This window comes from Cornus florida, unplaced genomic scaffold, assembly GCF_030987335.1.
Source record: "Cornus florida cultivar Cherokee Brave unplaced genomic scaffold, ASM3098733v1 CherokeeBrave_3.0.0_Hap2_Chr08, whole genome shotgun sequence".
Lineage (NCBI taxonomy): Eukaryota > Viridiplantae > Streptophyta > Magnoliopsida > Cornales > Cornaceae > Cornus > Cornus florida.
In genome coordinates this window covers 76,114,330-76,186,418 of record NW_026775578.1, presented here as the reverse complement: position 1 = coordinate 76,186,418, position 72,089 = coordinate 76,114,330, and the positions used below count along the sequence as shown (strand labels likewise).

Sequence of the window (72,089 nt, the reverse complement as noted above, 5' to 3'; positions counted from 1 at the left end):
ACGGTAAAGTAAGATAGATAAAGGTACTAGAATGCCTAAGCTTAAGGGGTTTAAATACGCACTTTTCAGTGCTCATCAGTCTTTTAGGTGAAAATGTGTATATTTGATTTCATTTATGTAATGTGTACATAAGTACACTCTATGCAATGTATTTGACTTGTATGTAATGAGGCTAAGGGTTAAAGACACTTTATGTGATATGTATTCAAATTTTTTACTTCATTGTTGCTTATGGAAGTTAGGAGATTTCATGCGTTGAAGGGTCATATTTTACATACAATATGCCATGAGGCCATAGGCCATTGTAGTATGTCTACTTTATCATATTACATATACTTGCATGTTCACTTTGGCACACAATACCCTTCTTGATGAAACAAAAACTTAAGGTTGCATTTTTTTGAGTTTTTACCCTATTTTGTTCTAGGGGAATTTTGGGTATTTCGTAATGTGTTTCGTTTCATTTTCGCTCACGGAATCAGGTAGAAAACTCGATTTCGGAGGGAGTTTCTTCTTTATGTTTTTCCAAAAAACGTCATCTTGGCCCTCAAAAACCCATTTTTTTCTGAAAAATCCTTGCTGCCAGGTTTTTGCTGAATTTTAATACAAGTGTACTTGGTACTATTCATTGACTTTTTCTTGAAAAGCGTGACGACTGATCCGAGACTTTCGGGGGTCTTGTGGGTGTATTTTAAGATTGCATTTTCAATTTAGGCAATTAAAAACCTCTCGAAGCCCCATTGCCTTTTATTGGGCAGAATCTAGGATTGATTTTTACCCTCTTGACCTGATTTTCTTGGGGGCATTCTGAGCGTTTTACAATGTATATTTTTTTTTTTGTTTCCGTTTACTCTTCCGGGTAGAAAATTTGATTTTAGGGGGGGTTTCTTCTTTGAGTTTTTCCAAAAAAGTCCTTTTAGATGCCTGTTTTTACTCTCAGTTGCAGCAGTAGTGGGTCGGCAGCACTGTAGCAGTCGTGACCCTCGTCGGGCCGCCGCGACATTGTTTTTGTTTTTGACCTTTCTCCCACGTCCGGATTCCAAATCGAGTACAACTTGACTAATTTTTTGTCGTCTATTCAACGGTGTGCTTGGTTATGCCTGGATATTTCTGAATAATTACTAGTTTACCTTTTTTGCTTTATATGTCCATTTTTCTTTGTTTTGCAGTTTCTCCTTCGTCCGGACTTTGAATCATGCGATTCTTGAGTCCATCATGATTAGTTTTTCATTGTCTTTCCAGCGGTGTGCTCAGTAGCACCCGAATCCATATTTTTGTGAAATGACTATTTTGCCCCTGGGGGGTTATTTGTCATATTTCTGATCTTTTGCTTCCGTGTCAGTTCTCATTGAGTTTCACGACCTCATGGAAGTCATCAAAGTGTCTTAGAGGTGTGTTGTGCCTTGGGAGACCGTTGTTTTATTTTTTGCTTCCGCATCTGGATCCGTTATCGGGTCAATCTTCAGTTCATCATAGGATGCACTGGCTTGAAAAATCAGGGCCGTCACAGTTCGGTTGACCGATGGTGAAGTTCGGTTGGCTGAAACAATGCCCTTCGGAATCCAACTCTCTTGAATGCTAAGAAAGTGCACTGTCAGCCAGCTGATACTCCATATCAGCCGGCCGATAGGCTTGGAATGCTGCTATCTGCAGCTGATAACACCAGAAGGGATAGGCTCATTATGAGCCAACCTACATTGAACCTGATAAATAACACATCCCGAATTCACGACAAACATTGCATAACAATAATACTTGGTCATAAACGTAAATGAGTTTCTCAAAAGTTTCTACATCATAGTACCATTTATTTCAAGTATCAACATGGTTTCAAGTTACATCAAAATACTGTCAAGAGGATACAATTTCACTACATAACCATGCTTTACAAAAGAAATACATTTTTTTAGATGAGGCTTTACAAAATATCAGAATTAAGATACAAAAGGTAACAAAATGAACTTCTAGCCCTCTTTAAGCTTGTGGTGGAACGTCATCCGCCACCTCTTTCCCGAGCCCTGAAAAATGTTAATAATAAAGGGGTGAGCATAATGGTTCAGTAGAAGGTGCCTAAAACACACCTCTTGTGACCCTGTGAATCCAAATAATGGATAGAAATAAGGAGAACGGGATCATGCTTAATCGAAAGGGAAAAACATAATTAAAAAATAAAAAAAAAATCGTCTAAACAAACGGATTCAGATTTGGCGGGCCATTATTTAGAACCATAAATTCATCTAGAGAGTGAAAGTGAGATTGTAAAATTTGGAATGAGTGAAGGAAACAATATATATATAATTTTATTAGAGAAATGATAGGTCTTCCGACCTTAATTGTCGACTATTCCTCCGAGTACAACGTGGTTGGATCCCGTTGGAACTCTTAAAAAAATTTCCGTAAACATTTCTTTTTCTTCAACTCATTCCCAACCATGTTATATTCAAAGGAATAGTCGGCAATTAAAGTCGAAAGATCTATCACTTCTCATAATTTTTTTATTTGTTAGAGCCCAGTTTGTAATGGACTCATGGGAATCGGATTTGAAGGCGCATGTCTGTGATCGTGGGAATGTAGGGAGGTGGTTGTGTTTTCCTATGCTATATATATATATATATACACATGCAATTCATAGACACATATACATATATATACCATATATATGTAGAGAGAGAAAGTCATGAGAGCCAAGAGGTGGTTGTGTTTTCCTATGCTATATATACATATACATATATACATATATATGGTATATATAGAGAGAGGGATGTATGATGATAGCATTGGGGTTGCAAAAGGTTAATAATCATGTTAACATTTAATAAAAAAAAATTTAAAAATTTAAAAATTTAAAAAAAAAATAAAATAAAAAATAATTAATAATAATAATTAATGAATTCACGGGTCATAACGGGTTAACCCTGTCCATATTCAACACGCCCATATTGAACCCGTTCTGAACGGGTTAGATATGGGTCTTGACCCATATTGACTCGCCCATTTTCAACCCAACCCAAACCCGACCCAACTCGCTCATTTGCCACCCCTATGTGTATAACACTATAACTTATGTCAACTAATGAAAAAAACACCACATAACTAAATAATAGCACAAATGTCCCAAATGTGAAGCAACTCTTTGAAATAAATCAAGTAAAAACTATATAACAGAATAATTATAGAAAGCGAGCACTTGAAATGAAATTCAAGGAATATAATTTTAAATATCAAGTAATTAAGGATTTAAATGACAAAAATATAATGTTTAACCAGGTTGAGCCCAAATAATTTAAAGCGTAAGCAATTAAAGTTACTAGCATATGAAAAGGACCTAATTTAAAATTTAAGGGTGTTACAGAATTTTCGTTGCAAAAAAAAAAAAAAATTTTATTTTTTTAATTAAAAGCAATATAAAAATTGTAATGATTACATAATCCAAACCTATGATTTTTAGCTTTAAGCTTTTTGATATACCCCAAACACTACAACAACATTCATAAAGGTACAATCTATTGCATTTGAACTATGTACAACTCAATGTCAGTCTAAAAAAAAAAGAAAAAGAAGAACAGATGTTAGGGTCCCAGTAAACCAACTATACCAAAATTTAAAGGCTGTCTACACACACACACAAAATAAATATATATATAAATAAATAAAAATAAAACCTAGTATAAGCTTCTCAAGGCTGTCAATACACCCTTCCTGTTAGAGAAACCAAGTAAAGGCTGTTCTTCCTTGATCCCTTCTCCATTATTCTTCGTTAAAATCCTTTATTCTTTGTAATGCCTCTGAAGGTATATTTTCACCATTTCGAGCCTACTCTTGGGCATCATTAGAGATATGATTATATGTGTGCGCGCGCTTCATACCATACCCCTACTCAAGTTCATATCCATCCTTCTTGCCAAGCATGCCAGCCGAAAATAGCAATTCCATTAACTGAGCCATCACCCTTGGAAGCAGCTATTTGAGACGGTGCAATCCTCTCTTCCTACAAACATGGGTTACAAAGTCAAGTTGTTGAAAGAAGCAGAAGGAAACTAGGAATTAGCAAGTCTATTTTGTTATTACGATTAGACCATTATCATAACACATATACAGGTCCCAAGAAGTTTTAAAAGGGAAGAAAAAGGAGGAGAAAAGGAAGGTCGTCAAATCCATCTCATCCATTTCAGCCTACATATTCTCAGATTAAAATGGAATACAAATTATATTAACAATCCCCAGTCAGAATATGCAGCATGCCTCAGCTGTCCGGGCAAGCAATCAAACACGCAACTGATCAATCCAGTGGAGTTCTACCAACACTTTGTTGGAAGCATTTGAACTAATACATTTTCAATTCCATAGTATTTGAAGGGACTTTTAGTTGCAGAAAAATTCCTTTGTGAGTTATGTAAGTTTGATGTGATTCAGTAATCACAAATAAGAATGATTACACATCATTCTTTTTATTTTTTTTATTTTTTATTTTTTCAATTGGCAATAAACTCACACACCCATTTGTCCTTACAGGTACTCGAACTCTCACCTTTCACTTTCGGAGGTAGAGATGATACCACTAAGCTACCCGACACCTCCCGGATGAGCGATGTCACCTTAGACCATTCCCAAATGGTTGATGCCAAACTCACAATGCCCTCATTGCAGTCAGACCACCCTGGTTCTAATACCAAGTAGAAATATAAAAAGAAGAAAAAATGAAAGAATTATGTAAAGGCTTGAAATAAGATAAGCACTCATTCACAACTCTAGATTTATAGATAAAAAGAGCACATGCTCATATTACAACGAAGGAAATTAATTCAAATCTAAATCAAATCACAATATATTCTATTGCATATTCTATAGCATATTCTAAAGCATAATTAAATCTTTACTAATACGGTAGGTCATTCCATAAATTGTGGCAATCATATATGCTAACAAGAAGTTTGACAATGTGAGAAACCTCAAGAATAGTTTGATCAATCATTCATAACTCAAATTTCAGTGCTTCCATGAACATAAACAAAAAATTAAAAAAAAAAATCTAAGTTGAGACCAAATCTATACCTACATAATGAATAAATGGTGATGCCTGTTTTTTTCTGTTTGATAATCCAACCGACTACCCAATCTCCGCATCAAGCAAAATTTCAATCCAAAGTGAATTCCAAAACAAGTTCCAAAATTCATGCAGTATGTGCTATACGAAACAGAGTTCTGAATCCAGTTGAAATTGGTTTAAAGAGTCCTTTTTTTTTCAAAAACAAAAATGCTATAATCAGTAGCAATTGCATTGCATTTGCAGTTGGAAGAAACAGACAGTTTGCAAAATACAATTTCTTTTGGTGTGTTTGCTGTTCTGGGTGTTACCCCTTTGAACTTGTACTTTGTCTTTTACCTTGGTTTTGATAGAAAGATAGCAAGAATTCTTAGAAAAATAAAATTATAAAAAAAAGGGGCATGAAATATGTGGATAGAGTTGTTGATGCAGCAACACCATCTGCCAGCACCCACAGCTGGGGGAGGATGCTCCATAGGGACAGCTTTGTTTGACTTTCTAGTGCGGTTATCACCGGATGCCATAACAAAGGGCTTGGAACAAGATCCTGCCCTTAAAACAAGCAGCATCCAGCAACAATACAAATAAAAGCAACAAATCCTTAAGAACCAAAAGGCAAATAATTCAGCACACTCCACTTTGAATAATGATGGAGTGCAATTTCAAGGTTAAACAACTAAAAAAGTAAGCCATCAGAGGACAGTGCCTCGGATTCAGTCTCTTTAGCTTTATCTGTTAAGCCATAAGAGGACAGTCCCTCTGGATTAGTTTTGTTTTTTCACCATGAAGAAAAGCTAAACACCCTTACCGAGAAATAGGGCTCAAAACAGCTTTGACTATTAGATGTATTTATATGATACACAGAACCTGCAAAATTTGCAATCATTTTCACTTCCTAATTTTTTATTTTTATTTTATTTTTCCCAAATGATTTTCACTTCCTAATTGCAGAATCTCTTTCTAACAAGATAATGAAATGCTAATATTAAGTTATTTCATATATAGATGGGCAGATAAAACGAATTTTTACACAATATTTTTCATTTTTATTCCCCTAGGAAAAATAATTTTCCAAAGAAAACATAGTAGAGAATGATTCATAGTATATATAATTTTTATATTTTAACGACAAAAGATGCTCAAATATTAATATTTCTCATATTCAAAAGTTTATAAAATTCAATAATTATTTTTAAAATTATCATACTTGGACAAGCTTGATTTTTCCATTGAGTCCTTCTTTCAGCATCAACGAGGTACAAAAGTTTCTAGGATGATTAGTTATATATGCGTAATATATATGGAGAGAGAGAGGGAAAGATTACCTCAAAGATCCGCTTGAAGAAATGGATAAAGAGAGTGAATAACCAATAGAAATATGAAAGCTCGTGAAAAGTACGAAGGGAACAATAGAAGAAAGAGGTGGATGAAGAGAGCTGATGGATTGAAAGGGACCGTTTCTGAGACATCTTGGTAAACAAAGGCAGAGCGAATGATCACTCCTAGGGCAAGTTTCAGAGCATTGTAACTTGTGTCTTTTTGTGAAATAAAGATATAAAATTCCAACCAATAAGAATCCCAATGAACCTAAAAAGGATAAAGGCCAGGCAGAAATTACTTGTTTTTCGAAACCCCGCTTACCCATATACGTTCTGATCGCCAACAAATACTTGATCATTGAAAGTAACTCCCATATACTTCAGCCACAACTTTGCTTTGATCAGAGAAACAATCCTTTGCTTGTTTTCACCAAGCCACCTCCTTTCTATCCCATCTTGTCAAGCAGTTTCATCAAATTCCCTCCAGCATTCCCTAATACCTCCCAACTCAAGTTCTCTCGTTTTTTTTTTTTTCACCCAAAATATGAAGATGACACCCACGCTACAAGGCCAACAAAACATGACACTTTCACCGTGCATTTAAACCACCATAGAGATCACATAAACTTACTGAGCATCTCCAAAACTGACTGATCCAATCCACTATTTTTTAATAACTCCAACAACATGGTCACAATAGATGGATCAGTTGAATATCCCTTCTCAACCATTTCTCGAAGAAGTTGCATTGCCATTAACGTCTCACTGTTTCGAAGAAATCACTGGACAATTATGTTTTAACTGCAACCATTTGATGAGCAACCACTCTTCCATTTTCTTGAGCAGCATGTTTGCTTCAGTTAACAACCCTTTCTTAAAAAGTCCATTGATCATAGTACTATGTGTGCGAACATTAGGTTGCAACCTTTTGGAAGGAAGACTATAACAGAATTCCCTTGCATCTTTAATGCTTCCAGCTCTGCGCAATATCACGATGTAATCCACTTTCTTCCATGTCTTATTACCATGTATACTATGCCCCTTTTGGAAAGGGTGTACAGTGGAGAGCCGAGTCAAAGATGCTCGGAGAACTACTCCCCTTTGTATTTGGTGGGGTTTGTGGCGCGATAGGAATAGGAGATCCTTCAAGGGAGAGGAGTCTCCTATATGAGCTTTTAAATACAATATTCTTACTTCTTTATTCTTTTGGGTCAATGGGCGGGATTGTAATTCTATGGATTGTCTCTTGGATTTGTTGATAACTTAAAGTTATAGTGTCGCCCTGGACGGTTTTTGTGTCCTTTGGGAGCGCTCCCCTTTTGAGCACCTTAACTGAAATCTTACGTATCAAAAAAGAAAAAAAAAAAAAAAAAAAAAAGAAACAAAAAGTACATTATGCCCTCGAAATGAAATCCTAGCTCTGTCCCTGCGGCCGAGGACAGGGTTGATTTGTTTTTCGTCCTCCTCGACGCGGCTGATTTCGGTGGAGATTTGGGGTTTGGCCTTGAGGGAGAACACGCAGAGGGAGTCGAGGTCGTAGAAGCGGAGCCGGAGGACCGCTAGGTTGGAGGAGAGATCGGAGGCGGCGCCGTCGAAGAAGAGGTTTTCTTGGAATACGGTTTTGGAGTGGAGTTGCGGCAAAGAATAGCACTAGCTAACATCCCTAACGACGAGCCGTCTCAAGGAATTTCTGATTCGCTCCCCGATCTGAAGCGTCAATGCATCGAGGACGTCTTGATCGCCACCACCATTGAAGAGAAGAAGTTGTTACCCTTGGATGAGACACCGTTCGACTGATTGACTCAACCAGCCGCCAGAATTGATGGCATCGAGCGACGGTGGTGCTGTTTAGTGATGTTAAGGTGTTGTGGAAGCGGCGGATTCAGTGATCTTGGCCTGGGAGGAGTTGGTGACTTCGAAAGTTGCTTCGCCGCGAAGTATTTGGGTGAGTCTGACCTTGAGCGAGAATGGGTTTGTCTTGGTGGTGTGTGTGTGCGTGTGGGTGTGGCGGTGTGTGTGGGTGGTTGTGGCGGCAGAGGTTTGTGGCACTGGTTATAGTGCCAATGATGGCGCTGCTGCTATATAGCGAGAATGGATTCGTCTTGGTGGTGTGTGGGGGTGTGGGTGTGGTGGTGGCTGTGGCTGTGTGTGTGTGTGGGTAGGTGTGACGGTGGTTGTGGCGGTGGCGGTGTGCGGGTGTGGCGTGGGCATGCGGTGGCGATGTATAGGTGTGGAGTGGTGGGTGAGAGGGGATTAAGAATATTGATTAGGGTTATTTTTGTCAATTAATAGGTTCAAGGGAGAAACATCAGGGGGTGTCAATGTAAACTAGTGTGTTGACCGGCCGCTGAGTGACTTTGACCCAAAGCTTAGGGGTGTGAGTGCAATTTACCTAAAAATAAACTAGCTAAAAGCAATCAATTCATAACCACAAAAATGTCGCAAAGATATCCAAATCCATCCGCACTTACAACAATATATGTTGTCCAAAACAAAAGTAGCATTCCTAAATTTATGATGAATGCTCCGAATAGAGCAAACCAGCTAATCAAGAAAGGTCTTCATCATTCATATTGACATTATCATGAGAACTTTCATTTGTTAACTCCAAGATATAATCATACAATCTTCATCACAATCAGTATGGTCAACAAGATCATTAAGATTGTGACAAATTTTGCCATCGCCATCCTTTTATCCTTGCATACACAAGATTGTCTAACATTTTGGGCGTCAACCTATTTCTTTTCTTGTTTGTGCTGCTTTCTAAGCGCCTCAATTTCATTTACATAGAGAAGAACTACAAGGCTGGCTCAATATACAAATAACATGCGTTTATAACACTAGAAGATAATGTCCACAATAGTGCCACCATATACTCCCTAGGAAAAAAAATTATCAAATTTTTTAAAAGAAATTCAATCACATAACTTTCCAGGATGAGAAGTTTTTAACATTGTCATTGTTGTAGGCGTGAACAAAGTTGATGCTTTCAATGCGTAAAGTTTAACCTACAACCACCACCAAAGCCTTTTTCCAACCATCTTGGGTCAGCTACATGACTCCTATGTTTCCATCCACTCTATCCAAGGCCATGACCTCAGTCAAGTCACATGCTATCATATCATTTCTTACTAACTCTACCCATGGTAGCTTTGTTCTCTCCTCTTCCCTAGTATTATCCCCAACGTAGCCATGGAAAAGTTGAACCTCTTTATTATTTTTTTGTAATTTTTTTCCCTGTAAGAATCAAATATTCTAGCATAAAACTTAAACTCTCTTTCATTTCATGATTTCTATGAAATTATCACTACATATATAAATAAGATTCAGAAATATTAAAGCTCCATGTATTCTTGCCACAAAATTGTCTTGAAGCTTCCTTTACCTTCTCTATTGCTTCATCCCTATCAATTAAAAGAAGAACTCTAACCAAGGGCTTAAGAGCTTGAACCACTTCTTTCCTAAAACTTAAAAATTCAGTGTTTTGAATATCATTAGTAACATTTTTTGCAAATTTCATTTTTATTATAATCCAATCCTCTTGATCTATTTAGAAGATGCCACAAATAATCATAGTCCATCTTCCAACTCCAACACAGAGAACTTACACATGTACCAATTCTTATATATATATATATATATATATATATATATATATTTCTTAATTGTCAACATGTCCAAACCTCTGATATTACAAAAATGTACTTGCTACAGAAGAATCATAGCCCCTGGATATAATTAATAACATGACAAATAGAACTACTCAGCCTTTTGAATTGCAAGATTTATATAGAACACTAGCATATATCCAAAACAGAAGCACAACATTGGTTGAGTGTCAATCCCTGAGTATGCTTTGCCATAAAAAATAAAAAATAAAAAAAAATTATATATATCCACAATAGTCCTACCATACGCCTAGGTAAACAAAACAAAACAATTAATATAGATATTAAAAAATATATATCAAAATTTTAATAATATTATAAATAAATTCAAATACAAAACTTACCAAATGATATGTTTTCAACATTGTCACTGTTGTAAGGGTTTGATACTTTCACACGATAAAGTTGAACCTCTCTAATAAAATTTCTTTTTCTTCTATAAGGATCGAAATTTTTAGCATTAAACTTAATACTTTTTTCATTTCATAATTTTATCTGGAATTCTCATTACATATGTACTATTCAGAAGATGCCACAAGTAAACATATTTCATCTTCCAACTCCAAAATAGAGAATTTACACATGTACTTTTTCCTCTGTGTGTGTGTGTGTGCGTGTGTGCTCGTGTGTGTTCAAACCTCTGATTTTATCAAATCGACTTGCCATAGATGAATCATAGTCCTTGGGTATAACATGACCAATAGAACTACAGAACCTTTTGATTTGCCACATTTACCAAGAACACTTTAATATTTTTAACCCTGGAGGAACACTAGCACAAAATTCCAAGGCGACAAAGAATGAAAGTAGATGCATTAGTTGAGTGCCAATCCTGAACTATGCTACCCCCAGAGAACATATCAGACCATATAGATAATTAATATCCAAATCCTGTCCTAGAGTCCATCGATGAAGTCACCCCAATCTCAATTGACACTGTTGCATGATATGGTCCTATAAACCTATAGGTCAATTGTTTTGGCAAATTTTTTTTTTTATCAATAATGACCCCACAACCCAAAACATTAATATGGGGTCCTTTGCAAGCTAAGAGATTGGAATCAGATATTGTGTTAGTGCAATGAGAAAATCAGAACAATTTGAAGGAAAGTGAAGATGCAACAAAAATATTTGATGGATTTGAAAGGGTTGGTAATGAGATGGTTATAACATTGGTTATAATATTAAGTTAACATCAATTAATTAAGAGGAAAAGTAAGGACAATATACCCTCACTGTATAAAGTGGAAACAAGAAATGAAAATGAATTTAATGAGGTACCATTCTTGAAACATCCTGATAGACAAAGTGTTAGCATATATGATACCATGATTTATGGTATGACTTACCATAATAGCAGAGATTTGACTATGCATATGTTAGCATATATGATACTACGATTTATGCTATGACTTACCATAATAACAGAGATTTGACTATGCTATAGAATATGCCATAGAATATGTTTTAGAATAAGTTGTGATTTGATTTTGATTTGATTTAGTTTCCTTTATTGTAATATAAGCATGTGCTCATTTTATCTATAAATACTAGAGCTGTGAATGAGTAATTCATATAATTCAAGCCTTTACGCAATTCTCTCATTTCTCTTCTTTTTATATATTTCTACTTGGTATCAGAGCCAACACCTTTCCACACCTTTCAGCAGCCTTGCTACTTGTGCGACAGCTACCTTAGGCTGTTTGTGACATCGTGTGACGTTGCCTACACATGTTTTTCTGTGTTGCTGTTTTGTAATCGAAAATAGGTATTTTTAAGTTTTACAATTTCTTTTTCACTCTTCTAGGATTGGGTAAATTGGGATAGTTGGTTTCCAACACCTAGAAGGGCTTGGGTAAAAAAAAAAATTAGTCGACAAAGAGGTTCCGGATATTAAGAAGGAGGCTGTCTGGCTATATGTAAGTGGGCAACGCTCCTTAAAAAAGGTATGTATTTGGAATTTTCGGGAATGGTCTAACGAGACATTGTTATTGTTCATGGTCTAAGAAGACCCTTTGATTTATTAACAGAATTTGTGGTGTTTTTGGAGTTTTTTTTATTGTCGTGTGACATATTATGATAGATTTAGGGTCCTCGACTGCTCTTGGCTCACGTTCTGTGGGTGGTGGTGCCATTTTTCCCACCAACTCATCAGAAAATCCAGGACTTCAAATCACCACAGTGAAGTTGGATGGTTCCAACTATTTAATTTGGGCACAGTCTGCCAAGATGTTCATTGGTGGCAAAGGCAAGATTGGCTATATTACTGGTTCTGAGAAAGAGCTAGCTGAGTCAGAGAAGGCATATCCACAGTGGTTTGCAGATAGCGCTATGGTTATATCTTGGCTAGTCAATTCGATGTAGCCAAACATAGCTATTGGCTATATGTTTATGAAGACTGCTAAGCAGATTTGGGATTCAGTTCAACGCACTTATTCTCAGAGGTAGAATAATGCAAGAATTTTCCAGCTGGGGGTGAGATATCACTAGGATTTCTCAGAGTGACTTGACAGTTTCAGGTTACATTGCCTAGCTTCGTGCTATTTGGGAAGAGATGTCATATTATGATTCTTTCCATTCTTGGAAGGATCTAGATGATGCAGTTCTATATACAGGAACTGTGGAGAAGAATCGAGTGTTTCAGTTTCTTGCCGGGTTGAATGATGAGTTTTGAGTATGCTCGTGTTCATTTATTGGGCTTATCTTCATTCCCTACTCTTGAGGATGCATAATCCTATGTGTTGTCAGATGAGAGCCGCCAGACTCATCTCTTAGGTGTTACTTCTATTGATCATTTTGCTATGGTAGTTCGGGTTCCCAACCTTTCTGGAACTTCACCATCCCAGTCAATTCAGAGCACTACCACCAGTCCTCCTCTGGGACGACAACGTGGATGGTGTGATCATTGCAAAAAAATTGGTCACATCAAATCTTGTTGTTATGCTCTACATGGACGTCCACCGTAACAGAGACAACAGCCTCGATCATCTTCACATTCTGTTACACAACTAGTTTTGTTGTCAACTCCTGACAACCCTGCCTCTACATCTTCTGCCACAGTTACCCTGACTCAAGCTGATTTGGACAAGTTCAAGCAATTCTTCAACCAAATGGAGGCATCATCTCAGCCAACCTCCACTTATGCTCACTTAGGTACTATTGCGTCTGTACATAGCGTATCTACATCTTCAACACCATGGATCATTAATTCTGGTGCTTCAGACAATATGACTGGTATGTCCTCACTCTTCCAATCTTATAGTATCTGCTCTAGCCAACGCAAGGTCCACCTTGCAAATGGCTCTCCATCTTCCATTGTTAGGAAGGTCACATATCAGTTACTCCTTCATTAACTTTGTCAAATACACTTCATGTTCCAAAGTTAGCTACAAATCTTATTCCTGTTAGTAGCGTTACCAAACAATTAGATTGTAGTGTAACATTCTTTCTCTCTCATTGTAATTTTCAGGATCTGGTGTCGAAATGGACGATTAGCAGTGGGCATGAAGTGGACGGTTTATACCTGTTGGAGGCTCCTTTGTCACCTTAAGCACATTCAACTTCATTTTCTAATATTGTTTCATCTAATAAAGCCCAGCTTATGCGTTGGCACATACGTCTAGGAAATATTTCTTTTGGTTATTTGAAACATTTATTTCTTTCCTTATTTTGTAACGTGGCAGTGTCAGATTTATCCTGTGAAACATGTCATATGGCTAAACATGTTCGTTCCAATTATCCTGCTAGTAGTAATAAATCTGCTTTAACACCTTTTGATCTTGTTCATTCAGATGTGTGGGGTCCTTGCCCAATTACTTCTAGTCTTGGATTTCGATATTTCGTGTTGTTCATTGATGATCATAGTCGTGTTACTTGGGTTTATCTTATGAAAACCAAAAATGAGGTATACACCATTTTTAAAAAATTTATAACAATGGTTCAAACTTAATATGGTCATATCATTAAAAATTTCCTATTTGACCAGAGTACAGAGTACATTTATAAGGAGGTACAACGGTTATGTACAGAATTTGGGATTGAGCATCAGATGGGTAATGTTAAAACTCCTCAATAGAATGGTCGTTCTGAGAGAAAGAATCGCCACATCCTTGACTTAGCCAGAGCAATCTGCATTGGCATGAATGTTCCCCAGTCATTTTGGGGAGATGCAGTTCTTACCGTTGTTTACGTCATTAATAGGACTCCTTATAGGATTCTTAACTTTGCAGCCCCACTCTCAATCTTACATCCCAATTCATCTTTTTTTTTATTCCTTCGTGAGTCTTCGGGTGTGTGTGCTTTGTTCAGCAGTTGGGGTAGACTCGTACAAAGCTTGACCCTAAGTTTTGAAGTGTATGTTTTTGGGCTATTCTAACTCTCAAAAAGGTTATAGGTGTTACCATCCTCCCAGTCGTCAGCGGTTTATATCCATTGATGTTTCTTTCTTTGAGCATACACCATACTATAGTGGTTCAGTTGGTTCTTAGAGTGAATGGTTCCCATTGAATATAATGGATGATCATCTTCTTCTGTCTTTAACTCCTCTACCATTACCTATTTCTTCTTCTATGATTCCTCCTTGTGATACCCCTCCAGTAGGGGGAATTGTTCCTTTTTCACAGGTTTATAGTCGGGGACAACAGGTACAAGTTTCTACTCCCACAATCAACTGCCCTATTCCTTCGACACCAGCTCCGCCTTTTTAAGCTATTGTTTTGTTTAATGATCGCCCCATTGCTCTTCAAAAGGGTAAACGTTCTTGTACTTACCCTATTTCTAATTTTGTTTCTGATTATGCTCTCTCACCCTCCTATCGGAGTTTTCTTGTTTTTGTTGCCTCGGTTCCTATTCCTTCTAGTGTTGCAGATGCACTAGCACAACCTCAATGGTGTGATGCTATGATAGAAGAACAACAAGCACTTGAGAAAAATCAGACTTGGGATATGGTTCCATTTCCTATTGGGTGAAAGACTATGAGTTGTCATTGGGTGTTTACACTTAAGCATAATCCAGATGGGTCAGTTGCTCATTATAAGGCCCGATTGGTTGCCAAGGGTTATGCTCAAACTTATGGCATAGATTATCAGGAGACTTTTGCCCCTGTTGCCAAGATAAATACCATCTGTGTATTATTTTTTGTTGCTGCAATTCAATCTTGGCCTTTATTTCAGTTAGATGTCAAGAATGCCTTTCTCAATGGTGATTTACAGGAGGAGGTGTACATGGTTCTTCCTCTGGGCTTTCGTTCTCCTGCTCATTCTGGTATGGTATGTCATTTTCGTCGTTCTCTGTATGGCCTCAAGCAGTCTCCTCGAGCTTAGTCTGATCGTTTTGGCATTGCTATGCTCAAATTTGGTTTCCATCAAAGTGCAGCTGATCATACCTTATTTTTACGTCATTCAGGCGGTAAGACAGTTGCTCTTATTGTGTATGTTGATGATATTGGTCTTACTGACGATGATACTACTGGAATTGATGAGGTTAAGAGCTATCTTGGCCGTCAGTTTGATATTAAGGATCTTGGTCCCCTACTGTACTTCTTGGGCATTGAGGTGGCTTGCTCCAAGACTGGCATTTTCATCTCTTAATGCAAGTATGTTCTTGACTTGCTTTTTGCTTCTGGTCAGCCTGGTGCTCATCCTGCTGATACTCCGGTTGAGCAGAATCATCGGTTGGCTGATTCTGAGGGGGAGTTGTTGTCAGATATTGGTCAGTATCAACGACTTGTGGGGAAGCTCATCTATTTATCCATGACTCGACCTGACATTGTTTATGCCGTGAGTGTTGTGAGTCAATTCATGCACTCTCCTCGTGCCCCTCACCTTGATGCAGTTATTCGGATCCTTCGCTACTTAAAAGGGTGTCCAGGCCGTGGTATTTTGTTTGCCAATCCTGGTCACTTACGTGTTGAGGTTGGACAGATGCTGATTATGCAGGATCAATTTTAGATAAGAGGTCTACTTCAGGTTATTGTACCACTATTGGTGGTAACTTGGTTACTTGGCGCAGTAAGAAGCAGGATGTTGTCTCTCGATCCAGTGCAGAGGCAGAGTGTTGGGCTATGGCTCTTGGGGTTGGTGAGTTGCTTTGGCTGAAAACCTTGATGACAGACTTGTGCCTTCCAGTGTCGCTTCTATTCTCACTCTACTGCGACAACAAGTCTGCCATTAGCATAGCAGCAAATCCCATTCAGCATGACAGGACTAAGCATATAGAGGTGGACCGTCACTTCATTCGAGAGAAGATCATCTCTGGTCAAATTTGCACTCCATTTGTCACAAGCTCTCAACAGCTTGCAGACATTCTTACAAAGGGCATCAGCAAGATTGTGTTTGAGAATGTATTGTCCAAGTTGGGCGTTTCAGATATCCACGCACCAACTTGAGGGGGAGTGTTAGCATATATGATACCACGATTTATGGTATGACTTACCATAATAGTAGAGATTTGACTACGCTATAGAATATGCCATAAAATATGCTTTAGAATAAGTTGTGATTTGATTTTGATTTGATTTAGTTTCCTTTCTTGTAATATGAGCAAGTGCTCATTTTATCTATAAATACTAGAGTTGTTAATGAGTAATTCATATCATTCAAGCCTTTATGCAATTCTCTCCTTTCTCTTCTTTTTATATATTTCTACTCAAAGGCAGAGATGATAAGCACAAAGTCTTTGGTAAATTTCAAAGCTTAGAAACTCGTATCTCTTTGGGGCCATTGAAACACCATTCCCATATGCTTCAGCAACAATCAGTTTCATACAAATCCCTCCAGTATTCTTCTTAAGTTCCCTAACGTCACTCAACTCAGGTTCTCTCCTTCGTACTTCTCATGGAACAACAATTTTGCCCCTAAAACATGAAGAAGACACACTAATGCAAGCATCAATAAGCCATACATACAGCACACTGCAAGGCCAACAAATATGAATCTTCCACCTAACATAAGAGAACCCAATAGAGATCATATAAACTTATTGAGCATCTCCAAAACTGACTGATCCAATCCACTATTATTTGATAAATCCAACAAAAGGCTCGCAGTACCTGAATCGGCACAAAACCCCTTCTCAACCATTTCTTGAAGAAGTTGCATTGCCATTAACGTCTCATTGTTTCGAAGAAATCCTTGCACAATTATATTGTAAGTGCAACCATCTGGTGACCAACCATTCCCTTGTATTTTCTTAAACAACATGTTTGCTTCGCTTAACAACCCTTCCTGATCCATTGATCATAATACTATATATGGAAACATTAGGTTGAAACCTTTTGGAAGGAAGACTATAAAAGAGTTCCCTTGCATCTTTAATGCATCCAGCTCTGCACATACCATCAATGAGGATGTTGTAAACCATAATATCAGGATGCAGTCCACATTCTTCAATGTCTTGAAACAAGTTCATTGCCTCGGCCAGACATTGGTTCTTACACAATCCATCTAACAAAGTACGAAATGTTATAAAATTAGGATGTTGGCCATGGGTTCGCATCTCATTCAAAAGTTGTTACGCAACTACAGGTTTTCCTGCACGGTAGAAACCACCTATAAGAGTAGTGTAAGTAACATTATTAGGAACCAATCCCATCCGAGAAATTTCGTGAAAAAATCTAAGAGCATCATCCATTCTTTGCTTCGTACAATATCCATAAATTAAAATGGTATAGCTATGAATACTAGGGGAACAACCCCTACCAAACATCAAATCAAATATCTTCTTTGCCTCATGAAATTTGCTTTGCAAACAATAACCGTCCATCAATGAATTGTAAGTGACTACATCAGGCTGCTCACCTCTTTGAATCATCAATTCAACTATTTCTACTGCTTCTTCAAGCTTCCCTTCCTTATGTTAGACCAAGAGGGGGAGGGGGTGAATTGGTCTAAGTAAATTCTCTCTGTTTTTCAAGCAGACTTAAAAATCAAAACATATTCAAGAGAACAAGAACAACATAAGCACGCCACAACACAAGATTTACAAGGAAACCCTCTCAATAGGGAAAACCTTGGTTCTTGGCCTCTGCCAATAAAAAATCCACTAGCTGCAAGTACTTTGTTACACACTCAACTGTCTCACTCTCCGTACACACCTTGTACCAGTCAAGACACTAGTTTCACAACCAATACTCACACACTAGCTCACCAATGTGCACACATGCACTCCCCATGTCCTAGGCAACCTAGCTTGGACACCAAAGCTCTTAACAGTTTAATCAACAATGGGGTGAGGTATCAAAGCCCCACAACCATTTACCAGAGGTGTCAATACACCAATTACAACATATTACAACTGCACCACAAGATAAGATTGATACACAGCTTTAAGTACGTTCAATGAGAAACTCTAGTAAACTCTTCTCTGCACTTGAAGGATACAACTGTCAATTCACAATGCAGCTTCAACTGATAATCACACTAGGTTCCCACAGTCTTGGTTTAGCTCAAAAAACTTGCTCAAATAAGAATTGGACAATGAATAGCAAGTTCCTTCAACAATTCAGCTCAATTAAAATCTTCATTCAATTCTGAGGGTATTTCAGTCAACTTACAGAATATCTCCACTAAGGGCCCCTTTTTCTGTCTTCACAGCTTTATAAACTCAGAACACACTTGCTCAAATGATGTACACAATAATCAAAGCAAGATAGAACAATGTCATCCTTAAAACAGTTTATATTTTGTAAATGAGATTCATCTGTCAGCAACACAATACTCAACCAATGTAGCTCCTCTGTTCAGTTCAAACCTCAGCAATATTTGCTCCCAAACTTTACTTTATACTTGATCAACACATTAGATTCAAGAACAAAGCAAGTTACAACAGATTAGTACACAATTTAGGAGATTACAATACACAGCAGACTATTTTAGGCTGAAAACAACACCACCACAATTTTAAGGGTAAACCTGGAATTTTGAATTTGCTCAGGACTTGTTCAGCTTCTTACACTCTTGTTTACGCTTTATATTCATGTTCAAATGAAGATTTCAGTGATAGAAACATGATGTCTGTTTATCAGTTCTCAAATCTCAGTCAACAAGGTTAAAACCCTAGTGAGGATTGGTTTTTAAGGTCAATACTCAAAACAGCCAATTTCCTGAGTTGAATCCTACTTTAATAGCTTCAGACTATCAATTAAATCATGCTCAGTAGTTAGCTTCAAGGTCCTCAATTAGACAAATCAACACATCACCACAGCAGCTATTACACCATAAAATACTCAAATAACAGGCTCTGAAGTAACTTATTCTGCAGTTATGTGTATTTGAGTTAATACCTGGCTTTAGCAGATGTAAATAGGAGTATTGAGCATGCTTCAACCTTCACTTAACTTCACTAGCTTTTAGAACCAGACTTGACCCTCCAAAACAGCCTTTGACAGCCCTTTAAACCTTAGCAACACTCAATTCTCAGCAAATCTTCAAGAGTTTTTTCACACACAGTATTTTCTGAGATTTATACTTAGCTTACATAGATAAATCACTGCTAAAAAATAAACATTTAGCACTTCTTCATGTTTTTCTCAAGAACAACCTCTTTTTTGTATAGAGAATGAATTTTCAGGCCTTAAACCTAGCTGCAGCTGTAGCATTGATTTTTATATTCAAACCAATGATGATGCAGCCCTAAAATCAATGAATAGGATTGAGCTGAGGACCTCCAATCCATGAGGAGAGCAAATCTGACATTGTAGAGGTGACAATACCTTTATACCCTTGCCAACTCACCTTTTGGCTTGCAGCTGACAGCATTGTTAGTCCTCAAATATATATATGTAAATACACCAGCTGCAATATTACACTCACACACTATGTAGCTATCAATACACTCTCTCATAAGGACCACAACACTCCACGTGCCCATACCTGGTAGCCTCTTTACAAAATTACCAAAAACCCCTTTTACACTACACATGTCAAGCATATAAAAGACAACCCTTAAAAACCTGATTCTATTGTGATGTGTATTCTTTAGAGAACAAAGCCTTCTTCCAAAATGTTGTGCACACCATAACACCTTTGAGGATCACTGTGAAGTTACATAAATGCCCCTGATCATGCCACTTTGCAGGTATACCAGAATTTGCTTATTCTTTAGCTTGAGAAGAATAAAGCTGTTAGTACAATTATAATGAAGCATTGTTGGCCATAGTACTTTTAAGATTGCCCCCAGAAGATAGATAGTACATCCCTTTTGTGTCATTAAAAGAGCAAACTTTAGGATAGCTATCAATAATAGCAAACAATAGCAAACAATAGCAAACCTCAAGATAGCTATCAACACCTTACAAAGTGCATTCACCAATATAGTGAAGGTTCTTACATTCGGTTTGATTTTTTGGTTCACCATTTCATTCAATAATCTTGTAGCCTCTTTCCACTGGTTTGAATTGCATAGGCAAAGGATTAAGTTGTTGTAAGTGATAACATCTGGCGAAATGCCATTATGTATCATTTGTAAAAAGTCAAAAGCCTCAGCTACCAGTCTATCCTTTCAAAGACTGTCAATGATCATACTATAATGAAAAACATCAGCTACCCAATTTCTCTCTTCCATCTTATTAACCAACTCAATAGCCACTCTAGTGTTCCCCGTTTTGCACAAACCATCTATAATCTTTCCGCAAGTAACTGTATGAGGTTGAAATCCTTTTGCCCCCATGTCATTAAACAACTTTACTCCCTGACCTATTTTATCCTCTCTACAAAGTCCCCTCATCAAAGTGGTGAGCATTGTATAGTCCACTTCATAACCAAGCTTCAAAGATCGAGCCAAAACAGAGAAACCCAAATCGACCCAATTCAATGGCAGTAACTGTTTGCACAATTTTCGGCTCTTGAGAAGTGCGGGCGTGCTAGAGTCCTTGACCCGAACTCAGGGTATGAGCCGAACCATATTCCCCATGTTGGATTAGTCCTGAAAATTGGTTAGGCGACTGTGAGGAGGCGGGGAAACACCTCATATTGGGTTAGCATTGCCTTGGTAACAAGGACTTAAAATTTCCTCAAATGGTTGATGAAGATGATGCGAAGAGTAAAATGAAGGAGAAAATAATGGTGACAAATTGAACGAATACATCTTGTTGTTAAAACAAAGTGATATTTCATTAGTATCTAATGAAAATACAAAGTACAAACTAGAATGTAACAGAAACTAGAGCATGGGAAATAAAAGTGGAAACATTGATAATCAACTAATACTAAAGAGTAAGACAACGACTACGATAAGTTTACATGAAAGCTGATGAACTAAATAGAAGATGAGTTATAAAACTACACTATGAACTATTGCTAAGAGAAAATAAAAAAGGCCAATGGCCTAAAGGAGATAAGAAATAGAAGCATAATGTTGGTTTTTTCTTTGGGGGGGCCCTCTTACTTATAGTCTTGGTTGGATATTTATAGTGAATTTCTCTCCAAAGCACCAACCATGTTACCATTGCTTGATGTGTGCCATGTCATCACGTTGCTCATTATTCACACTTAGATAAGGAAACTATGAAAGTGTGTTGCCTAAGATTTTGGATTTTCCTTACATTGCATATTAATATTGGTCAAACTAAAAGCTCACTTTTCAACTTTACCCAATTCTTGTAATATCATCATTTGATAGCTACGTAACATATGGGTGTTTCAATATGATAGGGAGTTTCACCAAAATAAAACTAAAAGGTCACCCTTTCATTGTTGTTGGTCCCAAAAATGCAAAAAATAACTTGTATATGAATGTGGGTCAAATTTGGGTGTTAACAGTAACAATTCGTCAAGATGCACACATGGACGGAGCCAATAAAGGCCTGGGGGGGGGGGGGCACGAGTTGGCCAGTAACCTATAACATATGTGGTGATTTAAAAAAAAAATTCCATATATATGAAAAAATTTATATAGTGCTCCCCTCAAATTTGTAGTTCCTAAAATTATATTCTTATTTTTTCTTTATTTTCTCTTTTACTCTCACATTCCTTAAATTTCCTTAGGGGTCCGTTTGGTTAGATAGAAATTGATGGTGGAAAGTAAAAGAAAGGAAAGTGAAGTGAAAGAAAAGAAAATTAGTTTTTTATTATACATTTGGTTAGCAAGAATTTTTTTGAAGAAACTTGTGAGAAAATGTTGTTTAATTAGTTTGGATATTAAGAGAATGAAAGGAAAATGATTTTATATGTCAAAATTACCCTTATGAATTTAATAGTAAAATAATAATATATATGTACAATTAAATAATAATAATATTAGTAAAATAATATATACAATTAAATTGCCCTTATGAATTTTATAATAATAAAAATAGTGATAAAATAATATATATAATTGGATTTATAAATAAATATATATGTCTAGATATGTATGTGTCTTTATATAGTTTTTTTTTTTTTTTTTCTTTGGAAGTTTTCATTTTATATTAGGACTCTGCTATTAGATTAGTTTACTTTGTTTTGTAAGTGTAGCGAAAAATTTTAATTTCAAGAATAAAAGAGTTCTAATTAATTTAGGAGTATTAATTTGGGTAAAAAAAACTCTCCTTTTGTGAGTATGAAGAATCAAAAAGAAACATTTTACACAAAGGTATAAGAGGAAATTAATATATAATGATATAGTGTTTTATAGAGGAAACATTTTGAGGAAAATCAAGCAGTTGCGGGAATATTACTTTCCTGAAAACTTTCCTTTTGACGCTAATCAAACGGCTAAAAATCTTAAAAATTTTCTGTTTCTTTTCCTTTCTCGCTAATTCACGCTAACCAAATTAACCCTAGGAGAAAAAGTCAAAATTTTCTTTTTCAATTGAAACTTTTTAACTATTTTCTATTAACGTTCTTTCATTTTTCTTTCCTCTTATATTTTAATAATTTTCTTCTTCTTTATCTTTTTGAATTTTATAGTTGTTATATATACACATATATATATATATATCCATACTATTTTTTTTTTTTTTGGCAGTGTGCCTCCTCACTTGAAATCCTGGCTCCGTCACTGGATGCACATAGTATAAGCGTCTGGCTCAGCTATTCCTGAGGACTCCATTTGCTTAAGCAAAGAAATCGCAGTGGTGTAATGTTTCATTCTCACAATGGCCACTAACAATTTAGGGTCTGTTTGGAGGCCCATATCTATTATTGTTTTCATGTTTTGATTTCATTTTTTGGCCAATATCATATTTGGAGTGGGCTGATGTGGTATTGAACAGTGTAAAAACATTATGAGATTTGGGCCAAGCCCCATATCAAAGAATTGTTGATATTGGGTGATATGGTATACTATAGCGGCCATATCAACCCAAACCAAAACCATATCAACCCTCATTTAACTTTAGCGGTGATATCAAATAAAAAAAAAATCGCATATCAGAAAACCTGCCATTTTTCATCGTCATTTTCTCTCTCATCGCGCAGCTCCTTTGGAGGCAATTTCATGGGTGACAAGTATTCGACATCCTTTTCCTTACACCTTCGTAGCTTCAAATCTATCAATCCTCCAGTATTTGGTTTCAATCTCAACCCTCTCTCGTTACATTATACATATCTGAACCCTCTCTCATTTTCTCTCTCTTCGCGCAGGTCCTTGGAGGCGATAACATATACGATTCTTCTTCCTTTTCCTTACAACTTCGCGCAGGTCTTCGCACAGGTCGTTGCTAGGCTACAGATCGATCAATCCTTCCGTACTTGGTTTTCAGCTCAATCCTCTCTCTGTTATGTATTTGTGTGACCCGAATCTGAAACCCTAGAGTTCTTCGCAACCACAGATCGACGCTCTTTCAGGTGCTCTTTCCCTCTTTCTCTCTCTCTCTATATATATACAGTAGCAAAATCCAGATTCTTTAAAATGATGAATAACTATAGTTCCATAATTCCATGTATATAGAAATGGGAGTGCATAATTTCATAACTGGATTTTAATTTTATAGCTAAAAAGTAAAGCCTATTTCAGCAACTTATGAAAATTTATAAAGTATCATTCAAACCAAATGTAGTACAATGCATGTATGGATAGACCACAAATGTCGTTTCTTAAGTTTCAAATTATATATTTTGATAGATAAGGAATCAATGTTGAATAGATATTGTTGCATTCTCATAATTCAATTCTATGCTCCAATTGCTTTTCAAATTGTAAAAGGGACATCCTAACAACCAATAATGATGCCAAATCCATTTTTATCTTGATTTTGAAATGCAATCGTTATCAGGTTTTAATCGTGTGTGTGTGTATATATATATATATATTTAAGTCATATTGAAGTGTTTGAAACAAGTTTAAGGTTATGTAATTTTCTGAAAAAAAAGTTTAAAGTTATGTCGATTTAAGTATTCATGTGTATTTCTTTTAAATTTGTTAAAAGGACATTTTAACAACCAATAATGCTGCTTCCAATGTATTTATCTTGATTTTGATAGTCTTTTTTAAGCGCCTGTGTGTGTGTATATATATTTGTACAACATAGATTTTATTTTAAGCCACATTGAAGTTTTTGAAAGAAATTTAAGATTATGGAGATTTATTCATGTGACATCTAAATTTATAGTGTTACCTAGTAAATTTATGAGCTACAACATTTATATATATGTGTGTGTGTTTGTGTGTGTGTGTGTGTTATTGCATCCAATAAGCCCTATTTAATATTTATGATACATTAAAGGGACAGACCAGAGGATGGTTCGTGTAATGAATTTTGAATTTGAATTTGAAGGATTCTTATCACTTATGAAATAGATAGATTATGTGATATATGAATTAATTTTGAATAATTAATTTAAAATTAAATTTTATATCTGATCAAAATTCAAATTCCTTGTATATAGAAACTGCTCCTTCATCATCATTTGATGTAATATCTCTTAATGCGTGATTAACATGGTTTATTACAGACTTGAACTGTCCTCTATTAAAACATGATGGTATGTATCACATGGAATGTCCAATACTAGATAAAATTTCTTTTAGCTGAATTATACCCTAACCACATATGAATATGAGGACAGCATATCTCTCTCTCTCTCTCTCTCTCTCTCTCACACACACATATTTAATGTTGGACCATGTCATTGGGACAAGAGATGACTATCTAGCATAACATCATTGGCTTTCATTAAGTGTCAGCTTAGGAAAGATTAAAAGTGTTAAGAAATTCTTACACACTTTTAGAATAGTATAGATATAGATGAATCAATTAGATAATATTTGATTATTCATGTGAGTATGAATTGAACTAAAATGTACTATTTGTTTTTGGAATTAATTTTCATGTGTTGTATGAATTATTATAGATTCATGAACTCTTTTTATGTGAAAAAAATAATTCAAAAGTGTTAAGAAATTCTTTATAAGCAAATGATAGCGCTATTGAATTATATGATTTGATTTGGTCTAATTCAATTTATCACGTGTTATTTTGTTTTTCTCTAATGTTATTCACATGTTTGGTTTTGCATGAGGTCATTTGTACTCCAAATTTGCAACTTAGCCTGAAAAAAGGTTAGATATAGATGGAGAAGGGGCAATTTTACTTGGATTTGTGGATTAATTTTGCGGGCGGTGTCCCTTATTGAATTGATTGAATGAATTTTGTGAGCAGTGCCCCTTGGGCCCTTGTTGAATTAATTTTGATTAATTTTGTGGACGGTGTCCTTATTGAATTGATTGAATGAATTTTGTGGGCGGTGTCCCTTGTTGAATTAATTTTGTGGGCGGTGTCCATTGTGTTTATTGTGTTAGGAGAAATTTTGTAAATGTCAATTTTTAAGGGGAAATCATGCTGGATTTTCGAAAAAAAAAAAAAACTTTGATTCCAAAAAGGCATGTGGTTGATTTTTTAAACTAGAAATGGATTTTTGTTGTTTCAAGGCTTAGTATAATGCAGCCGTTCCATGGGAAAACCTAACTGTGCTTTATATTTTACTACTATAGGTAATGTCTTGCTTTGGAGTGTAAATTCATTTTTTTCTTTTTTCCTAATGCTTCCTTATATCCTTTTTTGCAGAATCATAAACTATTGTCAACCCAGTACTATGTAATCCATATATGCTCTTGGAAGAACTGGCACTACATCGAAGGACATGGCAATAAGTTGTGGGCAGTGGCACCAGTGGGATTTATAGGAATTATTCTCCAGTTTCTGCAACTCCAGGAAGCTAGTGATCTCTAAGTTAATCAAATGGAGGCCTATGCAAGTATAAAGAAGTGTGTGTGCATTTTATGGAATGAATTTTAGTGATCTTCAGTTGTGTGTACATTTTATGTTAGTATAATGAAGTGTGTGTGTACTCACATACTATTTTTAAGGAAATTCTTGCTCTCTATGTGCAAGTATATATGTGAATGGTGCAACAACAATTTATTAAGTTTGTGATGTACAAAAAAAACTTGTGGTTTAGTGTGTTATTTATGATTGATTAAAATCTTACAAAATATTTTCAAGTACTTGTTTGAATGGCAAAATTTTTTCTAGCAAGTTGTTTGGTTATCAAAATAAATACTCAAGAAAAGGGGAAATGGTCTCATGAGTTAACAATAAAAATATAGCACTTTCAAGGATCTCCTACAGAAAATTTCAAACTAATCTCAGAAGTAAACCAATTCACAAGCTTCAATGACCACCAAACCTTAACTTTGACCAATTCAAGAACATCAACGTATGACCACCAAACCTTAGCTTTGACCAATTTAAGAACATCAACGTTTTGGCTTTGCTTCTTGTTAGTTTCAACTACAAGGATCTCTCTCTCTCATTCATAATTAATTTATATAATATATATGTTAGTTTCAATTACAAGGATCTCTCTCTCTCATTGAAAGATTATTACAAAGTTAGATTTGTAGTTTAGTTGTAGGTTCTCATGTATATGCCTCATAAACATCCCACATGATCTTATTTATACATGTAAATTTATTCATAATTTTTTTCCCAACTCTTTTTAATGTTTTGATAATATATATATATTTTTAAACAAATTATCTCAAATCATAAAGAAAAATGGACTATTATACATATAAACTTTATAATTGTATTCATATATATAATTATTCAAAACAAAAAACAAAACAGTTTTTACTAAACAGGTATCTTGTTATTGATTCAGAATTTTTTATAACAAAACTAAACTTCCAAACGTGTTTTGTTTTCACATTCCTTAAAATGCATGACATTACCAAACGCGTTTTCATATTTTTGATATACAATTATTAAAATAAAACAGTCGTTACTAAATATGGTTTCGATTTCTACTAAAAACATACCAATACTAAAACAATTATTTTCATATCATATCAAACCATAACATATATCGCAATTCAAACGGGCCCAGTGAAATGCACAATTGAAGGAAGAGGTCGCGTTTGAGACATTTCATCAAACACTGCCAGTGCATCGTCAAGGTTAGTGAAATCAACTCCCGTTTGATTTCTCAGAAACTTCATAAACCGACTTCGACTACTCATACCGTGAGGGTTTTGATCTTGATCAGTTTGGGAATGAAATGAAGCCCTCAAATTGTCGTTAGCAAATGGATAATCAATGAAGAAAAAAAGACAATACTTATAGAGAAGTTGTACCTTTCTGGAGAGTGAAAGCACTTCTTTTCATTTCTTTTCATATTTAAAACTTGTGGAGACAATTACACTTCTTTTCATCCTCTCTGTGTGTGTTTGTGTGTAAAAACAAGTCACCTGAAGGCTGAAGCTGGTTGGCTATTTTGTTGTTTTCCATCTAAAACTTCATTTGTTAGAAATTTAGAAGGAGTAGCGAGTCAAAAATAATTTCGGACATTCTTTAATTTTATTTAGCCTCTAATATTGGCGCTCCAAATATCCTAGGACTCTACTTTTCTCTTCTCCTAGAATCAAATTACAAAAAATTCCAAAACCTAAATTTTTTTAAAAAGTTTATATTTTTTAATTTCATTAATACCTTTCGAATTGCAATTTTATTTAGGCCGCTAATATTTGTGCTCCAAGTCTAGGGCTCCATTTTCTTTTCTTCACAAGTTACAAAACCAAAAATTCTTAAAAAATATTATATTTTTTAATTCCATTATTATCATCTCTGAACACTTCTGTTGAATTTTATTTTTTCTTTTCTCTCTCATGTTCCTTCATCCCTCTCTCACGTTCTCTTCGTAAATGACTAGATCGATGAATCGTGGTGTTCCTAGTGTTTTTATTTTTTTATTTTTTTTTATTTTTTTTTTGGTGTAAATTCTGGTACCTCAAACAAAATTGGGTAATAATAGCATTTAAAAAGAACTATATATTGTGAGTTTGGGGACTTTTTTACAATTTCATTTTAAAAGAAAGGATGAACGTCTGAGTACCTGGAGTGTCAATATCATTAAAATAATAAAATTTAAAGAAAATAATAATTGAATTGGGTGGTAGTACACCATAAATATAAATTAATTGACCATTAGAATTAGTATTATACTATCAACTTATTCAGTTAGTTAAAGAGTGATGGTAATGGACAATTTTAAAGTAGACACAATTCATTACATATACAAATTATCATGATTTCCAGATCACTATCAAACTTATTCCAATTTTAAGAATTTTAGGTTCCCTATTCAATTATCCAATCTAATTCAAAATTCAGCCAATGGACATTACATTAATGGTAGGACAGAGTTGAGTTTGAAGGTCACTAACTTAATTTGTTAGTTCAAATTTTTTATGGTGTAATTAAACATCCGTAATCACTAACTTAATTTATTAGTTCATATTTTTTATGGTGTAATTAAACAACCGTAATCACTAACTTAATTTATTAGTTCATACTTCTTATATAGATGTCCGCCAATTGAGTCTAATTTTTGCATTTCTTAAAATTTCTTGGGAAAGCATGGTAGGTGAATTGGTACATTTTGATTTAAATTATTAATTGAATAGTGAAAAATAATAATTGAATATAAATTATTAATAAATTTAGAGCTGAAACAAGTTCTATAGTGACACTAATAACATGTTTCAAAGTGAGCTCAAAATGCAATTTTTTTTGTTTGTTTTAGCAAGGTAAAGGCGTAAAGCAAACAAACACCCGTGTGCACATTGCCCCCACTTGGGACTTGAACCCTCACCTTTTGGGAGGAGAGGATGGTTGTTGGTTAGCCAGTGGTGATTGGAATGTTGTGAGATTCCATGATGGACCTGGTGACTGAAGGTACATATAGACAAAATTTGGAATTGGCTATTTCCAATGAAGAAATATTGGTTGCTCAGAAATCTAGAGTAACATGTGTGCAGGATGTTGAAGCATTTTTTTCAGCTGCTCCAAACACACAAAAGGCTGGATGCTTTTCAAGTTGCCTCAGGCCTTACAGGTAACAAGGAAAAAATATCCCTCTTCTTCTCAAAGGGTGTTAGAAGAAAAAGGAGTATTTTGAACATCTTCCAGTTCAGGCAAGGAGTCTTTCCTCTTAAATACCTTGGCCTATCTCTGCATTGTGTGGGATTGAAGAGAATTCACTGCACTGATCTAATCGATAAGGTGGATTCCAGACTAAATGCTTTTGACCAACAAAAACCTCTCCTTAGCTGGTAGAAGTGAGCTCATCAAATCTGCGGTAACTCCCACAATCTCCTATTGGTGCTCAGTGTTTCATCTTCCTATTGCTACACTGCATTCCATTCAAAATCTCCTATTGCTGCTCAGTGTTTCATCTTCCTGTTGCTACACTGCATTCCATTCAAAAGAAAGTTAAAAGATTCTTGTGGGGTGGAACGGATCTGGTCAGAAGATCTCATTATCTGCAATGGGATAGGGTATGTAAACCTAAGGCTGAAGGTGGGTTTGGCATCAGAAAGATTAGTGATGTTCAGAAGGCATTCTCCTGCTGTCATGTGTGGGACTTGTTACTCAGAAAAGATAAAATCTGGATCTCATGGTTCTACTCTAGGTACATCAGAGGGTCTTCTTATTGGCTGGCCATTTCTTCATCATATCACTCTACAACTTGGAAACACTTAGTCTCTGTCAGAGAGGTAATGCAGAAGCATGTTACCTATAAAATCTCTTCTGGTGATTCAATCAGCTTGTTTAATGATACTTAGTGTGATGGTGGCACTCTCCTACAAAAATTTGGACACAGGTGTGTGAGACAATTCCAATTTCCCAGAAATGCCTCTCTGAATGTGATTGATTTATTAACAATGGGTCTTGGCAACTAGATTTCTGAGCTCCAACATGCACCAAGCTCAGAGTGTCATTACCTCAATACAGTTGCACAATGATACGGAATGCCTGTATTGACGAATTTGGTGTTGATTCTCATAGGTCCAACTTGAGCAGGATGGTATTCTCAGCTGCCATCTGGGCTTTATGGGGGGAGAGGAACTATAGGCTACACCAAGGGATCCAAATGTCTGCTCAGGAGGTTATTCTTTACATGATGCAGCAGCTTATTTTTTCGTAAGCAGCTTATTCTTTACATGAAAGACCTCCTCAACCTTATCTTCTCTCTGCATTGGAAATGGGTTTTCTCTACTACATGTGTGAGGCTTGTAATGTAATGTGAGGGTATGCCCTTACTTTCTTCATGTACTCCTCTTGAAGAAATGGATAAAGAGAGTGAATCACCAACAGGAATGGTTGCAACAATAGATCCATGATTACTAATCTCGTTGAGTATACTATAAACACGACATGCATAACAATATGAATTTTGAATGTGTGAATGAAATTGAAAATAACCAACTTGTGATATATACTAGTACAGATGATATTTATATTTGTTGCTAATTGTAGACTATTGATGATATTTATGTGTTGTTTAGCTAACATGGTCGATTTATCATACTTGGTAACATACGGTGAGGAAAAAATACATGTTTATAAATGAATGAATATAATCTGATTTTTTTATTTGAAAACATTAAAAATTCAGCATAAAAACGACAAAAGTATACATTGTTCAAGATATTGAATGTCTTTTATGGAAAATATGGATTTGCATTGGCAAGATTGGCCAGGTTGGCTTCTTGATGTATTTCAAGAGGATTTATCCACCTCTGCTTCTTAATATACATACATATGTGTTGTTCTGATTAGGCAAAAAAAAAAAAAAAAAAAACATTCATATTAACATATTATCATGAGAACTTTTATTTGTTGACTCTAATATATAATTTTCCAATCTTCTTCACGATCAGCATAGTTAGGAGATCATTAAGATTGTCCAGATCCAAATCAAGTGCTTCTAATATGTTAAAATTTTCCATCATCATCATCATTTTTATCCTTACATAAATGAGATTGTCCAACATTAATTTTGGACGTCAATGTATTTCTTTGTGCTGCTTCCCAACCACTTCAATTTTGTGTACATGAAGAACTACAGATTAGCTCAATACACAAATAACATGTTTTATAACACTGGAAGACAATATCCACAATAGCCATACCATACTCCTAGGAAAACAAAACAAAACAATTAATATAGATATTAAAAATTTATCAAAATTTTAAAAATACAAATAAAATTCGAATACAAACTAACCGATGATATGTTTCCAACATTGTCATTGTTGTAAGGGTTCTTTGACACGGTAAAGTTTAACCTCACTAATAAAATTTGAATACAAACTTACCGGATGAATGTTTTCAATATTGTCATTGTTATAAGGGTTGGATACAGACCAAAGGAGGCATCAACTCTTCCAGAAACTCACTCTACCTTACAGACCAAAGGAGGAATCCTTTGCAAGCTAAGAGATTGGAATCAGATATTGTGTCAGTGCAATGGGTAAATCAGAACAATTTGAAGGAAAGTGAAGATGCAACAAAAATCTTTGATGGATTCGAAAGTGTTGGTAATGAGAATAAGTCTATTAACATCAAGCAATTAAGAGGAAAAGTAAGTACAGCATACCCTCATTGTACAAAGTGTAAACAAAATGGGAAAATGAAGTTGATGAGGTACCATTCTTGAAACATCCTGACAGACAAAGGCAGAGATGATAAGCACACAGTCTTTGGTAAATTTCAAAGCTTGGAAACTCGTATCTCTTTGGGGTCATTGAAACACCATTCCCATCTGCTTCAGCAGCAACTTTGCTATCTTCAGATTCACCTAGCCACCTTCCTTATCCCATCTAGTCAATCGGTTACATACAAATCCCTCCAGCATTCTCCTTTAGTTCCCCAACATCACCCAACTCAGGGTCCCTCCTTCGAACTTCTCATGGAACAACAATTTCACCCCCAAAACATGTAGAAGACACTGATACAAGCATCAATAGGCCATACATACAGCACACTGCAAGGCCAACAACTATGAATCTTCCACCTAACATAAGAGAACCCAATAGAGATCATAGAAACTTATTGAGCATCTCCAAAACTGACTGATCTAATCCACTATTATTTGATAAATCCAATAAAAGGCTCACAATACATGAATCGGGAGAGAACCCCTTCTCAACCATTTCTTGAAGAAGTTGCATTGCCATTAACGTCTCATTGTTTTGAAGAAATCCCTGCACAATTATATTGTAAGTGCGACCATTGGGTGAGCAACCACTCCCTTCCATTTTCCTGAGCAACATGTTTGCTTCAGTTAACAACCCTTCCTTACAAAGTCCATTGATCATAATACTATACGTGTGAACATTAGGTTGCAACCTTTTGGAAGGAAGACTATAAAAGAGTTCCTTTGCATCTTTAATGCTTCCAGCTCTGCAAATACCATCAATGAGGATGCTGTTAACCACGATATTAGGATGCAGTCCACTTTCTTCCATGTCTTTAAACAAGGTCATTGCCTCAGCCAGACATTGGTTCTTACACAATCCATCTAACAAAGTACTGTATGTTATAACATTAGGATGTTGGCCACAGGCTCGCATCTCATTTAAAAGTTGTTGCGCAACTAGAGGTTTTCCTGCACGGCAGAAACCACCTATAAGAGTGGTGTAAGTAACAGTATTAGGAACCAATCCCATCCGGGAAATTTTGTGAAAAATTCTGAGAGCGTCATCCATTCTTTGCTTCTTACAATATCCATTAATCAAGATGTTATAGCTTTGAATACTAGGGGAACAACCCCTACCAACCATCGAATCAAATATCTTCTTTGCCTCATGAAATTTGCTTAGCAAACGATAACCGTCCATCAGTGCACTGTAAGTGACTGTATTAGGCTCCACACCTCTTTGAATCATCACTTCAACTATTTCAACTGCTTCTGCAACCTTCCCTTCCTTACAAATTGCATCCACCAATATATTGAAAGTTACTAGATTCGGTTTGATTTTTTCATTCACCATTTCATTCAACAATTTGGTAGCCTCTTTCCACTGGTTTGAATTGCATAGGCCATGGATTAATGAGGTGTAAGTAATAACATTTGGCGAAATGCCTTTATGGATCATTTTCGAAAAGAAGTTAAAGGCCTCAGCTACCAATCTGTCCTTACAAAGACCGTCAATGATCATGCTATAAATGGTGACACTGGTTTCCCAATTTCTCTCTTCCATCTTCTTAACCAACTCAATAGCCGCGCTAGTGCTCCCCGTTTTGCACAAACCATCTATAATCGTTCTGCAAGTAACTATATTAAGTTGAAATCCTTTTGCCCCCATGTCATTAAACAACTCTACTACCTGACCTATTTTATCCTCCCTACAGAGTCCCCTCATCAAAGTGGTGAGCATTGTGCTGTTCACTTCATAACCAAGCTTCAAAGTGCTTCCCAAAACAGAGAAAGCCAAATCGACACGATTCATGTGGCAGTAACAATTGAGCAAGATGGCTAGAGTATAAGCATCTGGCTCAGCTATTCCAGAGGACTCCAATTGCTTAAGCAAAGAGATAGCAGTGATGTAATGTTTCATTCTCACAATGGCCCCTAACAATTTAGTGAAATGCACAATTGAAGGAAGAGGTTGCATTTGAGACATTTCATCAAACATTGCCAGTGCATCACTAAGGTGTAACGACTCGAATAAATACCAAAATAATAATAAAAATCTATAAAAATTTCGGCATGACTTTCGTAGAAAATGTCCCTCAACAACCTGTAGAAATACAAAAATAAATGCAATGGTCTCACTGGGCCTTAAATCTAACTTATCCTGTCCCAACGCACAATTCAAATATTATACTACATTCTCAAAATGGTTACATACATATAAAAGTCCCGTTCTTCCATCTCATCCAAACATGGAACCCACTTAAGTTACATCAAATTACAGTCCATAAAATGTAGCTAGAATTAAAAGTCCATAGCTTACAACATTATACTAATTAAACTAAAGTGTCACAAGGTAGTTAATATTACATTTACAAAATATTAGAGTCTAATACAAAAGATAACAAAATAGAATGGGTCTTCAAGCTCATCTAAACCTGTGGTGGACCGTCGTCCGCCATCTCTTTTCCATATCCTGAAAAAAATGTTAAAAATAAGAGGGTGAGCATAACTCAGTAGGAAGTGTCTAAGACACACTTCTTATGTTCCCGTGAATCCATGCAATGAATAGATAAAAAGTGAACGGGATCATGTTATCGGGAAACGCACATTCTCAACCACAATAACAAGTATATAACAAATATCAACCAATCACAAATTTACCACGATGTCATGAAGTGCAATGTTATGCAAATGTCACTCCCCATTTCCGAAATAATTCCGTTTCAACAACCAAACCGTTAGTGTAGTCCGACCCAAGGCACCTCCATGGCGTCACGAAAGGAAGGTTGGTTAACTATCCACGACCACAAGGCACCTCCAAGGCGTTGCATCGGGCCTAGTTAACTCAACTACATTCCCTTCTAGACTACACCAACATCACGGACCACTAGGCGCATCCTAGGGGTCCGGTTTTCGCAACACTTTTAGAAAATATTTTCCCCAAAACAATTTTATTTGTTCTAACAATTATTTTTCCCCCTTTCTCTTTCCCAATGGATGCATGAATGCTTCTTGCTTCAAATCATTAATTTAACTATATGTTTTCACACATTTCCATTTACATCATCATCACAATTTAATGAAAATTTCTAAACATTCCTTTCCTTTATTTATTTATTTATTTATAACCATAGCATCCATTTTTCTTCAAGACAATAAATAAATCAATAATCATGGAACATACAACACATCAAACACTAAGCATGCTCATTTACTGTAATGAAAATAGATATGTATATGAACTCAAATAATATAAGGAGCACAATTATCATTGTAATTATAAAGAACTACAACAACAACAAGTTAATTAATTAAAATTTAGCATACTTAGAATCAAATTTAAGGGGAAAAATTCACCAAAGGTCAAGAAATTGTAGATTAGAACACCCCTACCTCAAATTGATGAAAACCCCCAATTTGAGCCCAAGAACCCTAGAATTTTGAACTCTCTAGAGTGCACCAAATGATGATTGGCTCCTATCAAATTAACGGCCTCGAAGAGCTCAACAACTTTGCTTCACAATATTCTACCAAATTCCCAAAGGAAAAAGCAAGATCAAGGTTTGAAGTTGCAAAAAGAAAAAAAAAAATGGAAACTGCCGAGAGCAGTCTGGTTACAGCAAGAGAGAGAGAGAAAGGTGGACTCGTGTAATGACCTTATGACCTTTTGTGTGTTTATAACATGGGTGGGGCCCACTTGCCTTATTTTTTTTAACATTAATTATATATATATACATATATATCACAACATTACATAAGGTTTGTGAACTCAAATCTGAATTGATTTCTGACAGTCTGCATAAATCGGGTTTGACTACCAGTTTGGGAATGAAACGAAGCCATTAAATTGTTGCAAGCAAATGGATAATCAATGCAGAAATTAACACAATGCTTAAGAGAAGTTGCAGACTTACGGATACCTTTATGAAGAGAGACAGCACCACCATATCTACACTTTGAAGAGGCAATAACACTTCTTTTAATCATCTTTCAGCCCTCTCTTTCTCTCTCTTATATATATACGCAGAGTCACACACACATATACACATATACGTCTGTGTATATATAAAAACAAGTCACCTGAAGGTTGTTTGCTATTTTTTTCAGCACCTAAGATTTAATTTGCAATACGAGCAAGGCGAATGTTTAAGCAATATTATATATGTATAAAAATGTACATGACCTTGGGGCCAAGCAGCCCAACAACAGGCGGCCCAAATAGTATGCAACAACAGCAAGGTCCAAGGCCGTGAACACAAGAGTGAACCCGAAACATTGAACCCAAACCCAAACCCAAGCCCCAACCCCAACTAAAACGGTTATTCCTAGATATCAGCATGGAAACAGCCATTGGTAACTGCTAAGTATGTCATTGTACCAGTTATTTTTCGGACCGTCGATCATGAAACGACCTAAAGCAAATGTGTTAAATCTATGTGATTGTAAATAAGTTTTTTTTTTTTTATTTTTTTTTTTTATGTCGCTTTGTGATTTGTCGACACAAATAGTTTCCGGACTATGTACTTGGTTCTCTACATATCAATAGTGCAACTCTTTTATGCGAGAAATTTCTAGATGGTCCTTGTTCTTTGATGGAAATTAAATTCTTCTTCTTAAACTTTCACATTTTTAGATTCTGTCCAACGGCCAAACCCACCTTGTAATTAACCAACCGTAGAATTAGACAAGAATTCACAAATAAGACTTATCATCTACATGACCTATCTTCATTTACAAGATTCATTTCTAAATTAACCACACACAGTCCCGAGTTTCAGACAACCCATATACAACACTAGTTTTACCAAACACATTCAACCCTTCTACTCAATATATATATATAAGCACACTTACTGTTATATACATTAAACTCAAAATCTACCATCATTAAACCAAAAATATATAGAGAGAGCGTATCGGTGGTTGCCGGTGGTTGTAGTGACGGGTAAACATAGAGAGTAGCGATTAAGAGAAGGGTTGATTTTTGGTGGTGCCGTGGCTGGCGGTGGTTAAGGTGATGCTCTCACTGGCTGATTCTACTGCTGAGGGATGGCAATTTGACCCTCCCTGCCCCGCCCCCTTTTTGGCAGTTTTGGGGCACCGTTTTGCTTATACGGGCAGGAATAGTTTCATATAATAAAAATTCGCGCAGGCTTGGTGACGGGGCAGGGGGACGTCGCCCCGTTTAGATAGGTAAATTACTCAAGTACCTTTATTTCAATAGTATATATATTTACCAATATATATTAAGTACCCTATATAACAATATTAAAGTAACAAATGAATTTGATTAAAATGAAAGTTGCAATGGTGAAGAATTGAAGATGAGGGAAAAAAAATAGAGCAAATCTATTTCAACAAAAAATAAATTATAGTCTTAAACAGGGCGGGGTAGGTACCCGCGGGGGTAAAAATGTTAAACGGTTACGGGGATGGGATGGAAAATTCTCCCTTTTTTGAGGTTTTGGGTGGGGACGAGGGCGGGGTTTTTAAACTATTGCGGGGCCGGGGAGGGTACACCTGCCCAAACCCGTCCCCGTTGCCATCCTTAGCAATAATTGAGAGAAGGTGGGGGAGAAGGGTAGGTTTTTTAAATTACTTACATGTGCACATTTTTTTATGACGTGGCAAGTTTTATTGGGTTTTTTTGGTCCAGAAAAAAGATGGAGACAATTTTATCAACCCCGTGAAATCATTTTCCTAAATTATATGTTATTTTATTTTATTACTGTTCAAGCAGTTTTTAAGCTGGTCGATGGACTCTTGCGGGCATGCCAGAGTATTTGTATAAAATACTCAAAATTATGAAATGAACACTAGCCTATCCCTTTTTTCGATGGCTGACTTTTAGGCGAATGTGTGGGAGAGTGACTAATAAGAACTCCCAGCAAGGTTCTTTTATGCCTTAGTGCAATGACTTTTTATCTAAGGTGTTTAAAAGAAATAAAAATGCAATTACTAAAGTAAGTAATTTAAATGAAAGGGCTGAATTTAGATTGACGGTAAATAAAGAAGGCTGAATTAAAATAGCATGAAAAATAAACGACTGAATTGAAATGACAATAAAGGAAATGGCTGAATGGAAATTACATGGAATGTAAATGAATGAAATAAACTGGCTGAATTAACATGACGCGAATCTGATCAAAGATTGGCCATTGAATCCGTTTGCATGAAACAAATGACTGATAATGTAAATAGCATAATTAAAACATTACAAAAGAAGAGTAAGTTACTTGAACTTAATTTCTTTGATTGAAAATTGCCATTTGGACAAAAGAAATAAAGAATTGATAAGATGACGTAGAATCAATTGAATGAATTTTGATTCATGTTTTGTGGGTGGTGCTGGACAAATTGGAAAGAATACAATACTTCTATTTATAAAAGTTTAAATCAACTTATTCCCTAATTAATTGCTCTAAAAATCCTCTTTCCCTTGATTTTCTTCACTTTGTTACTCAAACTAGGCCACAACCGAGTAATCTTCTACGTCTTGCCTCGTTTTGCTTCACTTGACTTCAATCGAAAATACTTGCTGAAGACTCTCCTTGATTTAGTCAAATACAAATTGTCGAATTGTTGCTGAAAGGTTGCTAAAGAAGTTGCTAATTTTTAACAACCCCTTTCTTTAAGCTGGGCTGAATTACTTCCCTTAAATGGCCTAAATAACCTTTTATAACTTTTGAATTCATACGACTTCTCTTTATTTGTTGGAATTTCTTCTCCAATTAAATCCCTATTTCATAGGGATTTTAATTTAGCTAGATCTCTAGTGTCCCAGTTTAAACTTAATATTTGAATTAATCCAAATATTAGTTACCAAATTTCAGCAACAACCTTATTGGATAAGGTGGCTGAATTCCTATATTTTCTCCTTTTGTTTCTTAATTGGCCGTCTTTTCTTGGAACCATACTAAACACTAGTTGGCTCCTCACTGGTCCACGACACTGCTAAGGTGGCTGCCAAGTTTTGGTGCCAACAAATGCCCCCTAAATTTCAAATGCCCTTATCACCTAAGATAAAAGGCTTTTGAAATTTTAATCGGCCAAAACTTGAATTTCAAATTTTCAGTAATAACTCTTTTTATTACCTAACCACCTGCCTTAATGGTTATCAGTTCCCAATTAAAGCAGTGATTAGATATATCCTATCATTACATTCAACTAGTATTTAGTTCCGTGTTTTTCAAAAAACCCTAAAATCATTCTTCCTTCCTTAAATCACTATCTCTAAAGTTCCTCCTTTCAGTTCACGACAACCAACATTCTTCCTCTTGATAATCTTCCATGGCTCCTAAGAAAACCAAATCGACTGATTCTACCTCAGCCCCTCAACCTTTAGATCCTTCAACTCATGGCAATATCATCGAGAAATCCCTAAAAACCCTTTCTTCTTATAAGTATTGTCTCAATACTCTCATAGATCTTCGCACTAATTTCAAGGGTTCGGGTCCTGCCTTTCTTGATGAAGCTCCTGCATTCATATCGCCATTCTACCCCTCAGCCGATGTGCTTCTGTTTCTTCAAACTTTCCCTCCTAATGAAAATGGTAGTTTGTCACATTTTCATTTTAGGATATGGCATATCCCCAATGATGCTTGGATCAATTGGGTCGATCAGGTTGGGGCTGTAAAAGGAGAGATGTGGAAGGCTTGCGGTATTTATGACGCCATCTAACTGAGCAAAACCAATATTGCTCAAGACAGGGCCCTAATAGTAGCGGCTATGTTCAATTGGTCAACCACCACCAACTTCTTACACTTGAAGTGTGGCATGATGGCTCCAACCATTCAAGACATATGCTATTCAACCGGCCTTAAGCCGTTTGGGATTGATGTGAGCAGCTTATTGGTAGAGGAGGATCCTCCATTCATTTTCCCCTCTAAACAAACTGGAACCAAATCTTTCGAGTCTTCTTATGGTAAGTATTTAAATTCCACCATGGACCCTCGTGTTCCTATAAATGATGTCGAGCATATTGCTTTCTTGTTAGCTTGGCTGAACAAGTTCCTTCTGTATATGCCGGCCTTTCAAGTTACCAAAGATTACATCTATGTGGCCGTTGCTTTTTCCAGAGGTAAACCCCTTGCTTTAGCCCCTTTGGTCCTTTCTTATTTATACAGGGGAATTTATGACCTGCTTATCTCCAACTTTGGACGTTATGGTGGCCCCCTTTGGCTATTTCAAATTTGGTTACAAGTTTATTTTCCTGAGTTAGGGCTTGTGGTAAGGCCTTCGGCCAATGACCTACTTCTTTCTGTGAGTTATGCATTAGCCGTTCCCAAATCTCACTCATTTGGAGATTGTTTAAGTTTCTTCTACTCTGGTTGCGAGCACAGGACTATAAGCCAATTTCTTCCATTTTCCCATTGTTCTCAAGCCCCTCGATGGCTAACTCCTCATCAAGGAGTATCTACAAAGAAGACTTATGATGAGCTTTCGGCCATGTGGGCCAATTTTCTTCTTTTAAGGGTTCTTCATTTCAATACTGGTCTTTTAGGGACAGTGAATTCAAAGGTTGGAGTTGAATTCTATAACCTTAGTTAGCTTACTAGGCAATTCGGCCTAACCCAAATGACTCCCATGCCTCCTTATCTTTCCTTTAATAAAAACTTTCATCGGCGTGTGGTATTCCCGGATGACTCTTATGTTCAAAATGTATCCTCTCGGTTCTCTAGTTTGCAAGCTGGATTCAAATTCCAATCTTTCATCAAAAACCCAGCCTCAGATTCTAGTTTTGACCAATGGTGGTCTTCTTATATTGCTTCTACTAGGACGGCTGAATGCTAGTCCCTTATTATCAAAATCCTAGAATCGTTCAAGTTCATATATGTTGCCTTCGAAGGAGCTTTCATAATCACTTGGGTTGTTACTCCAAAGAAAGTGCCTCAAAAATATCCTCACAAAGGCAAGAAACAAACAGCTAAGAAACTTCCTTTCTCTCAGCCAATAGATGCTCCAACAAGGATTAACAAAGAGAGAAAAGCTAAGGGCAAAGCCACAGCCAGCCTACTCAAAGGTATCATCTTCCTTTATTTTCATACATATGTATATTAGAAGCTTTAGACTAAACTATCTTACCCTTTTTTGTAGATTCAGATAATGAAACTCTATCAGCCTCCCTTAATCCAGAGGATGTTGAGCCTCAGGATGATGAAATTTCCTCCAATCAACCTCCTTAGCCTGCAGAAACTTAATCAGCCACCTTCCTTAATGTTCCTCTAGTTCTTCCACTTGTGGGCAAGGTAAAAGACTATGCTTATAAGCCTAAAAAACTTTTACTTTTAGTAAAATAATCATATCGGCCGTATTATTGAAATACTTGGCCGATATTGAGACCTGATTTTTGGCCAAAATTGTTTTTTGCTGAGACAATCTTTAATAAAATTTCCTTCTTCAGGGAAAAAGAAAGAAATCCACTGCCCATGGGACTTTAGAGAGGATAAAGTTTAACAAAGGTAAAAAAACCCAAGGTTGAAGCAAGTCCTCAGCCAACAGAGGATGTGGCTGATGACCCTGTAATCGAATTGGCTGATGACCCTGTAATCAATGTGGCTGATGATCCTTATGATCATTCTTCAGATGAAAAGGAGGTAATGATAATTTTACCTAAGCTTTTTAACCTTTATCACTTTTAATAACATCATTGGACTTTCTTTTGTAGCAATCTCCTCTTCTTAACTTGGTCTATAACCCAGTTAGGAATTTCAGCCCTTTGAAGGATTTTCATGAACCCATTGAAGTACCTTTTAATGTTTAAGTCACTCCTGCCAAACCTTCATCTCAAGGAGACAGCACAGCTCTTCAGCCAGAGTTTCTTCCACCAGTAATCAGCTATTAGCAACCCTTGAATGTATCTATGGCCGAATCATCCAAAGTATTGACTACCTCATACCTATAATTTTTATTCAAATTAAAAAAATTAGACGTTTAACCTTTTCTCCATATTTACAGGTTATTCATGAAAAAATTCCTTCATTTCCTACACCAAAAGCTCCTGCTTCCTCCCTTCTGGCCTTAAGTAATTTCTTCAAAGATGTGGTAGCTTCAGTGACTGAAGAGAGAGAGAGTGAATCTTCAGGAACAACTCCAGTTACCTCAGCCAGTGTTCCAATACAAACCATCGAAGAAACCAAAAAAGCTTTGGTTGAAATTTTGCAAAGAGATAATGCTGATCTTCCACAATTTGAGATTGAACTCACGGCTTTTCTTACCACACTCAGCCAATATCCAGACTTCCTAGTCAACCTACAAGCCACCATTGCTACTTTCAAAGGTCAACTGCCAACTTTGGCTAATGAGATTTTTCAGGCCAATGAATCGATTAATCAGTTTAACAAGAGCAAGAGTAGGAAGATACTTTTGGTGATCAGTTATTGACCGAAGCTTCTACCTTTGACCGAGTGAACAAAGAATTCATCAGTCTTGAAGAGAGAGAGAGAGTCCTCCAACAAGAGATTGACTAGATTCATGCTCGTAAGGCCATCTTGTCTGCTGAGGCTACCACATTGCAGTTTAAAGTTCAAGACCTTGCTCACGAGCATGCAAATCTTTGTGAAGAGTTACCAAACTTAGAAGAATGAAATAGACAAGTTATGGTTGCCTTTAATCGATCCTTAGTGATTTGGGCCGATTTCAAGGAAAAATTTGCAAACATGTATATCTTTTTTCAATGGGACCCTTTTTGTGGCTATTTTAGTATATGAACTCAAATGACGTAATTCTTTTATACTTCAATAAATAAATGGCCACTTTTGTTAAACAAACACCAGTACTTCAGCAAGAATTTTCTTTTTATTTAAACAACTAAATCAACCTATAAATAGGCCGAATTTATTACATAAAGGTACACATGGTCAGCCAAAGGTACTAGCTAATTCTAATTTTCCTTTTCAAAGATTGTTAGCACATACCTCTTAAGGTACTTGCCATTAATGGGGTAATCATGCAATCGGCCACTAAAATACTTCAACCTGTATGCTCCTCCAATTAGGACTTGATGGACTAAGTATGGCCCTTCCTATTTATGAGACCACTTCTTTTATTTTCTATCAACCTTACCTACTGGCAGAACAACTTTCCACACTAAATCTTCTTCGGCAAAAGACTTAGGCTTTACCCTTTTGTTGTAGATCCTCATTACCTTCTTTTTGTGAGCTATGATGTAATCCAAAGCATCCAACCTGACTTCATCCAAGTCTTCCAATTATGTCAACATTGCTTGAGTATAATCAGCCGGAGTTAGATTATTTTGGAATGCAACTCTGGCCGATTTAACCTTCATTTCCATAGGCAAAACAGCATCATGTCCATAAGTCAACATATATGGTGTGATTCCTGTGCCTGTTCTTTTTTAATTTCTATAAGCCCAAAGAGCCTCAGATAAAGTCTCATGCCATCTTCTTGGCTTATCCTTGATTTTTTTTTCAATGATCTCTATTGAGTTTTATTTTAGGACTCAGTCTGATCATTTGCTTGGGCATAGTATAGTGTAGAGGTTATCATATGGATATTCATATTGTGGCCGAATTGCAACACATCAGCTGCCCTAAACATTGTTGCATTATCTGAAACAAGTGTTTCTGGAATTCTAAATCCGTGGACAATATGTTGTTCCATGAAGTTAATCACTATTTGTTGATCAACCGTTTTATAAGCTTTGGCCTTAACCCATTTAGTAAAATAATCCGTGGTAACAATCACCCAATGATGGCCTTCGCTTGATGGTGGATTCACTTTACCAATGAGGTCAAGGCCCCATCCTCTGAACGACCCTAATTTGATTATTGGCTGTAATTTTTTTGCTGGTACATTTTGAATTGGCCCATGTTTTTGACAAACCTGACACCCTTCTGCATAATCTATGCAATCTTTTCTCATTCTTGGCCAATAGTATCCATACCTTCGAATCAGCCATCTCATTTTAATTCCTGCTTGGTGGGCTCCACAGCTACCTTCATTTACCTCGACCATAACTTGAAGTGACTCTTCTTTACTTATGCATTATAGTAGGAGTCCATCTTTAAAGTCTTTTATGTATAGATCCCCATCAAGGAGTAGAAAGTTGATTGCTCTTCTCTTGATACTTCTATCAACTTTAATGTTTGGATTTCGGAGAAACATTATAAATGGTATCCTCCAATCATCATCAGCCAGATCTTCTATATCAATTACTCATGAATCAGCCACCATGGTATTTCTTAATTCGGCCGATGGCAAGGATCTTCATGTTATTTTTATCAACTGATCTTCCATTCTAACTAGTACTCTCATTCTAGAGGTTGCTTGGGCCATGTTATTGGCCTCTTTATTCTGTCCTCTTGGCCAGAACTTAAGTTGAACATTATTAAATTGATTCATCAATGAAGTAGCCATAGAATGAAACGACCTTAATTGCTAACTTAGGCATTTGAAATCTTCAGTAATTTAGCTAAGTACCAAGTTTGAATCTCCAAATATTTTTACATCACCAACAGCCATTTCAATTAAAATTTCTAGGCTGATTATAAGTGCTTCATATTCGGCCTGATTATTTGAACATTTAAAATCCAAGAAAAATGAAAAAGAATTCTTTCTATTTATTGGTGAAATGATAACAATACCTGCCTCTGCTCCATCGGCCGTGCTTGATCCATCGAACATCAATGTCCAAGGGTCAGGAATATGGCTGATGACTCTAATTTATCATAAACCTGTGGATCAATTGTTGGGAAACGTGCAAGTTTTAAAAACTTTTCGAGGGATTTTATGCAAAAATAAAAATATGATGTATCATTCAATTAATGGATTGAATACTTACATCAAAGGTCTGAGTAAACCTTTAAAACTTTCCTCTAAAGTGAATGTTCTCACTTATTGTAGATCCCTTAGCAAGATGCCTTCTCCTTGAATCTCCGTCTTCTTGGTAATTGTTTTGCCTTTAGGAATCACTCATAAGCCTCCATGAATGACCTTGAAAAACTAGGCTTGTGGGAGCCTCCATTAGATGAGAACATAAACCCTAATTTTCTAGAGAGAGAAAAGTTATTCCTTTTTTCCTCTCATCAAAATCACCCCTAAAATATACATAGACCATGTATATTTATAGGCAACATAAAGGTAAAGAAAAGGAAACAACTAATCCTTCTCAATCTCTAATTTACATGTCTCAAATCTAATATGATTCCAATATCAAGTTGGGCTATGAGTGAGAATCCATTGGGCTTATTATTTTATTGGCTACAATGAATTAATAATTGGCCCGGTCCAAGGACCCAATTCAATTAATTCATAAATTAATTTCTACTCCACTAAAAGAAATTAATTGAACTCCAATTAAATAATAAATAACCTCTAAGTCAATATTGCACTTTGACCCCTCTATGCATAATTAGTTATCGGATAAATAATGCCATCAATCCGACTACTTAATTAATATATTTATTTTGGTACCTTTGATTATTTCTGGCTCGATCACAATAAAACATTTGTTCGACAAAAATAATAATTTAATAAATAAATATATAATAAATCATTTTGTCTAAAATCATACGAAGGCCTTCGAATTTACTTTGTGATCAACCATAATCAATACAAAATAAATACAAGTAGCAATGATGCAAATATTGAAAATATAACCCTCTAACTATTAATTACATAACTACCCGAAGTGTCGGTCTAAGGATCCCGAAGAATCCGCCGAACAAATCAAAGTAATTATTAATTAATAAAAGAGTCTATACTTTTCTCATGCTTAAGAGTCAAATGCCATGACGGTGATAGGGAGTAATTGCATACGACGGCTCTCGCAATATATCTCAACCTAACGCGGATCCTGTTCAAGTCTTAATTAATTATGAGTCCATCCATAATTACCGACTATGAACAATTTATAATTACTATTTATATATCATGCATTGATTGCCATCACATACATATATATAAATATTTCTTGTAATTACATGGACACTATCAATTTCATAGTGAATCGAAATATAATACATTAAATTCACCAATTGTATAAAACATAAATATTTCAGAAACGTCAGGAACATATGTCAATTAATCCAAACAGGAATTTGCTATGCCAGGGCATATAAATCCCAACAGCTCCCACTTGCCCTCATAGTCAATTCAAATTGCACCTAACTCCAATGTTACCCAGATGATGATCAAAATTATTGATCAATGACACCTTTGATAATGGATCAACAAAGTTGTGTTCCAATGCAATGTTCTAGCTACAAGTACATTTTCTTGCCGGACAATATCATGTAGAACATGATACTTCCTATCAGTGTATTTTGTTCATCTATGGAACCTTGGGTAATTGGTTTGGACTACTTCTGCACTATTGTCGCAATATAGCTCGATAGGCAGGCTAGTATGCTCCACAACCTCTAAATCAGTGAGATCAAACCAATAGGCTTATATTGCCACCTTTAAGGCTGCAATATATTCCACCTGCAGGTTTGAGTCAACAGTTGAAATCTGCTTGACAATCTACCAACTGATTTCCCTTCCATTAAGTGAACATACACTAAGTCATGAACCTCATAGTATCTACTTCTGATTAAAAATCAGAACTAGCATACCTGACTAGGACCATATCATCACATCCATAAATGAGTATGATATCATTGATTCTCCTTAGGTACTTAATGATATTTTCCACAATAGACCAGTTGTCAAGTCTAGTATTGGACTGATCTCTACTGACTATCCCTACTATGTAGCGGATGTCCTGTTTGGTATAGACCATGGCATATATGAGGCTCTCATATGCCGAAACATATTGTTCCAGTCTCATTTGCTCAATCTCCTCTGCTAGTCTTGAAAAACTACTTACTAGAGAGAGCGATCCATATCAATAAAGCAAGAACTCATTCTTTGAGTTATGCATACTGATCGGTTGGTCAATTAACATCAACCTTCGCAATAGCACGAATCATTGTAAAATAGGGCTATTGGTCGGGTAAGTCGAACCACAGGGACTACGCTAGTCTAATACAACCTAAATGTCTAGAATCATTCTTAGAATGATGAAGGGTGTATAGAGGTTTTGTTGGATGTCACTTAAGCTAGGAAATTAAAAGTGCATAAAACAATAAATTGCAAGAATTCAAGGGAGTGAAGTACAAGTAAAGAAGGCTAGAGAAATGAATCCACCTCCATCCCTATACACATGCTAGGTTAAGATTAATTTAAGGGGAAAACAACATATATGATAGTCATGATACATAACAATACTAGGTTGCTATAATATCCTTAAGAAGTTCATTTAATTAGAAAGGCAAGAATAAACCATCAAAGGTTCACATGATCAACTACCTAAACTAAAATGTAGCTTAGAACATGCTTACTAAGCCAAGGATTATCAAGCCCTAATTTAAATGGTGAATGCACATAAAGCTAAGAATCAAGTATAGCCCATCAAAAGGGAAACCCTAAGCCATGAACTATCTAGGTTCTCCAACTCCATGCCATTAAAACCATTCCATGATCTAACTTCCATTGTCACCATGGAAGTGCAAGCAATATGATTAAGAAAGGCAACCATCCAAGACAAGATGAATAACTCACAATAATCATTTAAAACATTCAACATTCATTACAACAAAAATGAGGCTCTTGACCATGGAAAGACTATCAAAAATACATTGTAATCCCCAAAAATAAACTATACTAACACATGCTTACAAGGGAGGGGTTTCATCACCTCCCTAGATGAGGTTTAGTTACCCATTGGTGAGCTAGAAGAAGGAAGAAGCATCATCCTCATCTCCATTTTCGAGCTCCTACTGTAGCACTCAAGAACACCCTCTCCTTGCTCTCTTCTCTCTCCTTTTCTCTTGCTCAAGATAAAGCTTAATGATATATGTGGCCTTTGGGTAGCCTTTTATGCTCCAACCATACCCTCTCTCCTCCAAGGGACACCTCCAACCACTTCATAAAGAGGGAAGATGGCATTGAGGAATCCAATGTGCAAGTGGGCTGAAATGAGCCATTTCCGAAGGGCATTCTGCCTGATTTTCGAGCGCACGCTTGGTGACTTCGAGCACTCTAACTTAGTGCAATGTGTAACATGCTCCTCTTGCTCAGTGCTGACCTATTTTGGGAAAACTGCTATAACTTTGTGCCCCGAACTCCGAATGACGATCTGTTTGAAGCTTTAGAGAGCTGATTCAGTGCTTTAAAAACTTCATGTTTTGATGAAGACCCAAATCTCAAGTCTGGTTGGTCGAAAATGGGGAGAAAGGCAGTACATCAGTGCTGCCAGGCAGTTCTGCGCACCTCTGTTGTGAAGATCATAACTCTCTGCTCCGAACTCCGAATGATGAACCACTTGAAGCTTTGGAAAGCTGATTCAGAGCTCTAAATCTTTCATGTTATGAAGGAAGTCCAGATCTCGAGTTTGGAAGGTCAAAATGGCAAGCAAAGACCAGGCTCTACTGCTGCCAGAATTCAGCATTGGCACCCTTTTGTTGCTCAAGACTCCACAAGGCCTTATTCTTGTTCCATTTTGGCCAATGAACCTGAAAATGCATAAAAACATAGAATTGGAGTTAATCTACATAAAATAATTAATAACTGGACTTTGTTAATGTAATTTAGGGCGCTTGAATATACATTATTCGGCGCTCATCACACCCCCAAACTTACATTTTGCTAGTCCCTTAGCAAAACTACAATGAAAAACATAAGAAAAGACAACCATGGGCATGCTACTACAAAAAATATTCTCCATGGTAAAATGAGATAGATACATAGCTCAAATACAACTTGAAACAGACAAAAACTAGAGATGGGGTCATTGGGAAAACTACCTTGCATATATGAAGCATTGAAACAAAAATTGGCTACATACATTTCCACATACATGCATCAACATCAAAGTCTATATAAATAACTCAATTATCATCTCTTGAATGGAAATCAACTCTAGCTTCAGTGAAAGTGAATTGGATTCTCAACATGCGGCTTTTACTTTCTTTTCCAATTCCAAGGTACAAGTTTTCAAGTCAATGAATTCCCTTTTACATGAAGTCCCTAAGGCATGATTTTATTTTCAAGACAACTTTTGTTGCTTGTTAACAATTTATTTCAACACATAAGCGAAACATAGAATGGTTGTGCAATGCTGAAGTCCCTTAAGCTTTCTAACCAACCCTTGTAGCAAGCGTTAGGCCAACAACTCCCAAACCAGATGGCTTTAGGGTGCTAAGTGTAGAGACACTCCTAGGGCTTAATAGCTCGAGCTGGAAAGGCTACGAACTCCAACGAACCATGTTTATTACTAGTTTAATTTTTTTTGAATGACCGTGCAATGTTTAAGTCCCTTAAGCTTTCTAACCAACCCTTGTAGCAAGCGTTAGGCCAACAACTCCCAAACCAGATGGCTTTAGGGTGCTAAGTGTAGAGACACTCCTAGGGCTTAATAGCTCGAGCTGGAAAGGCTACGAACGTCAACTGGTCATTATTATTATTATTATTATTATTATTATTTTTTTTTTTTTTTTTTTTTTTTTTTTTTTTTTTTTTTTTTTTTTTTTTTTTTTTTTTTTTTGAATAAACATGCCAAAGGTATCCATCTGTCAGGTTCATCAAATCAGATTAACTAGGCCAAGGTCAAGGTCAATCAAGTTGCATGCCTCACAGTTAAGTTTCCAATGTGCATCTGTGCATTGTGAAGCTTATAAGAGTGTAAATCCAGCAAGAATCTAATTGAGGCATTTATACAGACTACATTGTATTTACATGATCATTTCAACTCAAATTTTTCTTTATTTTCAAAATTTTTCAATTGCTTCTATACACAAGGTATTAAACATATGTTTCATCTCCGACAAGTGTCAAGTTATACTATCATTGCTTTAGCAAAAATTATGGAACCAAAAATATGCCAAGAATGCTTGATGCACCCCCAAACTTAAACGACACAGTGTCCTCAATGTGGACATGGATGCAAGTGAGAGACAAAAATGACAACGAGTACAAAAGGAACAACAATACCCGGGGGAGGGAATGGCATTTGGAGACAAAAACCCCCAAACTTGAACCGGACTGCGCAACCTGGAAAGCAATATGAAGAACCAAAAGAAACAACCACAAACATATTAATAGCACAAGCATAAAGACAGAAAACGAATGTATCGAAAATTAACAGAACATAAAGAACTTGCATTGCATAAAGAGTTTACATGATGACAAAAAGAACTGTACAGGGATCATGTCGACCAGAGTAACCTATACATAGCAAATTCTTACAGTTTAAAAGGAAAACAAAATATACAAGAGAAATAGGTACAGATGAAACAAAAGAGAAGGTCCACACGCGCAACAAGCTACTGGCCAGAAGGTAAACGGGCGAGGATGGAATGGAGGAGAGATTGAGTCTTACGCCGTTCAGCGGAAGCCAAACGACGGTCCTCAGCGGCGACACGGCGGTCTTCAGCAGCAAGACGACGATCTTCCTCAGCACGTGAAGAAGACTCACACAGAGCCTGAGTGCACGCGGACAAAGAATGCTCAAAACGATCTAGTCGCGCATGAATACCGGCAATGGAAGCTCGGATGAAAGCCTGGTCCTGGTGAGAGTCGACCGAAGGCTCTATCGTCGCAGTGGCTGCGGCGGTGGAAACTGCCTCAGAAGGAGGAGGAGGTGGAGCGTGGATGAACAGGGGGGCAGGAGGCGGAGGGGTACTAGAATGGCTCAGAACATTGATCCACCGGCGCTGGGTAAAAATTTTGATTTTGTCGCCTCTTGGTTCGTGGGGAGGAACAACGAAACCCTTGTGCTGAAGGAGTCGAGTGATGAAAAACGGCAAAGGCAATTTCCGATTTTCAACTCGCGGAGCCCGTGCATTATGAGCATCATGCCAAAACTTCATAAAGGTGGACCAAATGAGCTCTGGGATGGAGAACCATTGGCCTTGGTCCATGGCATATAAGGCTTGCAGAAAGAGGCCCCGACGCTCGGTGCTGTGCACCAAAGGGCAAACATTGTGCTTGAAGACAGTGTCAATGAACCATAGGCGTTCCGGAAGATTGGTTTTGCGGATAAAAGACCGGGGCCGAGTAGGATCGTCAATAGGGCAAATGGCAGCGGCAATCTGCGCCACCGTTAATGTATCCGGCTCCTCATATAAAGGGAGATTCTCACGATTGACAATGTCATCGGGGCACTCAATGGGGCAACCAGAAACCTGAATGATGTCAGTCATAGTGAAAGCATAGGCGGTGCCGTCAATGGATGTAGTGAGAGAAATGGGTGGCTCTTCAGGGCACTGGAGATTCTGGTAGAAGAGGCGCACTACACGGGGGTAGGCAACCCTGGCAAGGGGTGCGCAAATGTGCTGCAGACGCCGGTTAGTCAATTCGGCGACAGCCCACGAAGTTGTGGGTAGAATGTCAAAGGCATCCGTGAGCGGAAATGAGAGTTCGTAGTTGAGTTGTTTGCGATCCCAAGGATCACGTGGTCGCTCACGAGTGACAGCACGGGCACCTGAAGAGGGTCGAGGAGGGCGAGAAGGACCGGCACGAGACATTTAGAGAGGTGGACTTGGTTGAGGAATTTCAGCGAACACCTGGCGTGCACCACAAAAAGGAGAAGAGGAAAGTGAGTGGGATGGAGGAGCAAACCCAAAATTTTTAACAAGGAAACAAGCACTAGCATTGACAAAGCAACAACAAATCATCAACAAAACCAAACTCCAACATTACTAGCCCATCCTCCGTGTAAAACACCATGAATGAACAAAGGAAAAGAAAAACAAATGAAGAGGACACAGACCTGAATTTCAGTGTATCCGAGAGCAAGAAAAAAGGCAGGAAGAGGGAAGTGAGATGATGGGGTGGTGGGAATGAGAGAGAGAAGGGGTGGGTTGGTTTAGGTGTTGATGATGTGGGTGGAGAAAATGGTTGAGGTGGGTGAGGTTGAAGAGAGAAAACCGAGAGGGGCATGCATGGGGTGGTTCATGCATTGTGGGTGTTGGAAAGTGAGAAACCTAGAGATGGTAAGGGTGGATGATGGGAGATGAGGGAAGATTGAGGTGCATGCATGGGGCTTGCATGCAAGGGGAGTAAGGTGGTTGTGGGGATGGTGCCGAGAGGGGTGAGTGAGAGTGAGGGGGTTTGGTTTTAAAAGAGAGAGAGAGAGAGGCTTGGTTCGAGCACTCGAAGGCCCACTTCGAGTGCTCGAAATGGGGGCAGAGAGTTGGGTGAGGGGCTCGGGTGTGTGAAGGGGAGTTCGAGCACTCGAGGCTGGGTCTTCGAGTGCTCGAAGTTTGAGCAGTGTGAGGGTTTGAGGTTGGTTGTGAAGGTTGGTTGGGATGGTTGGTAGGAGGGTGGTGAGGGGTGGAGGCCGAGAGGTGGTAGGGGTGCAGGGTGTTGGAGGGTGTGTTGTTGAGAGAGAGAGAATGTGGGTTTGAGAGGTGGCATGCATGCATGGACGTGCATGCATGCATGCATGGTGGGGATGTATGGTTTGGTTTGGGAAGAGAGAGAGAGGGGAAGGTTGGTGTGCATGGTGTGAGATAGAGTTGAGGGTTTGCATGCAGGGTGTGGTTTGCATGGGATGGCTGCGAGGGCTTGGGATTGAGTGAGCTGAAAGCTGAACATGGTTGGTGGGTTTTGAATGGTGGTGAGGTATGGTTTAGAGAGAGATGGTGGGTGGATGGGGTTGTCTGCAGAGATGCCGAGAGGAGGTGGATGGTTTGGGTTGTGGTGCGTTGGGTTGAGGAGAGAGATAGGAGTTGAGGTTGGAGTTGCTGCTTGCATGGTTCTATGTGTGCGAGGTGGTGAGGTGGTGCAAGGTGTTGTGCATGGTTCTATGAGTTGCAGAGAGGTGGGATGATGTTGGTTAGGGTGGGAAGGGTGGTTGTGGGAGGGGTGATGAGGTGAGAGGGGTGGCATGCACGCAGGGTGGTGGAGGTTGAGAGGTTTGCTGAGTGGGATGGAGTCTTCGAGCACTCGCAAGGGGGAGGGCGAGTGCTCTGCATGGAGACAGCAGGCTCGAGTGGGTTGCATAGGGAGTTCGAGCACTCGGAAGAGGAAGCTCGAGTGCTCGAAATGAGAGCAGTGAGTTGGCCAAGCAAATGGTGAAGCTTCGAGCACTCGAAGCTTGGGCTACGAGTGCTCGATTCTGAGGCAGTAGCATGCAGCTGCGGAAGATGGGCTAAAAAGCTTAGAGCACTCCAACTGGGAGCTAGAATGCTCTAAATGAAGGCAGCAGGCTCATGATTTGTGGTGCTTGAACCTTGAATGGAGCTTGAAGGCTGTTGCATGGCCATGCATGAGCTTGCATGGATGGAAAAAAATGCATGGAAAAAAATTTTTCTGGAAATTTTTCATGGAAATGTTTTTCTTTACTGATGCATGCATGAATTTAAATTGCATGGAAAAATTTACAACTTTTACAACATCACACAAAGCTTGAATGCAATTTCTGAAGAAAAATTTTTTTAAACGTTGCAAATTCATTCCATTCCAATGCATGGATGAAATTTTTTTTTTTTTTTTTTTTTTTTTTTAACTTTGCACTGCACACAATGCATGGATGAGTTTAAGAAAATTTTCAAGCTTTTGGCAACATGATGCAAAAGGGATAGAATTCTCAAAAATGAAAATTTCAAACTTAAAACATTTCAACATGATGCAAAAGGGATAGAATTCTCAAAAATGAAAATTTTAAGCATAGAGAATTTTTGAAAATTTGCATGTCAGTCCTAAATTCAAGGCATGCATGGAAAATTTGAAACTTGACACATTATTCCAATCCAATGCATGGATGGATTTTTAGAAAAAGTTGGAAAACTTTTCAACTTCTTTCTAATGCATGGATCAAATTGGAAATTTTTTTCAAAATGTAACACCTCTCCAATGCATGGATAGAAAATTTGTGGAAAAATTGTCAAATTGCTCAACATTTCTAATGCCTGGATGAAAATTTTTCAAACCTTGCAGCTTCTCTCTAATGCATGAAAATTTTTTTGAGGAACCATGATTCAACAATGCATTGAAAAGGAGAGGTTGTGCACATGAGTTGCATGCCATAGGTCCTATGAAATTGTTCAAAAGCGATAGAAATTTCCGGGAATGAAAATTAGAGTTAAGAAGGTCTAAGAGGCCAGTCTAAAATTGCGAAACACAACTGAAGACCATTTTAGAAAAATCAAATTTTTGGCTTATCGAAACCATTTCCCAGAAAATTTCAAGGCACGAGCAATTTAAGAAGGTAGGGAAGCTTGGAACATCGAAAGAATTTCTTCCCTTGCTTTGCTAAATTTAATGTCGATAGCTAGACCAAGCTAGAGCAGGCACTATTCCTCATAAATGGGATCCGTCAAGGGGACTTCCTCAACTTTTCGGGTTAGAATTGTGCTGTCAATGCAAGGCTTAAGCCTTTGGCCATTTACCTTGAAGAGTGATCCACTTGCAGGATCATGAAGTTCGATTGCTCCATGAGGAAAGACGGTAGTGACAATGTATGGACCATCCCATCTTGACCGGAGTTTACCGGGAAAGAGTTTCAAGCGGGAATTGAAAAGCCAGACCTTCTGTCCCGGGGCAAAAGACTTTTTGACGATGTGCTTGTCATGGAAAGCTTTAGTCTTTGCCTTGTAAATTTTTGCATTTTCATACGCGTCATTACGCAATTCCTCAAGTTCATTCAATTGCAACGCACGATTAGAGCCGGCTTGTTTGAGATCAAAATTGAACCTTTTTACGGCCCAATAAGCACGGTGCTCTAATTCTACCGGGAGATGACATGCTTTGCCAAAGACAAGTCGATATGGTGACATGCCAATGGGTGTCTTATAAGCTGTCCGGTAAGCCCAAAGTGCATCGTTTAGCCGTAATGACCAATCTTTGCGATCCGGTCTAACCGTTTTTTCTAGAATGTGCTTAATCTCCCGGTTAGAAATCTCTACTTGACCACTCGTTTGAGGGTGGTAAGGTGTAGCAACCTTATGAATGACTGAATACTTAGCAAGGACGGATTTGAGATAACGATTTCGGAAATGAGATCCGCCATCACTAATGATTGCTCGGGGTGTACCAAAACGACTAAAGATGTGAGATTGAATGAAATGGATCACGACTTTATGATCATCGGTTTTGGTAGCCGCGGCTTCAACCCATTTAGACACATAATCCACCGCTACAAGGATGTACTCATAGCCATAAGAAGATGGAAATGGTCCCATGAAGTCAATCCCCCACACATCAAAAATTTCAACAATTAAAATGTTGGTGAGGGGCATCATGTCTCTTCGGGACATGGATCCAAGTTTTTGACATCGTTCACACGATTTGCAAAAATTGTATGCATCCCGGAACAAGGTAGGCCAAAAGAATCCGCTTTGAAGGATTTTGTTAGCGGTCTTTTTGGCACTGAAATGGCCTCCACAAGCAAGAGTATGGCAAAAATTTAAAATGCTTGTGGCCTCGGTTTCAGGAATACATCGCCGGATGATTTGGTCCGGGCAATACTTGAATAATTCCGGATCTTCCCAAAAGAAATGCTTGACTTGGGAGAAAAACCGGTCCCTCTCTTGTTTGGACCAATGAGCTGGAATTTTGCCAACCGCAAGATAATTGACAATATCCGCAAACCACGGAAGAGTAGAATGTGAAACTTGAAGAAGTTGCTCATCCGGAAAGGAATCACGGATGGCTGCAAATTCCGAAGATTTCTCAATAAGTAAGCGAGAGAGATGATCGGCGACCACATTGTCGGTCCCTTTTTTGTCCCGGATGTCCATGTCAAACTCTTGAAGTAAGAGGATCCATCGAATCAAGCGGGGTTTTGTCTCTTTTTTCGCTAACAAATGCCTAAGGGCGGCATGATCTGAAAAGACGATGACCTTGGAGCCAAGAAGATAGGAGCGAAATTTATCCAAGGCGTACACCACAGCTAGCAATTCTTTTTCAGTGGTGGTGTAGTTCAATTGGGCATCACAGAGAGTTTTGCTAGCATAATAAATGACATGCGGAAGTTTATCCACACGTTGGCCCAAAACCGCCCCTAATGCATAATCGGATGCATCACACATGATCTCAAAGGGAAGAGACCAATTAGGGGGTTTCATGATCGGGGCAGAGGAGAGGAGAATGCGAAGTTTGATGAAAGCTTCCATGCAAGCGTCATCAAAATTGAACGGAACATCCTTGGCTAAGAGATTACACAAGGGCCGTGAGATTTTGCTAAAATCTTTGATGAAGCGACGATAGAATCCGGCATGGCCAAGAAAAGAACGGATTTGACGGACGGAATTCGGAGGAGGAAGATTAGAGATTAACTCAACTTTTGCCTTGTCTACCTCGATTCCCCGCTTAGAAATGACATGTCCTAAAACAATGCCTTCTTGGACCATAAAATGGCTTTTCTCCCAACTTAGAATGAGATTCGTCTCTTTGCATCTTTGGAGCACAAGAGATAAATTTTTGAGACACGAGTCAAAGGAGGAGCCAAATACGGAAAAGTCATCCATGAAAACTTCCAAGAACCTTTCAACCATATCGGAGAATATGGACATCATGCACCTTTGGAACGTTGCCGGTGCATTGCATAGACCAAAAGGCATGCGTCGATAGGCAAAAGTACCAAAGGGACATGTGAATGTTGTTTTCTCTTGATCTTGGGGGGCGATGGCCACTTGGTTATAGCCGGAATAACCATCAAGAAAACAATAGAAGCTTTGGCCGGCTAACCTTTCAAGGATTTGATCAATAAATGGGAGCGGGAAATGATCCTTCCTAGTTGATGAGTTGAGTTTACGATAGTCAATGCACACACGCCACCCGGTGGTGGTTCGTTGTGGCACGAGCTCGCCCGCTGAATTTTCAACAACGGTGAGCCCGGATTTCTTGGGGACAACTTGTGTGGGGCTCACCCACTTGCTATCAGAGATAGGATAGATGATTCCCGCATCTAGCAATTTGATCACCTCTTTCATGACCACTTCCTTCATGTTTGGATTTAACCGGCGCTGGACCTCTCTAGTAGGCTTGGCGTCATCCTCCATATGAATGCGGTGCATACAAATGGAGGGGTCAATTCCTTTCAAATCTGCCACTGTCCAACCAATAGCTTCTTTATGCTCTTGGAGCACCGCTAAAAGGTTGGTCTCTTGGTCTTTTTGAAGGTCCGAGGCAATAATGACCGGAAGGGTTTGCTTTGGACCAAGGAACACATACTTGAGATGGGCCGGGAGCGGCTTAAGCTCAAGTTGTGGCGGAGATAACAATGATGGGACCGGAGGAGTGGTGGAAAGTTGGGGAAGTGGTTCTTTTGGAATTTTCCAAGGAGGTACATCCATGATAGCATTAATATCAAGCAAGGAATTGACTTCTTGAATGGCTTGATCAACATCAAAGTTTGAGAAGTCAAAATGAGACATGCAAGTTTCAAGGGGATCTTTGCTTAGGATGAAGGGGAGAGATTCTTCGACCACTTCATCAATGACATCCACAAGAAAACAATCATCCTCATTGGAGGGATGTTGAGTGGCATGAAAGATGTGGAGTTTGACTTGCATGTTTCCAAAAGCAATGTCCATCACCCCGGTTCTGCAATTAATTGATGCATTAGCCGTAGCCAAAAATGGTCTACCAAGGATCACGGGAATGTGCTTTTTTGGGTCATGGACTGGTTCCGTATCAAGAACCACAAAATCTACCGGGAAGTAGAATTTGTCCACTTTGATGATGACGTCCTCAAGAATACCTCGTGGATGCTTGACCGATCTATCGGCAAGTTGCAAAACCACGGAAGTCGGCTTAAGATCGCCCAAACCAAGTTGTAGGTAGACCGAGTATGGAATTAAATTCACACTAGCTCCTAAGTCAAGGAGGGCCCTCTCGATTTTGCTGTCACCAATGACGCACGAGATTGTGGGGGCACCCGGATCCTTATACTTCGGGGGAGTGCTGTGCTGAATAATAGCACTAACATTTTCAGTCAACCTCACTTTTTTTGGCAAATGATTTTTAGAAGTGCGCTTTTGAGTGCACAAATCTTTGAGAAATTTTGCATAGGGGGGGATTTGCTTGATAGCATCCAACAGGGGCAAGTTAATCTTCACTTGCTTGAAGACTTCCCACATGTCTTGAATTTTACAATTCTTGTTCCCAAAGTGTGTCGACTCTTGAAGACGTTGAGGAAACGGAGCTTTTGGCTCATAAGTAGTTTCCACATTTGGGGAGACATGTGTGGGATATCCGTGAATGGTATTGGGACAAGAATTTGGATTAGAAGAGCTTGAATTTGGATTTTTCAACGGCGAAACTTCTCCACTTTTGTCTCCATCGACCTTGTTGTCCACCACTCTACCACTCCGAAGGGTGGTGATAGCTTGAACTTGTTCATGAGTCGGCCCACTCGGAGGAGGGGTTTCGTCAATCACATGCATTCCTCTAGGATTTTCAAAAGGTTGAGAGGGAAGCTTGCCCTTGTCCTTTTGAAGCAATTGATTCACCGAGTTAGCTATTTGGCCCACTTGATTTTCGAGATTAGCTATGGATTGAGTATGAGAGTGAACCATTTGGAGAGTAGGCTGCAAGGATGTCAAGAGTTGCTTGTTGGCATCCATTATTTGCTTATTTAATGATTCCATCATTTGCTTGTTTGCAGCTACTATCTCGTCAGTTGGACACACAGGAGGTTGATTGGAGACATTTGGATTGTAAGGAGGACGGTAGCTTGAAGAGGCTTGGAAAGGTCTACCTTGATATTGAGAAGAGGGCTGATTTTGCCGCCCTTGGTTTTGGAATTGGGAATTCTGTGGGGCTTGTTGCCGCCATGAGAAATTCGGATGATCACGCCAACCCGGATTGTAGGTGTTGGAATATGGATTGTTCCCGGGCCGCGAGAACATGGCATTAGCTTGCTCTTGGTTGGGACTAGGAAATTGCTCCGTTGTGGGGCAATCTTCCGAGAGATGGAATGGACTAGTACATGAAGCACAAACTGAACTTGCCGAATTTTGAGACAATGAAGGAGGAAGATGTGGTGCCATCAATTGATAGAATTTATGAGCGATGGCATCCACTTGAGATGATTCCTCCCTTATTGACTTTGGTTGACAAGGGTTGGTGTTGCTTGGAGTGATTGCGGTCGGAGCCCTACGAGAATTGTGTTGAAGTGAATTTTCACTCAAATTCTCAAGTAAGGTCCAAGCCTCATCCGCATTCTTGGACATGAACATCCCACCACAAGAAGAATCAACCATGAATCTATGGGTTTCGGTCAAGCCGGCATAGAAAGCTTGCACTAATTGCCATTTTGGGATCAAATGATGAGGACACTTCCGAAGAAGATCTTGTAACCTTTCCCAAGTCTCGTGGAGTTGTTCTCCATCAACTTGAGAAAAGCTTAGAATGGAACGCCTCATTTGGTTGGTTTTACTCACCGGATAATACTTCTTAAGAAATTCTTGTTGCAATTGAGCCCAAGAAGTAATAGAGTTGGGAGCGAGGGAGTTCAACCAATATTTTGCCCTATCTTTTAGGGAGAATGGGAAGAGATGGAGATGAAGTGCATTGTCCGGAAAACCTCTCAACCGGATGGTTGAACAGATTTCAAGGAACTCATCAAGATGCTTGTATGGATCTTCATTATCAAAGCCATGAAATGATGGAAGCATTTGAATGGTACTAGACTTGATCTCATATTGAGCTGCATCGATGTTTGGCATCACTATGCAAGATGGAGAAGCATAGGTGGTAGGGATGAAATGATCTCTAAGAGTCATTGGCTCGATATTAGGAATTTCAGCCCTTTCATTCCCCGGATTTCCTACGTTATCCCCCATTATATTGAATTCAGTTTCAAGGTCCCTTGTAAGAGTGGGTTCCCTAAGGTTCCGTCTAAGAGTTCTTTCAAGAGAGTTAATATCAATGGGCGAATCGATTGTGGGTAAGGAAAGTGACCTACGACCGAACATCAACAACAAAGCATATACTCAACAAAGCAATTCATCAACCACAACTCCACATACGATGTTCCCTTTCTCCTCAATTATCAAGACAGAAAATGTAAATGGCCACGACAAGGACCGATGCTTGAATACAAAATATAAACAAGTTAAGAGCCTCGACAAGGGCTTCACAACTAAATTAAACACATACACAATATTCACAATGCGAAACTAGAAGTCAAGAGACTTACCTGGGGTCCTCTAGACTTACAATTTGCTAGCAATCCCACGGCGAGCTTCGAGTCCCTAGAATCTTACAACACGAAGATGATCAAAACATACAAGGAATATTCACAAGACACAATATGCACAATCAGACTAAATTTAACCCTAAACTTTGGTTGCTAAACCGTTTGCAGTCCCCGGCAACGGCGCCAAAAATTGATCGGTTGGTCAATTAACATCAACCTTCGCAATAGCACGAATCATTGTAAAATAGGGCTATTGGTCGGGTAAGTCGAACCACAGGGACTACGCTAGTCTAATACAACCTAAATGTCTAGAATCATTCTTAGAATGATGAAGGGTGTATAGAGGTTTTGTTGGATGTCACTTAAGCTAGGAAATTAAAAGTGCATAAAACAATAAATTGCAAGAATTCAAGGGAGTGAAGTACAAGTAAAGAAGGCTAGAGAAATGAATCCACCTCCATCCCTATACACATGCTAGGTTAAGATTAATTTAAGGGGAAAACAACATATATGATAGTCATGATACATAACAATACTAGGTTGCTATAATATCCTTAAGAAGTTCATTTAATTAGAAAGGCAAGAATAAACCATCAAAGGTTCACATGATCAACTACCTAAACTAAAATGTAGCTTAGAACATGCTTACTAAGCCAAGGATTATCAAGCCCTAATTTAAATGGTGAATGCACATAAAGCTAAGAATCAAGTATAGCCCATCAAAAGGGAAACCCTAAGCCATGAACTATCTAGGTTCTCCAACTCCATGCCATTAAAACCATTCCATGATCTAACTTCCATTGTCACCATGGAAGTGCAAGCAATATGATTAAGAAAGGCAACCATCCAAGACAAGATGAATAACTCACAATAATCATTTAAAACATTCAACATTCATTACAACAAAAATGAGGCTCTTGACCATGGAAAGACTATCAAAAATACATTGTAATCCCCAAAAATAAACTATACTAACACATGCTTACAAGGGAGGGGTTTCATCACCTCCCTAGATGAGGTTTAGTTACCCATTGGTGAGCTAGAAGAAGGAAGAAGCATCATCCTCATCTCCATTTTCGAGCTCCTACTGTAGCACTCAAGAACACCCTCTCCTTGCTCTCTTCTCTCTCCTTTTCTCTTGCTCAAGATAAAGCTTAATGATATATGTGGCCTTTGGGTAGCCTTTTATGCTCCAACCATACCCTCTCTCCTCCAAGGGACACCTCCAACCACTTCATAAAGAGGGAAGATGGCATTGAGGAATCCAATGTGCAAGTGGGCTGAAATGAGCCATTTCCGAAGGGCATTCTGCCTGATTTTCGAGCGCACGCTTGGTGACTTCGAGCACTCTAACTTAGTGCAATGTGTAACATGCTCCTCTTGCTCAGTGCTGACCTATTTTGGGAAAACTGCTATAACTTTGTGCCCCGAACTCCGAATGACGATCTGTTTGAAGCTTTAGAGAGCTGATTCAGTGCTTTAAAAACTTCATGTTTTGATGAAGACCCAAATCTCAAGTCTGGTTGGTCGAAAATGGGGAGAAAGGCAGTACATCAGTGCTGCCAGGCAGTTCTGCGCACCTCTGTTGTGAAGATCATAACTCTCTGCTCCGAACTCCGAATGATGAACCACTTGAAGCTTTGGAAAGCTGATTCAGAGCTCTAAATCTTTCATGTTATGAAGGAAGTCCAGATCTCGAGTTTGGAAGGTCAAAATGGCAAGCAAAGACCAGGCTCTACTGCTGCCAGAATTCAGCATTGGCACCCTTTTGTTGCTCAAGACTCCACAAGGCCTTATTCTTGTTCCATTTTGGCCAATGAACCTGAAAATGCATAAAAACATAGAATTGGAGTTAATCTACATAAAATAATTAATAACTGGACTTTGTTAATGTAATTTAGGGCGCTTGAATATACATTATTCGGCGCTCATCACATACCAAACTTGGTCAAAACTTTATCAATGTAGGATTATTAAGATAAGCCTATTTTCCTTTTAACCTGATCTTGCAAAAGCTTGATCCTAGGAATATAGCTTACATCTTGAAAATCCTTCATTTAAAAGTAATTGAACAACTACCTTTTAATTGATGACAAAACTTCCACGTCATTATAAATGAGTAGGATGTCAACAATATATAGAATTAAGAAAAATAATGACATTCCCTTGTACACTCATGATTTATTCACTAAGAAATCTTCTGGTATCTTTTTGTAGATTAACTTGCCTTCCATAGGAATCACCCTACTAGAAAGTTCTACAAGATCCCAGAATTTATTAGAATACATAGATTCCAACTCTGATTTCATAGTAACTCACCAAAACGATCTGTATCCACATCGGTTCACGCTTCCGTGTAGCTTACTGGGTCCAACTCATGTTTAACAGGGATGTCCATAATGGTCTCACCTAAAAACATGATTCTGTCGAATTGGATGATAATCCTCCCACTACATCAATGTACCGATGCAAGAATCTGTGTAGTAGATGATGCTAACGCATCAATAGGGAATTCATATATTATTCTCAATCTCTATAATAAGTGTGTTCACATGTGGTACATCTAGTACTCATACCAAATTCTCTAACATTATGCTACTAGGTATGTGATTCATAATATGATTCTCCTATAGATAAACAGTGAGTGAAAACAATCAACTTTTATCTTTGAGATCATAAAATAATCCATCCTAGTGACATTTAGAGTAGCTATCAAATCTAGCATGCCTATGATCTGATTCCAACTTACTTGTCCATATCAAACGCACATGTGCAAGACTACCCCATATGTGCATATGATTCAAACTAATATTTAGTCAAAAACACAGCTCAACGGTATCCTTGAGACAGACTAAGATGGAATGCAGTTCATAATGGGCATCGATGTCATTAACGCTAAACTCTTAAATGAAAGAGATAATGTGGCATTACTGATCATAGATCTAACCATGCTAAGTGGAATTCTGTTATTCCTATTTGACACCTAAATTAATTTAGCGTCAATTGCGGAAAACTGGTACACAACACCCTCATTGACCATATAGTCTTTGCACTATCCCAAGAAATACTCAAATACTCGATCAGATCGAAGTGTCTTGATAAGTTTACCTAATCTGTGCTCCACTTCAGTCTTGACCCTCTCCGAATATACCAAAAGTATAAGACTTGTGTCGCAACAGGTAAATTTATCCAAAACGTGAGTAATCTTGATTGGATGTTCATAAGACTACACGTGTACGTGTGTACCGACTCCAATTGTTCTTTATGTCTATTTCATTTGGCTGGTTAAGCCCTTAGAGTTATCTATCCTTCAAAACAAGATTCACAAGTTTGGTTTAGGCTCCTCTGCCTCACTAGGTAATAAACCTTCTTTAACCAATCTTTAAATCTCATTTTGATTGATTACAACCCAAAAATAGACACCAAAAATACAATGAGTCAGGAATAACAAATTTTCTCTTAACATTCAATCTAGAAGATGCAACATTAGTTTCTACATCCTGCAAATCTTAAGAGCTTGTGATTATAGTATATTAACCATCTTTCAATGCACCAGAAGCAATCGCATATCTATTCAATTTTATAAAACCAGTTTTACAAAATAACGATCTATTTTTTATAAGCCAAAAGTGAAATAAGAATGAGATTGCGTTTCACTTCTGTGCATAAAGATAGTTCTCTAATACTAATATCCTCATACACTCTAATTTCAGATGTAATACTCCCACTGACTTAACTACAACCTTGGCATCAGGTCAAAAGATAAATATATATCCATATCATCAAGGCTTCTGGATTCCTGAAATCCTTACAATAAATTGCAAACATGTTTAGTGGCTCCAGAATCTATCCATCAGGAATCAATAGATACAACCACATAACATGGCTCAATGATTAAATATATATTTTCCTATGCCACGTCATTGCTTAGACAGTTTGTCCTTTAGTGTCTTAGTTAACGGCAAAAGAAACAGTTTCATTCGCCCTCAACATACACTGCCTTATTCCCTTTAACCTTTTAGATACCTATGTTTTGTGCTAGCCTAGTCCTATTATCATCTTTCTTCTTTGCTTTGCCCGTCCACTTGGGCCTAGAAGAAGATGGTATAGACTAGGTTAGATTGATAGGAACGCCCATACTCTTGATTATCCCTTCATCTGTTACCAATTCTATAAGAATATCAGCGAGTGTGAACTCAAACTGATTCCTTATTTAGTTCACTATAACAGAATCGAACGAGTTTGGTAACAAGACAATAATCATGTCAACTTGAAACTTACCACCCAAGTCAGCCCTATTGATCTCCAGCTAATTTTAAATAATAAACAATCATTTTCCAAAATTTGATTTCAAACTGGAGTTCATGAGGCTATCTTGATGGTATTTCAATTTGACACAGTACTTAGGCATATGCTCTATCTAATCTCACCAAAATATCTCATTGACATTTAATATGATGCTTGAAGAAAATAAAATAATACAAATGTTAGCTTTTGAGTATATTCGAGCTAAACTCTAGAATATTGCACCAAGTCATATCATTTGCCTTATCTAATTTATTAAAAGCATTAATGTCAAATTTGGTATTTCAAAGTAAAAGAGATAGGTATAGGAGTAATAAACACATTTTGTACCCTTACGTTGTGAATAAAATATCTAAGTTCATTTTCCAGTCATTATAAATAAGGTCCAATATCATAGAATATGTAAGCAAGCAGATAAAATGGATTAAACATAATTTATCTGAATATAAATGCATTCATACAACATGCAAGGTGAATTATTAATTCTGTCATGCATATTTAAAATTAAAATGAGTTTGTTAACCACATAATATAATAAATCTCAATCGAACAAGAGATCATTATCATTATTGGTGAACAATCCCTTTTAATTAATGCGGGTCCCTCAACTCTGTAGCATAATAAATCAACCAATCAATATGTCAATAGCTTATCATGTTGGAGGAGTTCATTATTACTATTATTGAGATTCATTTGCTATTAGGCGAGCACTTCCATTAAAATAATATGTGGGTCCCTTAACCACTGCATGAAAAATCGGATAACCAATACACCAATAACTTATTCGGTAGGCGAAGTTCATTATTGCTATTGGCGGACAAATCCCATCATCTCCATATCTCTGAAGACAATGCCTTGTCTATCTATATGAAATGATTCCCGATTATGTTTAGCCTTTCTAAAATCACCTAGTGTAGACCACTCCGTTGGGGAGCTAACACTATTGATTTTAGATTGAGTGTATAACATTATTAATGCTCTAATGAAAAATAAAATATTAAATATCTTGTCACTATAATCTAGACTCTTTAAATCATGAACATTTAATATTATTATTTTTATGAGATAACCATTCTTGTAATATTAAGACTCTTCAAATCATGCGTGGGGCCTTATTTTTGAAGATCTAATTACAATGGTATTAATAACGAAGGCCATGGGGCAATGTATAAAAATCCCCGCTCCCACTCAATTTTTAATCATTCATAATTAAGGTTTTGAATTTATTTATTCACATGATATAATGCATGCAAAACGTCTTGATTTTAATCCAATTAAATTTAGAAAATATTTGGACTTTAAACGATTCACTAATATTTAATTTGAAACACACTTTAACAATAATTTACAAAAATAATTTTGCGTTTCCCTATAGGTGCCCTCAAATTAATTAGTAATCAAATCCAATTCATTTTCATAACTTAATTAATATAAATCAAGCCATTTAAATAAATATCATGGATCCAATGCATGAATAATAATTAACAATTATATATTCCATGCATTTCATACATCGCATAAATAAACAAATAACAGATAAAGCAAATAAAATGGCCAATGGAATCAACTTTTAACATTTAACTAAATAATTATTAAGTGCTATAATTATTGCACCCTATTAAACTCCCATTATCTTTAAATAATGGAGAATAATATTAAAATCCACTTTGGGCCAATAATTAACTCCCTAATGAGCGATAACAGCACAAAATAATCATTAAAATAAGCCTGGAGATCATCTGTAAGTATCTCTACGCCTGAAAAAGACAAAATCCGGTCATATGCAGTCTCACGCACCAACACGCGCGACTCACGCGCTCTCCACGCACCTTCCAACCTCTTCACGCGCCTGGACGCGTCTCTAGAGGTCTCCAGCGCGTGCCACGCGCTCCCACGCGCCTGCACGCGCTGGGAGAATGCTGAAGCGCGTGCCACGCGCTCTCACGCGCGGGCACGCGCGTGTGTGAATTGCCAGCGCATTCCACGCGCTGGCACACGCCATGCGCGCTGCTGTGGTTCCGGTGCGTGTCATGCACGCGCCTTGCTACTGCTGGTGCATGGAGCAACTTCCAGCCGCACTCCACTGGATCTTTGCCTCGCTGAACTTTGATCCGACGGTTGCTGATGTGCGCTCATGTATACCTCACCACACCGGATCATCCGTCCACCTTCCGGAGCTGTCCCTTGTCGCCGGCCAAACTCCGGTCGCCGGAAAATCGCCGAAAAATTCCAGAAAAATCAGAAAAATTTCCAGAAAATTAAATTAAGCCTCAAAAAATTCCAGAAAAATTCCAAAAATTTCGAAAAAATTCCAGAAAATTACTGAAGCATAATTTAACCCTTTTGGACCTTCTTGAAGCTTCATAGTATCCTTTGATGAATATTACATGGCTTTAAAAATATTTACAACTTGAAATACAATGGAAAAAAAATAAATTACATCATTGAACTTTCAAACGGCTAAATCAAAGCCTTAATTACATTCATCCAAAGATAAAATTACATTCAATATTCCTATAAGCTTCATCCATGGCCCAACCATACATCATCATTCATTCACAATTATTCATACATCATCATGTATCAATATATATCAACATATTAAATCATACATCAACATACATCAATAAAAATATATATGAATATAATTTTGGATCCATGAATGATGAATTTCATAAAATCATGATCTCTAGTAATGAATCAAACCATGCTCTAATACCACTGTTGGGAAACGTGCAAGTTTTAAAAACTTTTCAAGGGATTTTGATTCATAGATCTTGATTCATCACATAGAGATAAGTTTTATGCAAAAATAAAAATATGATGTATCATTCAATTAATGGATTGAATACTTACATCAAAAGTCTGAGTAAACCTTTAAAACTTTCCTCTAAAGTGAATGTTCTCACTTATTGTAGATCCCTTAGCAAGATGCCTTCTCCTTGAATCTCCGTCTTCTTGGTAATTGTTTTGCCTTTAGGAATCACTCATAAGCCTCCATGAATGACCTTGGAAAACTAGGCTTGTGGGAGCCTCCATTAGATGAGAACATAAACCCTAATTTTCTAGAGAGAAAAAAGTTATTCCTTTTTTCCTCTCATCAAAATCACCCCTAAAATATACATAGACCATGTATATTTATAGGCAACATAAAGGTAAAGAAAAGGAAACAACTAATCCTTCTCAATCTCTAATTTACATGTCTCAAATCTAATATGATTCCAATATCAAGTTGGGCTATGAGTGAGAATCCATTGGGCCTATTATTTTATTGGCTACAATGAATTAATAATTGGCCCGGTCCATGGACCCAATTCAATTAATTCATAAATTAATTTCTACTCCACTAAAAGAAATTAATTGAACTCCAATTAAATAATAAATAACCTCTAAATCAATATTGCACTTTGACCCCTCTATGCATAATTAGTTATCGGATAAATAATGCCATCAATCCGACTACTTAATTAATATATTTATTTTGGTACCTTTGATTATTTCTGGCTCGATCACAATAAAACATTTGTTCGACAAAAATAATAATTTAATAAATAAATATATAATAAATCATTTTGTCTAAAATCATACGAAGGCCTTCGAATTTACTTTGTGATCAACCATAATCAATACAAAATAAATACAAGTAGCAATGATGCAAATATTGAAAATATAACCCTCTAACTATTAATTACATAACTACCCGAAGTGTCGGTCTAAGGATCCCGAAGAATCCGCCGAACAAATCAAAGTAATTATTAATTAATAAAAGAGTCTATACTTTTCTCATGCTTAAGAGTCAAATGCCATGACGGTGATAGGGAGTAATTGCATACGACGGCTCTCGCAATATATCTCAACCTAACGTGGATTCTGTTCAAGTCTTAATTAATTATGAGTCCATCCATAATTACCGACTATGAACAATTTATAATTATTATTTATATATCATGCATTGATTGCCATCACATACATATATATAAATATTTCTTGTAATTACATGGACACTATCAATTTCATAGTGAATCGAAATATAATACATTAAATTCACCAATTGTATAAAACATAAATATTTCAGAAACGTCAGGAACATATGTCAATTAATCCAAACAGGAATTTGCTATGCCAGGGCATATAAATCCCAACATCAATATCAGTCGAAGGATGATCGACCAAGAAATTAGCCAGAACCCTTCCTTTAACTGATTTTTGTGGGACAAAGATAAAATTGAATTCTATCAAGGCCAATGCCCACTTACCTTTTCAGCCAGTGATTAATGGCTTTGATAGCATATATTTAATCACATTAGTTTGAAAAAGAATGTAAACATCAACCGGGCGCATATATACCCTTAATTTCATGGCTGAATAATACAAAGATAAACAAAGCTTCTCAATTGAAGAATATTTGCATTCAACATCAGTTAGTACTCTGCTTAAATAGTAAATAGCCTGTTCATTTCCAAGTTCATTATTTTGAGCAAGCATGCTACCAATTGATTCCTCTGAGGCCGATAAATAAAGTTTCAATGGCCATTTTTTCCTTGGAGGCATCACTATTGGGGGGTTTGCCAAATACTCTTTTATTTTGTCAAAGGCCTTTTGATGGGATTCATCCTAATGAAAATTTTCATGTGACTTCAATTTTAATCATGGAGAAAAAACATGTACTCAGCCAGCATGGTTAGAAATAAATCTTTTGAGAAAACTTACCTGGCCGAGAAACCTTTATACGTGTTTTTTGTTGGTTGGGGCTATAGCATTTATAATAGCTTTGGCCTTATTCTAATCAACTTCTATGCCTCATTAATGTATCAAGAATCCCAAGAAGTTCCCAGCTGAGACCTCAAAAGCACACTTCAACGGGTTTATTTTCAATTTATGGATCCTCATCCTTTCAAAGGCCTTTATCAAATGTTCCAAATGCTATTTTTTGGCTAATGATTTCACAACTACATTATCTATGTAGACTTCCATGAGTCAGCCAATCATATCATGAAAGATTGAATTCATTGTCCTTTAATAAGTAGCCCTTGCATTCTTTAAGCCGAATGGCATTACAACCCACTCTTTGGGAATATCCTCCTTGGTTATATAGATTTGATTATAACCTGAATGGCCGTCCATAAAAGACATGATTCCATGTTTAGCAGCCGAATCAATAAGTTAATCAGCCACCGGTATTGGATATTTGTCTTTTGGAATGACAATATTTAAATTACGAAAATCCACATAAATCCTAAGTTTGTTATTTTTCTTTATTACTGAAACAACATTAGATAACCATTCAATATACCTAACCATTCGAATTAATCCTGCCTTAAGAAGTCTTTCAATTTCTCCTTTAATTTTGAGCATTACTTCCAAGGACATCCTCCTTGGCGGTTGTTTATATGGCTGAAAATCTTTCTTGATAGGCAATCTATGTTATACTAGCTTTCGTGATAGGCCAGGCATCTCTTCATAACTCTAAGTGAAGCAATCTTGATATTCCTTTAATAATTTGATTAAATCAGCCTGAAAATTAGGCTCAAGTAAAGCACTAACAAATAATGGCCGATGATCTTCTTCAGTACCAACATTAATTTCATATAAAGGATCATGAACCTCTACTTTATTATCTTCCATCCTGAAAGGGGCTGACTCCATATCCTCAAGTTGGATTGCATCTAGTTTTTTAAAACCTTCTTCAACTATATCGGCCGTACTGGCCGATATTTCTTCATATAATTACTCTTCTCTGGCCAATCTCTTGTCAGCCAGATATGCTTTCAGTCTTATGCAAGCGGCCCTGAAAGCTTGCCGCTTCTTTTCTTCTTTATTTGTGTAATCCATCAGAAATGTCTTTAATTTCCTTGATGGTCGACCTAAAAATATCAATTTTCAGCCGAGCTAATTTTGTTAATAGCTCCTCAATATCAGTATAAACTAAGTTTTTCCTCATTGTTGCTACTATTGGATGTCCCATCCTGTTAATGCCAACAACTTTGATAGGTACAACAATTTTATCATAAAGTGCAACCTCGCCCGAATACACCCTAGCTATAAAAGGTTTATTATCGGCCTCAACAATTTTTACCTCATTTCCATCCCAAAAAATCAACATTTGATGCAATGTTGATGTGATACACATATTAGGGTGAATCCAATCTCAGCCTAAAAGGAGATTATAAGCCGCGGTTGAATCAATGATAAAGAAAACCGTGAAGGATGTTTTGCCACCAATAGTAATTTCCAAAGGCAAATACCTTTGGTGTTACTAGATCCTCTATTAAAACCACTGATGGCCATGTCGGTTGGAACCACATCATCCATGATTTTGCCCAATTTCTTCAAAGTAGTTACTGGAATGACATTTACCACTGAACCATTGTTGACCAACACCCTATTGATTGGTTGACCTTTAACCTATACTTTAACATACAATGGCCTCAACTGTTGTGTCATGGCCAGAGGTGGTTTTTCAAAGATAATTTTATTAGCCTCAGTTGGTTGTGATGAGAGCTAAAAAGTGCACATTTAAACCCCTTAAGCTCGAGTATTCTAGGACCTTTATCTATCTCATTTTTCCGTTTTAGATTAATTTCATGTTATTGCCCTTTTCAGGTACTTATCCCCAAAATAAGTCAATTTAGAAAAATTAAAGCATAAAAGAAGTAATCTCAAGTTGAATGGAAGAATGGAGCAAAGTGGAATCAAACTGGTGGAAATCTGCAATCTTCGTTCGATCAGGAATACTTTTGATCGATCTCACATTGATCGATTCAGCCTCATCAAGATGCCCCTTGTCCTTATCCTCAAAGAATTTTTATCTTTGATCGATCCAACTTTCTTTAGATCGATTGAACTTCCTTGATCTTATCCCTACCTACTACTTTTGTCTTTTTCCCAAAATATCTTTAAAATATCTCAGATTTGTCTTATCCCAAAAAGGTGCCACCAAGGATTGATCGATCTAGCCTTACTTCAATGGATATGGCCACAGTCGATCAATCTCATCTGAATTTGATCGATCGAACCTTATCAAGTGCAAAATAAAACAGAGTCCAGCTGATTAAAAGATGGCTCATGGTGCAATCATTGGAAGGGACCCTAGTGCATGAGACCTGACCATTGGGTGTGACACTTAAGCTACCTATATAAGGATTTTGAGTCATTTTTACATATATATCACATTATATCTCATCATAACTCATATATCTCATATCATCTATCTTGGAAAGGAGGCTAGAGCTTAGAGAGACATACACTACTTGGGAGCTCTTCAATTCTTCTAGGGTTTCTATCAAGAAGAAGATCATTTCTACCATGGAGATGGCCCTTGAGGGTTGGATGACTACATCAATGAGTGGTTGAACATCTTCTTGGGGCTAGAGTTAGCCCTAAGCATGCCTTCTAGACCTTGATGTTTTGTATTTTAAGGGGATTTGTGCTGTAATCTTGTCTTGACATTTCATTTATATATGAATCTTGTTTTTACAATGATTTATGTTGATTAATACTTCCAATTGATCATTTCATTCTATCCATATGTTTAGGTATACTAGAATAGATGTTCATATGTTTATCTCTTGGTTTTGTGATATTGATACATGTCTATGTGTATTGATGCTATGAATCTAGAGATTGTTAAGGCATAGTGCTTAAATAGTATACTCTTGTGGTTTGTTTGATGGTTCATACTCATTTCTTGATGGA

At 37.3% G+C, this 72,089-nt stretch overlaps 1 protein-coding gene and 2 long non-coding RNA genes across 3 annotated transcripts; 1 reads left to right on the top strand and 2 right to left on the bottom strand.

Moving 5' to 3' along the window:
- Positions 1–17,543: 17,543 nt before the first annotated feature.
- On the bottom strand, positions 17,544–33,935 carry LOC132270481 (putative pentatricopeptide repeat-containing protein At1g12700, mitochondrial). The gene is made up of 5 exons (XM_059771663.1): positions 32,420–33,935; positions 32,276–32,311; positions 20,302–20,467; positions 19,766–19,944; positions 17,544–17,581 (listed from the first exon to the last, which is right to left on the bottom strand). The coding sequence occupies exons 1-5, from the start codon at positions 33,933–33,935 to the stop codon at positions 17,544–17,546; spliced, it is 1,935 nt and encodes a 644-aa protein (XP_059627646.1).
- LOC132268147 (uncharacterized) lies at positions 23,337–26,456 on the top strand. The gene is made up of 3 exons (XR_009469238.1): positions 23,337–23,520; positions 23,594–23,797; positions 26,017–26,456. It is a non-coding gene; the product is annotated as an uncharacterized LOC132268147 (long non-coding RNA).
- Positions 33,936–34,148: 213 nt separating the features above from the next.
- LOC132268695 (uncharacterized) lies at positions 34,149–35,601 on the bottom strand. Its single transcript, XR_009469343.1, has 2 exons — positions 35,330–35,601; positions 34,149–34,409 (listed from the first exon to the last, which is right to left on the bottom strand). It is a non-coding gene; the product is annotated as an uncharacterized LOC132268695 (long non-coding RNA).
- Between the last annotated feature and the right edge of the window lie 36,488 nt (positions 35,602–72,089).

Coding starts and splice junctions, on each gene's coding strand:
- LOC132270481 (XM_059771663.1), bottom strand. CDS start 33,935: ATGTTTGATGAAATGTCTCAAATGCAACCTCTTCCTTCAATTGTGCAT. Junction 19,945..20,301: donor GTGTTGATAGCTATCTTGAG/GTTTGCTATTGT, acceptor TGACATGTGTAG/TGTAAAAGGGGTTTTTGGTA. Junction 17,582..19,765: donor TGTCAGCTGCAAGCCAAAAG/GTGAGTTGGCAA, acceptor CTACTCTTATAG/GTGGTTTCTACCGTGCAGGA.